Below are 60,948 nucleotides of genomic sequence, written 5' to 3' on the forward strand. Positions count from 1 at the left end.
AGAAAATGCAAACTGTTGCGGTCTTGAGTGCAACAGGTGACTGCCTGGAGAGATCTGCACTTCAGCACCAAGGGACATTGTCAGTGAGGGAAAGTCACCTTCAGGTACCTTCTACAGCAGCACGTTACCCTCAGAATCTGCCCTCTTTAGCTGATAGTTTGTCCTGGCTTTGATGGCCATCTATCTCTTATCTGTGCAGGTTATCCAAGGATACAGAGCTGGAGCACACATCTGAAGTGCTGGTGACATCCAGGGTGCATGGGTTATCTCAAGTGTGAGATGTGAGCCCCAGAAATGAACCATCTAAATCTGACCTGCAGAATTGTTGAGAAGCCCCTGTGAAGCCTTGCCTCCTCCTCATCCTCCCACATCCCAGCACAGGCAGACCCTGCTTCCACTGGGAAATGACAAATAGCCAGGAATCGAGCTGGGGTGAGGGAGAGGAGAGGGTGAGGCTGCAAGAACACAGAGAAGAAAATGAGGAGGAGGAATTGATTTTTCTTGACACCTTCCACAGGCTGACCTTTTTCACTGTCTTCTAAGGAGAGATGATCTTTCTTGTCAGCTCCTTGCAAATTCCTTGTGAGAAGTACACAAAGAGGATGCCCAAGACTCTGATGGATGGGGGGATGGACATGGATGGATGTAAGGACACAAGTAGAAACACAACTTCTCCTCTCCTCTCCTCTCCTCTCCTCTCCTCTCCTCTCCTCTCCTCTCCTCTCCTCTCCTCTCCTCTCCTCTCCTCTCCTCTCCTCTCCTCTCCTCTCCTCTCCTCTCCTCTCCTCTCCTCTCCGCTCCTCTCTTCTCCTCTCCGCTCCTCTCTTCTCCTCTCCTCTCCTCTCTCCTCTTTTCCTACACAAATATTCACGTCCCATCATCTATCACTTCCTTCAATCCTGACAAGTGATGAGAAAATGTTTAGGACTCAAGGTCTTTATTTAGTTTTCTAATCAAATAATTTAAAAGCATGAGTTGACACAATAGGCAAAGAGCCATAAGTCCCACCGCTTGTGCGATTCTTCTTTGAGCAAATATATAATCACAGCCCTAAGTTATAATAATTATGTAATATTTCTTGATAGAAGCAATTGGAATCCATTGTGTAGGGAAGTAATTACAGCCTACTTCGGTTCCTTTGTTTCTGAGTGGGTGGCATTTATAGGCAAAAAAATTATGCATGCTCAAAAATCTTCATAAAATGTTGGGTTCTCAGAAGATCTTGGACCTCCTCAGATGTATGGGATTTTTTAAGGGATAATAAAATCTTTTTATCTTTTTTATTTTCTGCAGAGCAAAAATGTGTATTAAATTAACCAAGAAACATTTACTTCTAAGGATGATAGAACAGCAAGGCAAATGTATTCCTTACCCAAAAAAAAAAAAAAAAAAAAAAAAAAAAAAAAAAAAAAAAAAAAAAAGGAGAGTTTGTAAATTTACACGTTCAGATAATCTTGATGGGTGCGTGCACATGTTCCCTCTCTCACACAGACAGAGAAGGTATGAGATGCTTTTAAGATGACACCTTAAATATGGATTTTTATCCTGTAGATGTTTCACATTGGAGGGTTCCTATTTGTAATTAAATTTCTGAGAAAACCTTCACAGTAGTGACAGAGCAAAAATTGGCTTAAAGGAATAAATTAACAATAATAGCGTAAAAGAAGAAATGTCAGGCTGACTGCTACAACACTGCTTAATTTGCTTTTCTGATCACATCAGCGAAGGTCTGGAAATAACCAGATGCATTAACATTTATCTGGGAATGATAAAAATTGCCATCCTGCCAGATATTCAGTTGGTTTATTAATTACCAGCAGAAACCCGAGATGAGATGTGTGTTGGTTCAACTTCTTAACTGCTCACTGGAGAATGTTTTTAAAGGGATTTCCTGTAGAGAAATAAGAGATGTTCGGGAAATATTTTTGAAGCTTGAAAACAAAAATGTTAAGTTTCAGTTCCTGCCATGATCTTGGTAAGTCTTTCATCAAGTGTATGGGGAACTGGTAAAGGATGCAGGAAGTGAGCTGAAGAGGAGAAAAGATCATAGGAACACAAATATTTATCCTAGAGGGATGGGGTGGCCTTTTCTACATAGCAAGTGGAGAGGCTCTGCTAATAACCTGGTGTTCTCAGTCAATCCTGCACCCATTACTGTCATGCTGGGTGCCAAAGCTGGTGTTGAAGAAGCTGAAACTGGTGTTTTCCATGTCAGACTTGAGCCCTCTTCAGTCCTGCCAGTGCCTTTTCTCACTAAAACTCATTGCTGACTCTGAAGATTAGATGAGACATCTCCAAGTCAGGGGAATGTCTGGTGCATTAAGCATTTCTCCACTTAGATCTGCCTATTTTATCTGCCTGTTTCCCATGGAAAGCTTTGCCAGTGGCTTCCTAAAATGAAAAGAAAATGTGTTATTTTCCTCCCTCTGCACATAAGCCCAGATATTTTTGTTGCTTTTGACTGCTTCCTGATCAATAGGCCAATTTTAGACAGTGGTCCTTTTCAGAATGTTCTCCTGGCCACTAGAGATTCTCTAACTTGCTCAAAAATCACCCTGGTGAGAGCAGAAATAGGCAACTCGTCCCCAGCCCTGTGCAGTGCATATGCATGGACTATATATATAACTCCCTGTTTTTTCTGGGTATAGACCTACATGCAGGCCCCCACTGGAAGCCTTTTCTCTGTGGCTGAATAGCACTTAGGATGAAATTTTTTTATGTACATTTTTAAGATACTCTTTTTCATGTGTTAATTTTTTTCTGGATGCCTGCTGCCTAAAAAAAGTGATGGCATGATAGCAACGCCCACCCTCTTCCACATATTTTGACTAATTGCCTCAAAACATCCTGTGTTAGATTCAGGCTGTGTTCTACACCCACCTCACCAACATTTGTTCATAGGTTTTTTGTTGTTGTTGTTTGTTTGTTTTTCCCCACTGGCTTTCTGAAGCAAGGCTGCCAAAGCTGCCCAAATCCCTGGAGATAAATTAGAGGTCAGAGCTGGCTGCCCCTGAGTGGAGTGGGCGAGGAGAAAGCCACAACTGTTCCCTGTCCTACAGAGGCAGCTCCTGTGTAGCTGTGAAAAACTTCATCTGCCAAGAAGATAAAGGAACTCCATACTGAATTTGATGGGAAACTGTTGAGATTTCAGCAGATCTTCACTGAAGACCAAAAGCTGGGTAACTGCAAAAGCAAAGTTCTTTATTGCATCATTAAAATCAGTCTCAGGAAGGCATTGGTGCTACAGTTCATGCCAGTATGCAGAAAGTCTCTAGCATAAAGCCCCCATGTCCCCAGCAGAAGCAGCAGCATCTTAGCAGCAGCAACAGCAGTGGCAGCACCCGTAAATTGTGCTCCTTGAGCATGCTAGCATCCTCAAAGCAGTGCATTTTATGCTATTTTTAGCCAATCAGGTGAAAATTCAATGTTTTAAAGTCTTTCTGGACCTGTCCTAAGTTAAAATTGATGTGTGATAGTATTCATAATTTCTTACATAAATTCTACACATATAGCTCTATCTGTTCCATCCAGGAATGTTTGGCAAAGCTACATTGCTTTTGTTATGTCTAGAGCTTAACTAACTTTGCAAAAGGCAATGCTACTCAACTTTAAACTAGGTTTTAGGCCCTTTCCTTACTAACTAATTCAGTTTCTTATTTGCTTAAGGCACTTAATATATTTTCTACTTATTTAAAACTAAACATGCATTTCTACCTCATGTCTGTGTGGATTTATGTATCTTTGTTTCTCTGAAGGTTTTAATTCAGCCCTCACATCTCTGGACACCCCTGGGCCTGTGTCTTGGTTTGGAAAGACAGGTATCTGCTTCAGAAACCTGGAGCTCCCTTCTGAATGGAGAATGTAAACCCCCTCCCTCTAAATTATTATAATTTTGCAATTACAGGCTTTCAGGCAAAGATATGGGACAAGGAATAACTTTTTTTTTTTTACTAGGAATATTAAAAATATAAATGTAGTGGTACATAAAAAATAAAACTAAAAAAACCCCAAGCAAGCAAACAAACAAAAATCCCAGGAAAAAAGCCAGAAATATGACCTGACACCTTGTTGGTCAGGGTTTTGCAAGCAGTCTAAATAAATCCTCCTAGAGTAACAGATGTGGTTCTGTTGGAATAGAGATAATCCTGCAGAAGGGTCAAGTGGTGGTGAGATGGGTCCACTTTTCCTCGGGAATCCAGTGGAAAACAGGCTGTCCTTTTGTACTGAATTTCAGTTTTTATCCAGGTAGGAATGCTTGGCTCCTCCTGCTGGGTGGAGCATCTCCCAATTGGATGATGTAATTGTATCAGCCATGCAGTGAGCCTCGATGGCCCATTAACAGCAGATATCCCCTAGAGGGAGGACGGGCAGTGGAAGAGATAAAGAACACTGCCCCACCTGGTTTTAACAGCTGTTCCATTAACAGAAGGCAACCCGCTCCCTCCCCACCGGAGTTAAAAGAAAAAAACCACCCCTTCAACTGGTTTCAACAGATTGGGAATAGAATACATGCTTTTGGTTATATTGCAACCCAAGACAGTTTGTGTGGATGTGGCTCAGGGGGATTTGTGTCCTGACAGGAAACATAACTGATGAGTTTGGACAGGGTTTGAGGAGGCGGATGGCTCTTGGCTGCTGCCTTGCTCATCCCTGGCCGTGGAGCCTGGTTTTCCTCCAGACCCGAGTCTCACCTGAAGGAAGGCTTTCAGGAACACACACCTGAGGGATGTGCCAACTCCATAGCTGCTACTTGCCTTACTGGTGCTTGGTATTGAGATTCAAATTCTTTTTTTGAAAGATTGCAATTTTCACATCAGTGTTATTGTAGCAGCGGAGATTTCTTAATGACTTCCTGTCAAGTACAAAATGCAAGCTAATTTCTGATCCTAAAGAAGTGCTGTGACAAAGACATTTTTAATGACAATGTTTGGTACAACCAAGCCATTCTGCTTCTCCAGGTCAGTGTGTGCAGCTCATCCTCCTGTGATTCCTGCCCTGATATTCTTCCCCCTATAAAAGTAGCACAGCTCGATTGGGAAAAGTCGAGCCAAATTAAAAAATAATTTGTTTTCACATGAATCTTAGCGTGATTGATTTATCCTATTGGTTTCAGAACATGAAAATGTGATCCCACCCCAGGTAAAAGCTTTTTGGAATATGCCTGATAACTCCATGGTATGACTTCCTTCAGCAGACAGTATTAATAAATAGCACCTCCTATTAATGAAATATAACAGGAGAAGAAGACATCCCAGACGCCAAACATCTCCTGTAATTCACGAAAGAGTTAACAGGCAATCCTGCACCTCTCAGGAAGACCTTTGCTACACATTTTTAATGGTCTGGGCTCTTGGTAGGTGAAAGGAAAGTTCCAAGCAATAATTCAGGTTTAAAATACTGTCTCAGTGCCAAGTAATCAAACTAGTTTTAAGTGAAGCAATTAGCAAGCATTAGAAAGGCAGCTATTTCCTGCTTGAAGGTGGTAAACTCTGTGTCTCTTATTATGATTTCTCTGGGGATGTGAGTAATGGGCTACAGAGCTTTTGAGGGGGGGTAGTGGGGTTTTTTTGCATATGTGGAAATACTGGCAATGTCCTAAATCCCTGCCAATTTACTAGATACGAATGACGATGAGGGTGGAACAAAGTCCTTACTCTTTTCTAGTGGTTTGAGCAAGATGTGTGCCAAAATCAGTAACGTGGTTTTCTCATTAGTTCCTTAAAAACAGGGTTTTCCTTCCAGGTTCTGCCTCACCAGATCCCCATTTCTGGGAGCAGGCTGGTGCTGGAATGAGCAGATGAGGCAAAAAAATGGTCATTCTGCTGCTTTTGCTAGATTTTGTTGAGGGGGTTGATGAAACACAGATGGGGGATCACATCTCCCTGAAGGAGAGTTTTCTCCTTGAAACCACTTGATTTTTTGCCAAGGGGAACTCTCAGAGCTGCATTTCCAAGGCGAGGTGGCTCCTGATGGGTGCAGCTGCATCAACAGTCTGTTTTAACCTAAATGGGTGCTTTTGGAGCCAATCTGTCACTTGTCCTAATTTCCTACACTTCACTTTGTGAGCACAATTTACCTAAACTTAACCCTGGAGCGCCAGAGCAGATCTCTCCCTCACCTCTCTCAGTGCCTCTCTCCTCCACCACGGCTTTATAAACTAGCATCCACACCTAAGGCTCCTTGGATTATTGAGAAATCCCTCTGATGGTTCTGCTGGGCTTTGAAAAACGCTGTAGGGGCTCAAAGTGATTGAACGTGCAGCCAAAGAAGCAAGGCTGACACCCTGCCAAAATTCAGGACCCGTCCCTGAAGTCTCGGCATCACACAGGGCAAACCCCTGCCCTAAAGGGGAACCTCGATATAAGGTCCAGAAACAGAAATTTCAAGAGTTTTTCATTGCAGATTAATCTTTTTGTTTTGAGCATTGGGGAAAAAACTAAACAAAACAAAACAAAAACAAACAAAAAAAGCCCCTACACCATTTTTTGAATTAAAAGGGTGAATCTTAGGGCATATTAAAACTAATTTGCTTTTTATCATTTTTATTCCTTTCCCGGCAAATTCAGAAATAGGTTGGAAATCGTGAAAACCAAATTCTTCAACAGCATTTCAGATTTTGGCCAGCACATGCCCTTATCAAGTACTGAGCTTGATGAAACTAGTTTTATTTTAACAAAATTGGATCATAAATGCGATCAGGTAGAATTTTATGCAAGCACCAGCTGAAACCTGTGCTGGTACAGTTATTGCTGTGCACAAGCAAAAAAGGAAAGCACACAAAAAAGCCATGGAATCTTACCTCAGGTTAAAGAAACAATGGGAAGTTTGGCAGAAAATGAGGAATTACATACTTTTATTAAAAGACTTGAATTTGTATAACCACAGGAAGCAGAGGGAGAAGGTCCCCCCTCCCAATCCCTTGGATTTCCAATCCAAATTTGTTCTTAACTTTTTCTCTGAAAGTGTAGGACAACTTGGGTTTTTCTGACAGGGCGTCTAGATATTGGAGATAACCACAACGGTGCTTAAAATATCAGATTTTGTGGCTGTGCTGTGAAAAAGAGCAGAGGAGAGGAAGAAGCGGCATCCCCAACACAATGGATCTCAACCCAGATAGGTATTGGCAAAAGAACCTCCTGTTTTGGAGAAAAGGGAATGACTGTTTTCCAGCTGACAGCTCAGCTGATGAATCCACCAGCTTATTGAAAAGCCTCTTTCCTGCTCTTTATTTCTTCTTATCGCAGCATCCGTGCAGAATTTGGTGGCTTCCACGGCTTTGATTTTCACACTCAGGTTTTTCCGGTGGAGGCATGAATGCTTTCACAGCAATCCAAGCACCTTCCTGGTAGGCTCCAATTCACAGAGAAACAAACCACAAGCTGGAAACTATTCAGCCACAGCTGAGAGATGTGATATTTTCCCTCAGAAGATGCAGCGTTTGTTTTTTAAGAGCTTTGCCAGCCCAGCCTGCTTCAGATGGGAAATGTGCTGTGTGTCTCTGGTGGGGTCAGAGCCCTCAGAGATGGGCACTAATTACCTGCTGCTGGTGGCTTTGGTCCCCAGCTTGTGACCTCCTTCTGCCAGACACCAGGGTGAAGCTCTCACGACTGCAGACGCAGTCAAAGGCCACCTGTACTGTGACCAAGTAAAGTGCTGTGGAAAAAAAGCACTCTGAAAAAATCCAGCTTTGTGCTTTCTCAAATTAGCAGATGCTTTTAATGCTGTTGACCTTCCTATCTCTGCAGCCCTGCTCCCCGTCTCCAAAAACAGGGATAATGGTATCATTTTGTGGCACAGGGCTCTGCTGAGGATGCACCCATTAGTGCTGGTGAGGTTTTCAGTCTCAAAGAGAGAGCACTTCAGAGGAATGCTGAGCCCAGGGTTAGAAAGATGTGCAAAGGGAACGAGAGCGAGAGGCTGTGTGATGAACAGGGAGAGAAATATCCAGCAACCACCCTGTGTGGGGATCAGGATCATCATGGATGGAGAAAAGCAGGGTCTGATGGGGGGCAGGCAAACAGATCTGTGGTCACATCTTTCAAGACTGTGCTATAATGTATGCAGAGACTAAACCAAAGTGGATGACACTGTGTGTGTGTGCACACATACAGGCACAGGATCTAATTTTAAATTAACAGCTAGGGTGAAGCAGTCATTTTGAATGGTGAGATTCGCAGGCATGAGTGTGTGAAGTTGAGGGTGGCTGTGAAATGCTTATTTATCAAAATAAAATAAAATAAAACAAAAAACCAAAATAAAATAAAATAAAATAAAATAAAATAAAATAAAACAAAACCAGAAACATTTCCAATCCTGTTATGGAAAGATCTTCTACTGACAACAAGAACAACAGAACAGTAAAAAAAAAAAAATAACATGTGGTAGCAAAGAAATCTCAGGGCATCACATTTTGGCACAGGGCAGACTCCCAGGAATTTCAGGATAACAGTAACCAGGGCTGCCAAGGCTGACCTCAATGACTCAGTGCTTCACCAGGAACCAGGATCCCTCCAGGGTGTCCATCCACCTGTCTGGGCCAGGAGACCCTCCTGTGTGCCTGTGTCTGGGGTCTCCACTGCCCCTCCCTGATCCATCTCCTCCTGGCTGCCTTTAGCCGAGAGCTGCTCAATGTTAAGGTGACATTTGTTGCTCCTGCAGCCCCATTTCTTGAGGGCTAGGATTGGAAAGGCAGAGAAATGGCTGTGCTGCACATCTGGTGGGGTGGTAACATCTGGTCAGCTGGATGGGGCCGCTGGGGCTGCCCAAGGGCTATAAACCTCTGATCCAGGGGGATGGTCCCTGCAGGAGCTGGGATGTGTAACTCCTGAAATATCTAATTGCTTCTGCATCAGCATTTGGAAGCAGAACAGCAAGATCTGCATCTTACAGCTTACACTTGCTAGCAACTTCCTCCAAACTCTCCTCACTGCCTCTCCCCCACCCCAAATGTAAATGTCCTTTTTTATGTATTTTATTTCCAGTCTGAGTGTCTAAACTTTGTTTATTGAGCTGCTCAAGTCTGAAGACTGAATCTTCTATATCCTCTATTCACCCCATTTTCTTTCAGGCAGGCCTGATCACTGCTGAAATATTCCCATTCCATCCAGCTGATGGAGATTTTTCACAGTGGAGCGCAGAGCATCTCCACCTGAGTGCAGCATTATTAGCTTGGGAAGCTATGACCTTGAAGGCTTTATATTTAATTTATTTCAGCATTTCAGCCATAGAGATGTTTGCTCTGATTAGACCCAGTAACTTACCCTCCACAGATGAATTATCACGGGATTTTCTTCTATTTTTTTTCCTGCCCATTCTCAAACAACTCAGAATGAGCCTGGATACTTAGGTCTGTGTGGCTGGAAATCTTAAATGACTTCTTTTCCACAGCACAGGTCTCCAAGCAGCTTACAGTGAGTTTTCCTGAACATCTGCCCATCATCTGCCATTTTTTCTGTCAATCACTGGCTAATCTGATTATCAAAATTTTCAGCAATTAAATAAATCCCAAATTCTCTGCAGTTTTGACCAGTGTTTAGCAAATAGGTAGTGGATCCATGGGGATATCCATATTTGCAGCCTAATAAAACTTCATCCCTGGAAGTGTTCAAAGCCATCTTGGATGGGGCTCTAAGTATCCTGAACTAGTGGAAGGTGTCCCTGGCCATGGCAGGGGTTTGGAATGAGAAGATCTTTAAGGTCCCTTCAAACCCAAACCATTCAATGATTTTACAGCTCCATGATAAGCCATTCTCTTGGCATTCTGGGAAGGAGGTGATATTTCCTAATAATTTAGGATAGGAGACAGAAAAAAATGAAAAAACAAAAACAAAAACAAAAACAAAAAACAACAGAAGGTCTTCATGAGAGTCAACAAATTGTCATTTTCTGGAGTTAGGTACCTTGATTCATATAATCTGCTGTGGCAGTGACCATGTTTTCTCTAGATGAATAACATTGCTTGCAGAAATATTCATCATTCTGGTAATAGAAAAGTAGAAATCTCTTCGTGGTGTGTGCACTTCAGACACACTGAGCAGAGAGGAGGAGAGATGAACCAAATCTTTAACGTTTTCTGGTTCCAGATGAGGATGAAGTGTGCTTTTTCTGCAACATTTTTTTCCCCACCGGAGAAACAGCAAGTAATTGCAAGCAGCTGAGTAATAGGAGCTTAATTCTTTATCACTTTTGCCCCAGCAAGGAGCCTCTGTGCGACTCTGAGCCAAATGCAAATGTAAAGCAAAGCACATTAGCTCCAGTCACCCTGCAGGGACATTTTGTTTTGCATTTGCAGGAGCTCTAAAATCTGCACATGTGTAGTCCCTGTGGCTTATTTTGTTAATAGGAACTTTTTCTGAGCTTCCCCAATTCAGTCACCTGCAGCTACACGAATATTTCCCTAGGGAAGAGAGGGTTATGTCAGCATTTAGAAAAGGGCTTTTCCCAGAATGACTCAAGGAGTGAAAATAAGGATAGATGCACACTTCTGGAGGTGTTTTTCTCCTTGGGGGACATCTTTTCTCTGAGCAGGAGCTGTGGAGGCCAGGTTTAAGCCAGTGTGCTCGTGGCTCCCAGCAGAGCACTCAAAAAGCCTGTCACAACAAGAGTTCACCCTGTAAGACCCAGGGCTGTGCTACCTCCCCTCTCACTTGCTGAGCTTCCTGCAGGCTCCTCAGCTTCACCTGACTCGCGGAGCAGTGATGAATTTTGCCTGCTCTGCAGCACCTCTGTCCTGGCATGCTTCCATGAGAAAGCTTTCCCGCACAAACTCATTTTCTGGCTAGGATGAGGATGGGAATGGCAGAAGGTGGTGGCTCCAGGTACCCTGACATTCATTTCCTAGCAGTGATTTGGATAATGCTTCCCAACTCTGGGGGAAAGGAAGGATGGATTTTCTGTTTGCCTGTCTGTTTGTTTGTTTGTTTGTTTGTTCTTATACCAAAGGCTGGAAATTGTGATTTAATCCTTGAACTATGTAAATTAAATCCTAAATGCAGAATGGCTGGAAAAGGCACCGGGGTTCCTCCAGCCAGGAAATAACCCCATCCAATTTTTGGATCAAAACTGCTCAAAGTGTATTTTGCAATTTTCACTCCCAAAGAAGAAGTGTTGCAATAAAAGAGGACACAGTGATTCGAGGTTTAGCATAAAATTCTGACATAAAAACCAGTGCACATTAGCTCTGTCTCTTTGGGGTCTGTATAGCTACAGGCAAGCCAGAGCTTTGGCAGGTCAGGGAACGTGTTTAAGCCTGGGCTCCAGTGACCTCACTAACCAAACAGATGAAGCTAAAAATAAATGCAAGATGTTGTAGACATACAGGAGCCCCTGTTCCCCGAACTGTTTGCAAAAGGAAGAGACTGATTCTCCTGCTTTCAGTTTGTTGTTGGAGATAAGAGCTCACATCAGACAGTTTGGGGTGGGGGGGTGTCCTTTGGTCTCATTTTCCCAGACAGCAAATAGTGCATAGAGATCCTCCAGAAATCCCTCCTGCTCTCTGCATTCCTATTCCCTAAATACTTCAGGCCCTTACATTTTTATGGCTAGATAATGAGGCCAGACCAAATCTGTCATCTGATCTCAGGCTAATGTAGCAGACACAGCTTTCCAATCCCAGCTTAAGCCGATTTTACTTAACTGTGACCTCTGTAGCTGATGGGAGCTGAAACAAAACTCCTTCAGTTAAGGTCCTGGGGTTTGGACAATGTGTGATTAAAGCTCTCTACAAGTCCATTTGAAAATCCATAAAACTGCCTAGTCAACATGCTGAGTTTAGAGTAACTATAAATTATCTTAAGCAAATAATTCGCCTCCATTACAGAAGAGGAATTTCATGTTCACAAACAATTTGAGAATCAAAGGGGACAGGCACAGAAAGATTACAATAGACAAGAGGCCATTTTCACTTTTCCTGTGTGACATGGACTCAACATGATTTCAGCAAAGGTTGGATGTGCTGGGCTATGAGACGTGAAGATGGACCTCCATGGGTCTTGAGGCATCTGATTTTTCAGAGGCTACAAAAGCAGAATTGAGTGATGGCAGCTGGTCACGAAGGCGAGAAACCTTTGTGCTGACATGGCTCTGATTGCCAGAGTAGACTCCATGTGTCTCCACCCCAAGGTGAGACTGGAAAACACATTTCTGTAGGTTAGTGGAGCACTGGGACACTTTACAGTGATTGGGGCAGGCAGACCCAGGCCAGTGACAGCACCAGAGGTGTGACTGGGACAACCAAACAGACTGAATTTCCCCTGAGGAAGTCACATCAAACAAACACACCGGGACAGCTGATGCTGGCAGCGTCTCCACAGATGTGACAACCACTGCACCATGCCCTGTGGAGGGAATAGGATGTTCCCATTGTTCCTTCCCCTCTTAATTAGCCATGGCCTTTTAATAACAAAGCTGCCAGGTGCAGAGGGAACGTGGCTCCCACCAGCTGGACTGGGAAATTTGCCATCCCCACCACGTTGGGGTGATTTCCTCCTTTTTGTATTTGGAAGGGAGTAGTGGGGAACAGGGTTCTTTAGGTGATATTTTAAAATATTTTTCCTGCTGGCAGAAGGAGAAAAGGCTTCCAGAACGAGGCCTGACCTTTTGCGTGTTGCGGCGCTGATTCCCGGAGAGGCCCATGGAATTCCTCCCTAATGAGAAAGGGCTTTGTTTTTGTGCCACAGTGGAGTTCACTGAGAACAGCCCCATTTTCCTGGAAAACTTCCTCCCTTGGGGCTGGGCTGATGGCTCCTCCTGCCCCCCTCACCTCCCAGTGGAACCTTCTGCCCAGGAGCAATATGATCTTCAGCACTTCTTCCCCAGGTGATGTCAAGGTGCTCCACAGATGATCTTCAGTTTGGGGAGGTCCAGGAGCTCTGACTAAACCCCAAAGTCCCTGGGTAAATCTGACCCGCCTCTGATCTTAAAAGAGGCTCACAGCCCCTGCTAGTCCCAATGGAGGGAGAATTTGGGACATGCAGACAGGTCCTTTCCTCCAGGAAAGGCAGAGATGGCCTCTCCAATGCTTGTTTCTGCCCTGTGACCCAATCTCTCCTTTATGCAGTCAATTCCCTTTGCTGTCCACTGTAACAAAGCTCATCTCATCCTTCCATCCCTCCATCCCTCCATCCCTCCATCTCTCCTTCCTTTCCCTGGAGCATGCTGCAGTGGAAGAGATAAAGAGAGTCTCCCTTCCTTGTTCCAGGCTGCCATGCAACTTTCCAATATTTTCCGTCTCTGGTCTCCTAGGATCATCTCTAATGAACTTTACAGGTTAACCCTGGTGTCAGCTCAGCTCTGTGCAAATTTGTAATACAGGTAATGTAAAGAAAACCCCAGAACACGTGCTCTTTTTTTTTTTTTTTTTTTTGTAAGCAAAAAGAAGGAATGTGATAGGAATGTGTCAGCTGTAACAGCTGCAGCACGGAAAGGGGAAGCTGGACCTGGGGTGAGAGTTGAAAAGAGTTTCCACCGGGGGTACCCTGGGATGCAGGAGGTGAAGAGGGAGAGAAGAGAGTTGAAAACACTTAACAAAAGGGAGATGAAAGAGCAGGTTCAGTCTTCCATTCCTCCCTGCTGGTGGGGCTCAGCAAGAACATGCTTGTTTGAGATTCACTCTTTGTTTCCTCAGCCTCGAGTCCCATTTCTGCTTTGGCCAAACCACTGAGCCTGGCTGCATCTCATCTGCAAGGCATTCCCTGTGTAGATTATACACAAACTGCTGCATTCAGATCCCTGAGGAGCCTGAGCAGAACAGCCCCAGTGACTCTGTGCGCAGCCAAGATCCACCACACACCTTTTTCCTTGCGAAGAACAAGGGTTGGAGCGCGTTTGCTGTGTCGCAGCCCCTCGGAAGGGGCTGACACGTTTCACCGAGCAGGTACAAATAATTGCTTTACAGTGCACAAAGGCAGTCGAGGGCCAGGGCCTGGCTGTTAAAATGTTTGCAGTGACACTGTGCCAGGCTCTGTGACGGGAGTTCACCTTCGTGTAATTAATTCTGAGGCTCTGTCACTGAATCTAGTTCTCCTCAGATAAAGCTGTTGTTCACGAGGCTCAAAAACTTGCCGTGTCAGTCCACTTTGTACTCCAGGGGAGACGTGTACCTCGGGGTAGGGGGAAGGGAGGGGAGGCAAATATGCTGATGACTGAGAGACACTGAGATATGCTGGTAATGGGGCCAGCCAAGAGGCAGAGGGAGAATAAATAAACATAATTTGGAAGTGACAGTCTGTCTGGCATTGTACTGCGGTCTGCTAAGATTTCTGTTTTTAAAGGATGCAGTAATTTAGTGAAAGCAATATGGTGAAAGGGCTCTGGTATTATCGATTATCTTTGATCCATAAATTTCTGGGGAGCTCCTTGAGAATGCATGAGATAAGGATGCAGGATAGGTGGAGGCCTGGCCTGGACTGACGTGCAGGTCTCAGTGGTGCTAGCACCACAAAATGTGACCTTAAGGACAACTAGAGTGGGAATGAAGGGGCTTCTACTAGTCTGTGGCAGGTCTTGATTGGGTGTAAAACTAGTGAAATCATAGTAATCATAGAAACCACTGAATAGTTTGGGTTGGAAGGGACCTTATAGGTCACCCAGTTCCATCCCCTGCCAGTTCCATGGGCAGGGACACCCTCCAAGACAACCAGGCTGCTCCAAGCCCCATCCAGATCTCCCAGGGATGGGACAGCCACATCTTCTCAGGGCAACCAGTGTGACTGATTTTACTCCATCCCTTCAGGTCCTCCTGTACTTTAGGGACACTGTGTTGGGCTGCAGTGACAGGGAAGCCTGTGTGAAGGTGCCTCAGGATTTGTGTGGGTCCCTGTGGAGATGGTTTGCTGAGCTGGCAGATGGAGAGGAAGCAGCAACAACCCAGTCCAGAGGCTGGCAGAGCTGATGGGTCACTCATGGACCATGGTGGATGATGAGCTATTCCAATATCCCAATACATCCTTTCTGTCACACATTTGTTCTTGGTTTTTATGAGTGGGTTGCAACCCCTTGGGGCACGGGAGCTTTGTGAGGCAAATCCTTATTCCTTGTGATGCTCTCTCCACTTGAGGTGTCTTTGCAAGCCTAAGTTGGGCAGCATTATCAGAAATGCTTATTCCCAAATTTGAGCTTCTGAGCCCTGTTTGGAGGAAATTTGACAGGTCAGGTTTCCACGGAGCCTGAAACTGGCAAATGCATTGCAAGTTGCCAGCAAGTGTTTGCTGATTTTTCTTGGTGACCCTCCAGACAAGCACATTCTCGGATTCTGGTGATTCAACATTTCATTGCATCAGGGACCAGCTGTGGTCAGATTTGGCAAAGCCAATGGTGCCTTCCTTGCCAGCTGTCAGGTCTGTGCTCAAGGCTGGAGTTTCTTCAGAGAAGCTGCGTGAGGAACAGACTATCCCTTTGTCAAGGTTCAGAGGTAGAAGGGAAGCAGCTTATTTCAAGTGCCTGGTCTTGCAATGATCTCCAGAGTGCTCCAAGGACAGCCAGGGAACTTATGGGCTTTTCTTTGGAACATCATTGCTTCCTCATGGGTTTTTACACTTGCTAAGCTCTCTCCCACAGCATCAGGTCCTTTTGCAGATGATGCCAGAGCTCTCTTGCCTCACCCTCCCATGGAAGTCTGTAGCCACCTGGTTCCAACTCAGTGACAAGTTTCCCATGCAGACATTGACTGTTTTTTCGGGATTAGGCCCTGCATGCTGGTCTTCGGTGGCTTGGATCCAAACCCTGGAAATGTCCATGAAGAAATTCCTGTTTGTTTCAGCTCAGGACCCGGTGCCAAGTTCTCAGCACTAGGCTGAGCACAAGCCAGGATCCTGCTGAAGGCAATATCTGATGCAGTACTATGTCACCCCTTTGGATTCCCCGTCTTCAGCTTTTAAACCCCAGAAAACGTGTTTTACTCAGCTCCCTAACGGTTGTTCAAGAACACAAGATTGGAAGATGATTCCTTGAACCGTCAAGGCTAATCCTCTTCTCCCTCTGGCAACCGTGCCACTCAAATCTTTGCATAAATCTCAGTTTTGACTGTAAATTAATCTGTTTGACCCTTTAAACCATGGCCAACCTCTCATGCGTGTTGCATCCTTTTTCTGCCCAACATGCAAGTGGGTTGTAAAGTCTTTTCTAGCAGAACTTGGCTGCTGTCATTATCAGCTCACACCTTCTACTCCCACCCCATCTGTGCCTGGCACTATTTTCATGCATAATACATCGATCATCTGCAGCCTGGTGGGGGGGAAATCATCACTTCAAGTCACTTGTCTGAATTCAAGCCACATCTTCGCTGTATCCTTCGCTGAATTCCATATCCATGGTTTGATAAAAGGGAGGGAAACCAGTGAGAGGACTTCAGGCTCCTCCTGTCTGCACGGACTCCAAATCAAATATTGTGTTTATAAGCCTTTGAGAGCCTAATGGGCCACAGTCAAAGCTGGTGGAAATCAATGCAAGTCTGATGCACTCTTGCAGCAATGCCAGCTGATACCAGGCAAAGGATAAGGGCTCTGTTGTGTTTGCTTATCTTGGCCTTCTGCAGTGCAAAGCCTCTCCTCTTTCGCAGGTTGGATGGGCCCTTGTGAATATTCGACTGATTTCCAACCGTGCTGCTCTTCATTTATACCAGCTTGGCTGGGAAGAGCACCGGTGTTTCATTCTGGGGAGACAGATCTTCAAAGAGTAACGTACATGTAACAAACTTGATTTTGAAGTCTCTCAGGAAGGCTTTGAAAACAAAGGCTCAAATTCCAGAGTAAGTGGAAAGGCCTTGGTTCCTAGTGGTGAAAGCTTCCTACCAGAATTATTCCCAGAGGCAGTACAGACTTTACATTTTGCCTCATCTAAATGCATTAGGAGGGGTATTAAATTTCACATGTGCTGCACATTGATGTAATTCTCCTGACATGTCTGTTTGCACCATTATGAAATAAGGGATTTCCTTTCCCTTTCTTTCCGCGTTTGCCTTGCCCCCTAGGGATCCTGAGGATATGATCCATTGGCATACAAGGATTATGCCTTTTACACAGAGGACTTAAAAAAAGCTTCGTCATTGTGCTAACAGAGGTCTCGGGACAGCATCCTGCATTAGCAGTGCTTGACTTAACTGACAACCCATGGCTGGGAGAGATCCATTAATCTTCCGTGTCACCATCCCTCCAGGCCCTGCTCAAACTCCGGGAGGAGGAACCCTTTGGTGCAGGAGAACCCTGAGGGGTCTTTTCATGTAAAAACAACACCTCTGCACCCCACAAGCGCTCCCCAACCCAAACTGGCATTTCCTTTGATATTTTCTTTTTTTTCAGGGGCATGTTTAGACAAACAGTTTAACCCCAGTTATCTGTGGGTACAAGGTTAGGTTGGAGGGTGCTGTGCCACCCTGCACACCCCTCTGCAGCCCTGGAAGAGTGACCAGCAGTGCTCCTGGGGTCCCACACCTCTGCTGCCTCAATGCTTGGCTCTGCTTGGGACTTTATTCTTCATCACAGCTCCATGCTGTGACACGGATGATGCAAATGCCAGCTTTGAGCAGAGCTGAGGGCCTTTTCCTTCCCCTTAAATGCTGAATGCACTTAATCTTGTGGGCAGAGAGGGCAGAGTTCAAGGGAAGAAGAGGCAGAGTTGGGATTTTTTTAAGCTTTTTTTTTTTTTTTTTTTTTTTTTTTTTTCCTTAACAAGCAAATTTAGATTGCTGAAGGAGAGCCATAAAATGAATTTAACAATCCAAGGGAAATAGAGGAGACAACCAATTCCTTGAAAAGTCAACACCGACCTCACTACACAGATTTGAGGGCACTCTGTCTTCCTGCTCTGGGAACACCTGTGCTGTGCTCTCAGATGCTTTATACGGGGCTGATTGCTGCATTTCTCAGCTCATCGGCTGGATGGGACACAGGAATGTGTACTGGAAGAGACGAATATGCATACGGTTAGAAAAGGCACTGGAGAACATGGCTTTGCTTTTAGCTTCAGGTAAAAGTTCTTGGCAATGAAGTTGTGATTCTTCAGACCAAAAGTTATGAAATTATATATATAGTTTTATATATATATACACACACATATAGGTGATTAGGTATGTATGTATGTATGTATGTATGTATGTATGTATGAAAAAATAATGAGCACCTACACACAGGGAAGCACCCAGCATAATGTGCATACAAAATGTTTGTACGCACAGCTATGAGCCACATTCGTCGATTTTGTCTGTGATTTGAGCACTTTATCCAGGTGGACTGGAGACACTCCTGTCCGTCTGCCCCAGGCAGGGGAGCAGGGACTGATGAAGTCTGTGAGTGGGGTTTTTCTGCACACGGTTCGTGCTGTGCCTCTTCCTTGCTTGGGTTGATGGTGACATCTGGAGGCTCTGTCGCGTGTGTGCACTGTGGCTTTACAGAGTCCCAGAAACACGGAATGACTTGGACTGGAAAGGACCTAATAGACCAACTTGTTCCAAACCCCTGCCATGGGCAGAGACACCCACGGGACCAGGTTGCTTCAAGTCCCATCCATCCACCTTCGCCCGGAAAAGGGCTGGGATGGGGCACTCACAGCTCCTCTGGGCAACTGTGCCGGGACCTCAATACCCTATCAGGGAAGATTTTTTTTTTGATATCTAATCTCACCCTGCCCTCTGTCAGTTTGAAAAAGGCTCATTTCCCCTTGTCCTTTCCCTCCATGTCCTTGTAAAAAGTCCCTCTCCAGCCACAATGCACTTTTTGTCTCAGCTGATGGACACCTCTGCATAAAGAGGGATTACCTATCGTGTAGGCTGATCCCAAAAATCAACCACCATCCATAATCCCACAGAGGAGAGTGCTCTGCCTGTCCTTTATGCCACCTCTCCTCACCCCGCTGTCACCACGCGTGACAGATGGCCTTGGGTGGGGGAGTGACAGCATTTCTCATTTCTGTAACTCACTGCTCCGCTTTTTGGCACGTGTGAAAGTAAGTGTGGGCTTTGGGGGTTTTAGCACGAGTTTGACATTCTCTGTTTTTTTCCTTGAACCGTATTCACTGAGAAAACCATGTCCCAAAGCAGGGGTCTAGATGGAAGTTTCCTGACATTTTTTTAACTTCCCAGAAGAATAGCTGGGAGGCGCCTGGCTGCCACACCAAAGCTCTTCCCACTCCGGTAGGGTTGAGTTCACTGCTACAAATGCCAGTATGCAAATTTCATGCACCAAAAATTGTGCTTCTCCCTTGACATCCCCAGAGGATGTTTTCCACCTTCACTGGTTGGTTTGCCAAGGCAGGCTGAGCCCCTACAGAGACCTGTGAGATGATGACTGGGAAGTGTTGTTACCAAACCCCAGCCCTAAAAATGGCCCATGTTTGAGCAAAAATGGCCCATGTTTGGGCAGCTTCTGTTCAGGCTTTTGCCCAGAGACCTGCTGCAAGCAAGGAATAGACTTTTACAACCCCTTCTGGAAATTCCTCTTTTTTGTCTCCCCCTGGCAATTTTTGGCTGTTTGGCATCACCCAAATGTGACTGTTGTCATTACAGTCAGCCTTTAAGAATTCTGCAGGCCTTGTTGCTGGGCCATGTTCTCCAGGAGCTGCCCATGCATTCCTGGGACTGTAGCGAGCTCTGCTGCATCCCATCACCCGCTTGAAGGCTGTAAGGAAGAAATAAATCAGGAAGGAAAGAAAGAAAGGAAAAAATATATTAAAAAAAAAAATGTTTTGGACTTTTATACTGGCAACTGGGAAACTGGCTGAGGTTCTGCAGAGATTGGCATTGATTTGTATCCAGCATTTATATCCAGCATTGATTTGTGGCAGAGTTGCACAACAGAGATGCTGAATAGCTCCTGCAGCTTTGTGGAGGGGCAGACTGCTTGGATAGGGAGAAATGGTGTCCAGCAACTGGAAGGTGCCCATACTGGGCTTCTTGCATCTCTCTAATTCTTAGGCAGTGTGTATTTTATTTTGAGATTAATGCCCGGACTTTTGAAGCTGAGAATAGGCAGAGGATACCTGCTTAGTTTTCATCCTTGGTTTCCAGTAAATCTCCAAAGCCGTTTTAAATTTAAGGCCTTAACCTTGCTTTTAAAGCATCCAATGAGTCATTTAGATGAATGGGACTGTGAATTCTGTGGGACTTTGAGTACAAATTCTGACTTATGCTCTTTCCTGGTCTTGATGTATGATTTTCTCCATGCCAAAAGATGAACAGTCATCTTTTACTTTTAAGAAGCTGGATTCACCTCAAACCACAGTTGTTCTTTGAGCACATCAGCATCTTTCTGGCTAATCCCTCTCAAGGAAGCCATCAGCTTAAACTGCAGATTGTACCTCCCTTCATTTTTCAATGACTCATGCTTGTTTTTATTATTGTTCTGCTTATCAGGGTATCTCTGTTCCTGGGGATGTATTATTTCATGCTTCAGCATCTCACCACAAAGTACATATGTAGTTTCCAACCACAAATGTCAGAGTAATTGAAAGAGAAATTTGGAAAATGTTTATTCAGGAGACATGTCTTCTAAATCATGTTGAACTGGTAATCAAATGGCTTCAATAATTGCCCTAATTTTAACTCAGCATAATGAACCTTTCCAGACCTGTGGTGGAGAATTACCCTAGTTGAGTCCAGAACCACTCGTGAGAGTAAATGCTGAATTTTCTAAGCAGATTTTAGATCCTGTTCTGGGTTGGAGGTGAGACTGGCTGCAGGGATGCAAGAACATGGACAAGGCTCTATGGAGGGAGCATTTTTGCTTCCCTCCAACCTTTTAGCCCCAGAATGGCTAAATATTGACTTGTCTAGTAATGTAGTGAAGTCAATGTTGCCCCAGGCTGGCCCTCAGACACCCACGTGAGGGATCCCAAAGGATCCCCTTTCCTCACAGTGTGAGATCTGGAGTACAATCTATGCCCAACACCACTTTGAATCCTGCTAGAACAGTACAAGGGACTTGGCTGGCACCAAAACCTGGGGCTTTTGTTTCTTTGGGCGTGACCATGAGGGATGGATTACAAACAAGGCTTTGTAGAGTGATTAGTTACGTTTGTTAAACCAGTGCTGAGCTGGATCCAGCCTTTAGGTCACGAGTCAGGCGAGAAAGGACAAGTCCAAGTGTGACAGAGTGGAAAACAGCATGCGTGTGGCCCATGCTGAGCAATTGCTGTAAAAAAAAAGTCCCACTGGCTGTGTGATGTTACATTAGCCAAGGTGTTCCACTGCTTTGAGTAGTGCCTCTGCTTCCAGGAAAAAAAAAAAAAAATTAATAATCTCTCCAAATGAACTGGCTATTAATTGTGGGAGACCTCAAATGATCCCCAACAGCCCATATACTAATTAAAGACAGATCAAAGTGAAGTTTCTCCTGTTCTCTCTGGAGGCAACTGAATTTCTGAGGGGAAAAATAATTCCTCATGGCTTGTCCTTGGTTCCAGCTGCAGAAGTGCACACTGTTTCCTAGCTGGCAGCAAAGATGTGGGTGATGTATGAGGAGCAGCACAGACTGAATGCAGGAACATGCTGCTGCCATTTAATCCCAGATAATATATTTCACAATCCTACTCCTGGAGTTTTTCAGCAACCGGTTTAATGCATTGGAAAGTATTTGGCTTGCCTTGGAAATGTTTCCCCTTTGAAAACAAGCTGCAGTGGGAGAGCTGGCAGTTGCACAGGAGGCTGCTCTGTGAAAACCGGATTCCCCTGTGTGGGAATGGGTCACAGGGAGGGCTTTGAGCAACCCCCAGAAAAGGCTGCAGGCTGTACAGATCTGCCAGTGGAGACCTCTTCTGCCTGGTCTCCAGAGGATTCCTGTCACTCCGTCACTTGGCAGAACAGGGAATTTGGAACCGATTTATTCCTTGTTTCGGTCCCTTGGGCAAGGAGAACGTGCAGAAGAAGAGCAAAGCCTGGCTTATATTCATGAATTAAAAATCTTGGGATTATTTTAAATCCCCAGATATGGAGTAGAATCTCTGCTCTAATTCTGCTCTCCATTCAAGTCTATTTTTTTTTAACCTCAACAACTACAGAACCATTGTCTGGGTCTAGTTTATCAGTAAGCAATACCAGGACATCTGGTCCTGGCTGAGAGAGCCAGAGGTCTGATGCACAAGTTTAGGAAACACTGAATTTTCTCTGGGGTCCTGTTACCTGCACAGGAATCAACAATTCCTCCTTCCAGGGATGATGTGAGGACAATTCCTGCTGCTGCTGTGAGATGCTCTGAGGATGATAATGCTGGAAAAACGGCTTGCTCCAGCCCTGGGGAAATTTGTTACTGTGCCTAAACCCTTCTGGAGACAGATTTATTGTTCAGCTTAAGAACGAGGAACAATATCACATCCAAAAAAATTCTCCCACCCTGGCTTGCAGCTTTCCCAGGCTTTCCCCTTGCCTTTCCCAGCAGAGAGGACCACACACCCTTTGGTGTTGGTTCCTCCTTCCATATCTGCAGCTCCCATCTCCACCCCTGGTGCTGCATGAGGCACTGCCTGCCCTCCAAGCAGCTGCAGAGTGGGCCACCAAACTTGCCTTTTTGCACTTTTTTTTTTTTTTTTTTTTTTTTTTTTTGTTTGTTTGTTTTTTTGTTTTTTTGTTTTCCAGACCCATCCCTTTCCCTGTGGGGAATGTGTGCCTTGACCCTGAAGCAGATTTTGTGCCATGGGAAGATTCCGCACGGTGCAGGTGATGGGAGTGCTCCCCACCATCTGCACCGTGTGTGCTGCCAGTGAGGATCCTTCTCATGATGTTCTGCTGACAGAAAGCCATCCCATCCTCAGCTGGCCTCCACAGAGCTGTATCATGGTGGGCATAAGGCAGGGACCTCAGCTGGACCAGTCTGAGGTGCTCATCCCTATCTCTTTCTGGAGAAGGAGGTGTTTTTCATGCTTTTGCAAGCTCGTGTGAACTGGATTTAAAAAAAAAAAAAAAAAAAAAAAAAAAAAAAAAAAAGGGCGGTGTCCTTTGGTTCCCACTGACAAAACCGAGCCGCACAGTGGCAGGTGGAGAAAAGCCACCCAAACCTGGCAGGGATGTGAAGGGAAAGGGTCTGCAGCACACAGCCACTGGAGGGCACGAGGAGCAAAGCTAAGAGCCTTCTCCTCTGCAGCTGAGTTTCTCCTGAGAGGTTTTATTTTATATATATATATATATATATATATATATATATATAACCCTTGTGGATGTGTTTTCTGTGTTCCCAGGCTGGCATCTACAGCTGAAGGGACACCTTCAATTCCTGACAGCCCCACGATGGCCATTCCTTGCTAATGTTTCCTGGATCCTCTGGCCTTGGTGGCTTTTTCAGTCCCTCTGTGCCACATCCTTACCCTGGAGCATGGCAGGAGGAATGAGTTAAAAACGCCTGCAGCCTATGACAATAACTACACAGGACAGACAGACTCCTGGAAGTGGGAAGTGCTTGGGTTTCAAGGCTCCTTGTTAAACATCCACCAGGGCAAAGGAACGGGAATTTGTTCAGTTTTGCTCCAAGAGCCACTGCCCGGCTCTGTGTTTGCTGTTTACAGTCAGCATCCATGAGATGCCTCTCTTGCCCTGCCTAAAATGTCTAACAAAAGCATTTTGCTAACTCTGTGTTACAATGGGACATCAGCAGCTTGTTCCAGGGCTGAGTTGTGCTTTTTGTCACAACAGGGAGAAGTGAGAAGAAGTTGAAGAAACCATCTGTTAGGTCTAAGTGACATTAGACACCAGGAACCAGCATGGAAGGCTGGACAAAATGACTATTGCACCCCAAGGCAGGACTCTCACACCCCCTAAACCAGACCTGCCAGTCCCTACATTAGAGTGGGAGTGGGGTCAATGCTCCTTCTAGGAAAGGCCGGGAGAATAAAAAGAGAATAGAATGATGCCAGGAAAATAATAATGTTCAATGAGAGGGGGAAACAGAGAGGTGAAGGGATCCCTGCCTGGGAGCATCCAGCTGCTTTCTCTGCCTGGGTCTGGTGTTGTGACAGCAGGAGGATTCTGGCTTGCACAAGGACCTCTGTGTCCTGTGGTACCCCTGCCATCCTTCCTTGATTTCAGCCAGGTCTCGTTCCTGCTGCCTCAGAAACATTTACTGACAGTGAGACATATGAGGTGAGAAGACAGCCTTGAGAGTAACACTGGAAAATAATTTGTTTAGGGAAAGAAAGTACATCTTTGGCCAGGTCTACATGCCAGGTCTTGAACCAGCAGAATTGCTTTGGCAAGAAGCATGGCTCTGTTTGACTGAGATAGTTATGACTCCAACTTCAAGGCTGACTGCATCTTTATGACCTGAAATTGCTTTATAGCTGTAATTTATTCTCCCTTTCATACAGGAATAACTCTGGCATAGGCTGGTCATGCTGTAAATAACACCTGGAGGGTGAGAAAAACAATAATTATTCAGTCTGACAAAACCAGGAGCTTGAGTGGCTCACAGTGACCTGTCAGGTGACAGGTTCAGCACTGTCAGGGTGAGGGACTTGGTGTAGTAAAGGCTCAGACTGCCTTGGGGGGGTCCTGTGGGTGCTGATGTGAGTTCAGCATTTGGGGAAGTTCATGGACTTTGGTGTACAGAGCCCCCATCTCCTGCATGGGCAGCCTGGTGCCACCAACAGCTGGCAGAGGGCTTGGCCCCCGTGCTGGGGCATGGCAGAGCTGCCTGATCCATGCACTGCTGGTGACACATTAGGCATGGTCAGAGATGGTGTCAGGCTGCACTCTGACCATAAACACACGTGGGATGTTTCACCTCTATGACTCTGTGCACCCCAGCTCTCTGCCAGCTCTTCAGGGTTGGGTTTTCATGCATTTTTGGCACACAGAGGGCCTGTGACACATAGTCAGCCCTTGGAAGGTCAGAATCTTCACCCAGAGGTGGCCTACGGGCCATGCAGCACGTCTGAAAAACCATGCCTGGACTGACATCCTTTTTTTTTTTTTTTTTTTTTTTTTTTTTTTTTTTTTTTTTTTTACCTGATTGAAGGTTTAGACACCACTCACCCTTGGAAAGCAACAGCACCATAAAATCATTGCTAAATGGCTTCACAGTTCCTAGGGAATCAAAACATAGCAGCAGGGACTCCTCCCTTCAAACTGGTCTCTGTTCCTATGAAAAACTTACAGAATCAAATAAATATAAAAATTGAATTAAGGACATGGGTTTATGTGTTCTTTATAAACACCATCAGAAAGGTTTTTCAGAGCCACAGGGATCAAAGCCGAAAGTGCCTTTATTCATCTTCGTAATAAACCAGGAAGAGGTAGAATCAGTCATTTCTCACATGCTAACCTTTTCACAACCCTGTCCATTAGATGCTTCTGGTGTCTCTGAACTAAGCTCAGGTCTTGTCATTTAAACATGTCTTTCAGACCATAACACCTTATCCAATATGATGGCTCAAGTCAGGCATCTATTAAGTTATATACCCTTATTTCTTCTTCCGAAAGTGCTACTCAATGCCCCAGAAAAGCTTGTGCATGTCAGTTCCTGGAAGAGACATGATTTCTTGCAAGCTGCAAAATCCAAGCAGAACCAGCAAGCTCTTCCACGCCCCTCCCCTGCATTTTTGTGAAAGCACCTTAAAAACACCCTGCAAAGCAAGTGCACTTCTCAGGCTCTTAGCACAACCTAGCTGCAAACTGAGGAGAAAATTTCTTACCATTAATATTCAGGCTTTGTGTAACTGTAAGTCTTGAGTTCTAAAAGGTCATTATCTCAGCGAAAGGTAGGAGAAAATTTATTTCTGTGGAATTTTCTTTAGAATAATTAACTAGCAATTCTCCAGTGAAGAATTATCAACATGTTATGGTAATAGTTTTACTATTAGAAAACACTGTTTTTTCATTTTTTGTGTGTTCAGAATCTGCTGTTAATGACTCCGTTTTCTGTGCATCCCCTCCAGCAAGTGTTGGTGGCAGTTCCTCTTCTGGAATAAATTGAACAGGCCAGCATCTTCTCTGCTGGCTTCCTACATTGTCCTTACTCACCTTTCCAATTTGCTGGAGATCCTTGACAATTATTTTTTCAGTATCTTCTAGTACTGTTGTCAATAAATTAAACAGCAGAGCAATCCAGGCAAGGCCAAAAAGAATCCAAATGGCCACAAGCACTCGATAGGAGGAAAAGTATTTCCTGTCAGACTGTTTGCCTGAAGATAAGGGGGGAGAAAGAAGGAGAAAATTAACAAGCTAAAATTGCCTTGCCAGTGTAAAGTGGAACAGCCTAATGAATTCATCAATATGTTTTATATTGAGTACTTTAAGGTGACTTTTTCGCTGTAGTGGAGACTCTCAGCTCCATAGCATTAGGTTAATGCTGGGTAATTCTCTTATACTTGCCAATAAAATGGTATATGCAATTAACATGATACAAATATGCTGGCCTGTGAAATGGCACACTGGAATTGAAGTGAATCATTCTGTGAGTCTGTGATTCTGTGACTGAGGTGAATTACCATCAGAACAGGTTATTTTCTCCCCCCTTACTGCATATCAATTCCAGTTCAACTGCTGCACTTACAGGTAAATGAAATAACGTGGGAAGCAGTGTCAAATTGTATTGCATTATCTTGGAATTATACCCAAACTCCCAAAGCACAAAAAGCAGAACACAGTGGGCTGCTATAACCACACAACCATTATTATTTGGGTGATTGTAATTCCCTGTATTTCTATAGAGTGTGATTATAACCTAATAAATATTTCCTTTAAATTACAGGTACCTGTGATCATACAAAGAGAGTAGCTGCCATTCCCACCTCACTTTTGAATGGCTTCAGGAGCTTCCTCCATTTAAAAAACTTTGTGGCTGATGAGAATTTACTGACACATGCCAAGAACAGAACTTCCTGTGTTGGAAACCAATGGGCCAAAAGCATATTTCACAAAGCCTGATCCTCTCAGCATCAGCCAGGACCTCACACCCTCTGTTGGGGTCATTTCATTTGATCCTTCAGATGACAGCAACCCACCTCAACGTGCAGAGAGCGTTTGCTTGGCCCCACACAATGTTATCATCGTGACACAGGTGATGTGGCCCTGGCATTTGCAGGAACACTTGGATATTGCTTATGGAGCACTTGGATATTGCTTATGGAGCGCTCCAAGTCACTGCCAAAGGTCACTCCACGTAGCTGATAACACAGCAATGTGCATGGACAGGGAGATCACCACAAACCCCACGGTGAACCTGCCCAGAAGGAGCCCAGGTGCTGGCAACCCTTTGCAAGTGCTGCAGTGCTCTGTACTGCCCAGATTAATGTGCAAGGTTTTTGTTCTTTGTTATCCAAGAGCTCTGGAAATGGGGCAGCAGAGGGGAGGTTTGTCCTCATGGACAGGTATCCAACAGCTGTTTCTTTTTCTGCTGCTGGCATTGAGTTGGCAAAGGGATTCTCAGCCTCGGTACAAAGCAGCTCCTTGTTGTGCTCTTATCTGGAGTTCGTGATGTGGGGTTAGCAAAGCCACAAGTAATATCTTTGTAATGTTAGCCCAAAACTGGACTTGAGCAGGGAATATTCAGTTAACGACCCCCAGGAGTTTCACCCTAGACGTAACACCCAGAGGTACATGTATTCCCAACAGTTAAATCCAGCCTGAGCCATCTTCCTGGCATGTCTCCCTGCCCCAAACAGGCTCAGCTACAAACCAGTTTTGAATTACCAAAATGCAAATCAACTCAAACCTCTTCTGTTCCATTTGGCTGTGGGAAATGGATTTGCTGAGAATTCTTAAAGCCTGACAGAAGGCTCACATAGCATGCATCTGTATGCAGACCTTGAGATAAAAGTTTTTAAAACACCACTCAGTGTTTTGTTATAGTATTTAAAGTAAAGTTATAGTACTTAAAGGTTTTTTTACCTATTATAGGTTTTTCTTTAAAATTTAATGTTGTTTGTAATAATTTGTGGTTTGGATAATGAATAGAATAAACATTTGAATAATTTAATAATGTATTTTGTAAGTTTTTTTGAATTTTGTAAGGTCTAATTAAGGTTTTTTTTTTTAAGGTAAATAGATAATTATAAAGTTTTGTTTTGTTATAGTTAGCAATCTTAAAATAGATTTGACTTCAAGTGACATTGGAAAAGGGCATAATCCAACATTTGGCCAGCACAAAACCATTTGTCACTTGCAAGCAATTCTCAGAGCAGTCATTGACTCTGCTCGCTTCATTGTGAAGATGTGAAGCATTAAACTTACCAACATTTTATTACTGTTGTTAAGGCCAATTAAGATAAATACTGGCACGGAAAAATATTTCAGCTCCTGTTAAGTCATCCTAATGAAGATGAAATCATGGAGCCATGAGGCCTATCTAATTGTTTTAAATAACAATTAAAAAGTTGAAATGCAATGAATTGTATTTGTAAAGCAATATGGCTGCAGAGAAGGAAAGTGCTATGGGAGTCACGGTTTTCAGGCTGTGACTTGCTCTCATTGTTGTAAAGCACACCTGTGATTTGGACAAGGAAAGACAATGACACATTTTGATGCTCAGTGTTTCTCCTGATGCTCAGTGGCACCAGCCACTCCCCACCATTCTGTACAGCAGACTATTTCAAGGAATAGATTAGAGAAAATAGTGTTCAGTTTTTTTCCTGCTCTTTCAATGGACACTGATCTGGCTCCTGGTAATTATTTTGCAGTTCTTTTAGAACCTGATTCCATGGAGAGTGTATTTTGTATTTCCAGATTGTATTTCCACGGAAATGTTTTGAGAAGTATTCCAGCACTCTTGAGTGCAGCTTAAACAGTGTTTCTTCAGGGGAAATCCTAAACTCTGTCTTGTGAGGACAGAAAACCTCCAGAGATGCTCAGGAGATTAAAGAAGGCCACTTTTGCAGTGATGTATATATTTAAGCCCCACTTCTAATAGTGTGAGTAGATTTCCCCAATTTCTCATGACTGGGATTTCCATCTTTTAGTCTGTTGTGTGAAGTCGTATATTCAGAAACATGGTCATTTATTTCTTCACTCTACACTTTGAAACGTAAGTCTGAGATGGCTAAAGCAGTGACACAAACCTTGTTTTGTATGATTGTCATAAACTGTTTCTTCTTGGAAATAAAACATCCACTTTCCCTTCCCTCACCCTTCCCTCACTGAGATACTTGTCTTCTTTGCACCCCAAAGCACCTCATTTCCTTGTATTTTGATGACTTTGTGCTTTTATCAGCACATACAATCCCAGAGAAGTATTTCCCCTTAGAATTGCACAAGGCAAAGCCCAGGCAAAGACTCTTGACAGATTTGTCTCTACAGTACATTCAGCCAGCCCATGGGAATTACAGTCATTATTCTGGTGTTTTCACGTGCTTCCTCTCTGGAATCAACCTTACCTACTACATAATCTCCAAAGCCAATGGTGCTGAGGGTGATAAATGCAAAGTAAATTCCTTCGCTGTAGGACCAGCCCTCTGTTATCTGGAAGAAGACTGATGGCAAGAACAGAAAAACCAGGATTCCCGTTGCCAGGAAGAACAAAAGGGTCAGAAATTGGATCCTCTTCTGAAAAATAAACCAGTCCAATTATAATCATGATTTGAAACACAAAAAAAAAAATGCTATACATAATGGTGGCTATTCAAAGTGGGTGGCTATCTAGGATCAGGAGGATGTGAAGGATTTCTACAGAGTGCTTTTCCTCTGGAAACACATTGGTTTTGCTTAGAAGCAGAGGGAAACCAGGTGTTATAGGTGTTGCATGTCCACAATGGCCCTGGAAGACATAGTCTTTTACCTGACTGTATCAGTGACTGTGACTATTGGAGGAATTCCTATCTAATGACATTTACCAGAGTAAAACCATTTCCACTTATCACCACACAACTTCATTTTTAACTTTTAGCTATTTAGGGTTGGCACCTAAATTCAGATTTGCTTGGGAAAAGAGTCTTTTTTATATAAAAAATAATTGCACCATTTCTGACAGCACTATCTTCAAGAGTCTTGATTATTGACTTAATTTCTCAGTGTACCAATGCCAAAATATCCCAGTGGATATCTTACTGCAAAAAAAAACCAAAACCAAAAACTAACGAGCTCTTGAAAAAGAAGAGCCTGGACAGTGACTTTTGAACTGTTCTACTTCCCAACAGTCATGAAGGAGGTTTGACTAGAGAACAAGACTTGTTATATTTAGAGATTTATCAGCCAGACACACATAGTTTCTATGTATAGAATTTTCCAAACCCAGATTGCCTGGAAATTAATGGCAACTGCTGGATAACTTTTCATGCCTTCATGTATTGTGTACATGCTTGAGCCTGTATCTGACTGAGCCTTATCTTCTATTTAAGTTTGCCAGATATGACAAGAAATTCAGCAATCTGAACAGGGTTATCTGTAGCAATCATACCTTGTCCTGAAAGAGAATTACAGTAGGAGACACAGAAAAGCTATTCTCACTTCCTCAGCAGTGCTGAGAGAAGAGGAGGAGTGTAAAATAAATTGGGGCATAAACCAGAAAAAAGACACTCTGTCTTGTTACAGACAAGCTGTTGTGTCTCCTCATCTTTCAGCAACTGGGCTCAAATGGATAACTTCAGTCTGATGCCTCCTTTCTGTCAAAGTTTAGGGTGGAGGGGGACTAAAGGTCTGGGTAATCAATTAGGAGGGGTGACTATGCATTGAGTCAAAATCCACTGAAACCTCTACACCTAATTTTTACAGCTTTGCACAGCTCACCTGCTTTTTGCTGCTTCAAGATGAGATGCTTAATCACCCCTACTGGTTTCAAAGGGATGCATGCAATTCCCTAGGGTGTTGGCTCCTGAGATAAGTGCCTCAAGAAGTGGGGTGGGATGCCCACTGTCTCCACTGATTGCTGAAGGGGACTGGATTTCTGCCATCTAGATGTGAAGACAAAATGCATCCCTTTCTCTGAATATCTCCTCTGTGGCTGACATGCCTGCTTAGCTCTGCAAGTGAGGAATGTCTTTTTCCTGCCCTAGAGCAACATCTAACCCAGCACAAGAGCAAATATAATTGAGGATAAGGCAGCATAAAACTTGAGAAAAACACTAGAAATTAACATATAACTGTGCCCGAGTAAGTAAAACCAATTACCTTTCTCATTCCTTTCTCGTACAGGAATTTCCCCAGCTTTTTACAGAGCAGTGAGAGCATCTTACCAACACGGTGCAGAAAAACAATGTTCAGAGGGATTCCAAAAAGAGCAAAAAACACACAAAAGATCTGTCCCCCAGCAGTTTTAGGATGTAATGTGCCATAGCCTATTAAAAAAAAAAAAAAAAAAAAAAAAGGTCAGAGGAGATATTCCAAAGAACTGGAGCAATTCATAGTCACATTCACCCCTACTCCAATCCAGCCTGTCTTTGACCCTAAAAGATGTGGCTAGTGCTTTTCAGCCCAAATACACTCTTTTTTCCTCTGAAAAAGGCAGTGAGCATATGAAGTGGTTCACCCTGCACGTTTGGGGGAGTGCAGAGAGCACTGTGTGTTCCCAACGCAGCCTTAGTGGGAACAAAAACACCATCAAGAAGCAATTATGGGAAACCGGCTCTGTCTTGTGATAAATACATGGAAAGTCAGAAAATAGAGGTCTGAGGATCTGGAAGACATCAGGACTGGAGTCCCAGGCTGTTAGAATCACATGCAGCCACCTCCAGCTTCTTGTTGTTCTGCCTGTGTGTTAGTGACCTCCCTGGCCACATCCCAGTAAGTTGCTATGTCCAGATACTGACTCCAGTCCCAAGGCAGTGCAGTGTGCATTAGAATAGATGCTGCTAATTAGTCCAGGCCTTGCTGGTGGCTGGTGCCAGAGAGACATTTGTCTTAAAGGCCTACTAAGAAAGGATTTATCTAAGTAGTGGAACAACCCCAAACATGCCCTTTAGTCTCAAGACTCTTGGACCCCGTGGGGTACATCCCTGAGTGCAAGAGTACTGAACTTTGTGTATGACCTTATGTTACCAACGACCCCGGGAAAATGTATTTCCCAAGTTCATCTCAAGGCATCCATTACTTGGAAAATGCAATGTTTCCTTTGGGGGAAAAGGCAAAACAATTGAGTAATTTTTTTTTTTTGGGGGGGGCTACTAGATTCCCAAATGCATGAGCTGTCTTGTGCTCCCTGTAGCAGAAATATTCCCATTTCAATGGTGGGTCAGAACCCTCCCCTCCTACAGCAGGAGATCTCTCTGTGGGCTCAGGCAGCCCTTACACAGCTCCCACGGTGCTGGGACTCTACTGGGGCGCTTGGGACACGTCACACTCACAGATCAGTGAGGCAGAGGTGCTTAGGGTCTGGTGGGAGTGAGGCCTCAGCACCACTCTGTAAAAACACAGATTTGACTTCCTCTGTGTGACTGTGAAGCAGGTGCCAACAGTATGGATTTTATCCTTAAGTTTGGCAGGCCTGCACTTCTTGGGATGTACATTGGAAGAAAGGACAAAGCAGGTAGGGGCAGGCAGGCTCTGTAAAGGTCAGAACAGCTTGAAGCAGCAGTGTAAAATTCTCAGCATTTGCTATTACCTCTTCCTAATTTTTCCCTCCTGGCACGTTACTAATTGAATATGTGAATTAACAGCTCAAAACAGGTTATGGAGACAGTGCCCAGGCCCCAGCAGGCTTCACTTCTTTCCTTACATTTTCTATGCTTTACAACACTCTCAGATTCAAAGCCCAGACTAAACACCAGGACAGTGAAGTTTATCTCCCACCCACAAATATCAGCCGAGTGAACATTATAACAGATGACTTGAAAAGAAGAAACAAGTGGGAAATAATTGGAAAGGCCACTGATACTTGACAAGACAAAATAAAGCATGAAGAGCTGTGCAGTGGGAAGTCTTAGGATTCAGTCCATGCTTGCTTGCCACCCATGACAACGAAGGGCTGGAGATTCTATCCTGGAAGGTATTATCCATTCATGTCCTAATAACCAGATCTAATAAAGCATCACTCACACACCAGCACACATAAATGGAAAGCATTAGACCTACCTATTGTGGACACAACCGTGCCTGCAAAGAAGAAGGAGTTGCTGAAATCCCAGTTGCTCTCTTCAAACTGTGACTCATTTCCAACAGGGTATACTCCATTCTGAATGGCTTCAATCAGGTTCTGGGAGAGAAAGCAAAGTTTGGTATCATCTCGACTGCCTTTCTCAAGTGCTTGCTGCAAAAACATTACAGGTTTAGCCAACTACTGCTCCTTTCCTGCAAGTACCATTTGCCTCACTTCAGAGATTGTCTGACACTATTCACCCTCCCCTCCAAGGCTTGGAAGAAGTTATCCAGTGGTTTTGGGTGTTCAGCTTCTGCCCTGTTTGTGCTGACTCCTCCAGTGGGTGTTTGGAGAGAAATTGTTTCTTTTAGTGTGACCAAGGGGGGTTGCTGGTTGCTGGATTTGGACTTGCACTTGAGATGGCAGTGGTGGATCCAAGATCTGATCAACCTCCTGGTACGAGCAGTGGCTCTGATCCCTCCCAGGGGTGCATCAGTGAGTTGTGGCAGGGTACACACGAAATACACTGAGAATTTAATTTCAAGTCATTAAATTCAGAGAAAGTCCATTGATTCGCAAAGCCCAACATACACACTGTTCTCCAAACTGTATGCATAAATATACATAGATAAATTTACACATTTACACATGTTTGCAAAGTTGCCTTTGAGAGGAGGTTAGAGGGACATCTGTCAGAGATGGTTTGGGTTGAGTTGAGACTGTCTTGCCATAAAAGACTTGGCTAAATTTTTCTTCCACAGTGCTATCATTTATCACTTTATGCATTTTCAGACTCTTCTTTGGTTTAAATTCTAAGCGCTGTCATATATATATATATATATATATATATATATATATATATATATATATATATATGTATATATGTATGTATTTGTATTTATATTTATATTTATATTTATATTTATATTTATATTTATATTTATATTTATATTTATATTTATATCTATATTTATATTTATATTTATATTTATATCTATATTTATATTTATATTTATTTAAGTTAGAAGCAAATTTAAAAACCAAACAGTATCCAGTTGTCCCTTTAGCAAACAGAGAACATTGAACTGAACATCTGGAAGGCAGACTGGTTAGTACAGAAACATCTGAGATAAAATCCAGAACAGAGCCCTGCCAGAAGCAGGACATGCAATAAATTGCACCATCAAAATCTTCCTCCTTGCTTCTTCTCTCACTATGTTTTTTGCTGGTGTCTCAGAAAGTCAAGGCTAACAAAAATGATTTCCATAGACCTTGCACAAAGATTTCTTTGTCTTAAAAGCCTTTTTTGTTTTTTGTTTTTCCCTTGGAAAACTAATTTTTTTTAATCTTCTCCCTTACCCATAAAAAACAAGGTGAAGAGGATGCATGCATGGGTGAAACAGGGGCTGAATTGCTGGTTGTGCTATTAGAAACATCAGTTCTTTCCCACATTTCTTTATTCTCTGAACTGGCCCATTAAGAGCTCCACTAGTTTTCCATGTGGAAGTGCTTCTAGCAAGGCTTTAACTCCTCATTTGCTCCTGCATTGCAGCAGATAGAGCTATGAAACACCCAAGCTGAAGAGATAGCCATGTTCATCTTCATCTTCCTGTGCCTTGACCAGAAATATTTTCCCCTGGCCAGGCTACCTGTTTCACTTCTGCAGCATCCTCAAAACCTAAACTCTGACCGTGCCACCTTCCTTGTAGTTATTTGGAGTTGGTAAGGTGTTTTTTTTGGTGTTTTTTTTTTGTTTTTTTTTTTCCCATACAGAGCTTTCCTTATTGTTCCTTTGTGCTATCTGTGACACTATTTTAAGTGGTAGCCACACCTATCCATTTCACACAGCCTCATTTTTCTTGCCTCATTGTGTATGAGCACAGCTCCCCTAAAAGCAGAATCAACAGGACGCAAGACCCCAAAAACCCACGATATTGTGGGATTTTTTAATAGCTAACCTGCACACAAGGTTTTTCCAGCTACACAAGCTGGAGTGAGCTGTCTGCTCACACCAGAGAGGGGTTTGCTGGAAGCATCCAAGTGACCACAACCAGAAGGAAAGCAGTGAGAGTTACCCGTGCAGCAAGATTGAGTAGGAAACATCTGCTGGGGAAACAGGAGGGAGAAAGGACTTCCGCAGGGCTCCGCTCACCTCCATGAACTGCTCCATCTCCGCCACCGTGAGCTGCGTGAAGTTCTGCAGAAAAGCCTCCTTCATCTGGGCAGCTGCCCTTTTCTCCTGCTTCTCGGCGGTCCTCTCCAGGGCCTGGAACACGGCAGCACCCACCAGCAGGTAGACCAAGTAGCCGGCCACCAGCAAAGCTGTCTGCAGCTTGCCGCTGCACATGGCCTTCAGAGCGACACTGCAGGGCACCTGGAGCAAGAGGTGGCGATTGTAAATCCCTCACACTCCTGGGAAGCCTCCCCCGGGCAGGAAGAGCCCTCCCAGCTCTGGTTTCCTCTGGGATCCTGCACTGGCAGGGACGGCGAGCTGCCAGATGCATTCATTGGGAAGTTGCAGGGGGAAAAAATAAACCACAACAAACCCAACCCCCCTCCCCCAAGGAAAAAAACTTTCCATTCTCTGGGCTGCATGCTGTTCAGGGATTTCCTCTTGTCTGTGAAACTCTCCCTTGCTACGTTCTCAGGAAAAGTGGGTCAGGATTTGAGGAGCTGGCAGGTGGCCATCTCCTGCTCAGAAGGCTCTGGGGAACAGGTGGGGATAGTCTGTAAGGGGTCCACGGGGGAGTTTGCTTGGAAAACCATTGTTTGCCCTCCTGTGTCTCCTGCTGGATCCAAGAACTGGACTGCAGGGCAAGCCTCTGATCCCAGGAGCTCTTTCTTGCCCTGTTCAGGGACAGCCTCAGGGAAATGCAGCTGGACTGTTCTTTTGGGCTTCACTTGGCTGCTGGCAGCACAGGGCAGGGTCATGCAGCGCTGTGGAGCCCCAATAGCTCAGAGCAAAACCTTGGCCACACAGGCTGTGGGTTGCATATGTGCCAAACCTGAACAGGTTCTTCTGCCAACAATTCCCCTGCAGTGTATCCAAGGGCATACAATACACTGGTACTGGGCACACGGATAGATAAAAAAGTGGCTATGCCATCGAATCCGTGGAGTCATAAAATCATAGAATTGTTTAGGTTGGAAAAGACCTCTAAGATCATCAGACATGGTGCTTAGGGACACAGGTCAATGGTGGGCTTGGCAGCACTGGATGAGTGGTTAGACTCGATCTTAAGGGTCTTTTCCAACCAAAGTGACTGTGAATCTGTGTTACCTACTGCAATGTAGCCTCTGCTGATTTCAGAAGTATGGTTCTTATGTGTTGAGTGGTCACTTATATAATGGTCAGAGCTTGTTCCCATGAGCTTTGAGAATAATTTGGGTGCCACTGGGAAGAATGTGGAGGGTGAGAGAGGGAAGTCCTTGAATGTAGATGTTGATTTTGGAACAGACAGCAGACAGGTCAGAGCTTGGCTGCACCATGGACATTGTTAACACTCATTAATTTTCTTGACTTTATATTTCCAAGCATTTTCATTTGCTTTGTGCACAATTTCTTTTTTATTTCAGCAGATGCCCTACTTTAATAATGAAAACACACTGAAGCAAGTCACCCTTTGAAAAAGCATTTAAAATGTACTACCTATTCTGCTCTTCAAGTTTTTGTGTTTTTATTGAGCATTTGAAAATACCAAGAAAAAGGCAGAATCTCTGGGATTAGCTTTGCAGAACTGGTGTAAACAAGAAGTGGCACGTGGCTTCACTCTGTCAACTGCAGGTTGTCCTTTCACATATAAATCTGTTTGACCTTAGAGGAAAACAGGAAGACTATGCATGAAGGTAAGCAGCTTCCGAAACCCTTACGTGTTTGAAAATTTTCCTTAAGGTTACTGGAAAAGGGTTTTTAGAAACAGGATGTGTCGTGTTTCCTTTAACTTCTTTTGAAGCTACACGTCAAAGGTGTGCTTCTTCCTCAGATTTAAATTATTGCTCTGAAATAAGGACAACCATGACTCCATCCTTTTGTGTCTCGCAGTCTCCCAGCCCCGTGAGCTAAGATAAAGCCCTTTACATGTACGGATGCAACACATCTTCATCATTCTCAACAGACATGAAGGCAATTCATTAAGTGGATAATTTCCTCAGTTCACCTGAGGAGAAAATGGATGGAAAAAACATGAAACTCGTGGAAGATCATGAGAATTTTGGTATTGATGGCAGTTGCAGTGGTTTGATCGGGTGGGTAAGATGCCAAGAAACCTCATCCTTCTCATGCTGTCTCCTGCAGTCTGTATGTATTTATACTAAACTGGGTGTCCCTCTAAGCCCTTATTTGCGCGTGCATCTCCAGAAACCTTTGATTGCAAGGAAGTTCAGTGACCTTGGTTTTTCTCTAACTCTGGAATAGGGAATACACATCAATTTTTCTCAGTCTGTTTCTTCATATGAAGAATCTTTAATAACCTGCCTGTGTATTTTTAATAACCACTACAGATTGTTCAGATGTGAGAGGAGTGTCCCATCACACAGCATTTTGTTCATGCTTGGGTTGACACTTCCACAGGGAACAAGGGGGGGAAAGCACAGCTCACTGCTGGGGTGTTTGCAGATAAGTTGCTTTGAGGAAGAGAGGAAAGGAGAATTCACTCAGTGGGATGCTTTACTTGAAGCCATTCCTCATAAAGGTAAGAGTATTTTCCATTAGTGGTGACTGTTCTCTCCTTATTTTGCCCAGATTAAAAACTGCAAAACATGCTCTTGGTGGAGGCTGCTAGAGCTTGCTGCTTGTTATAGCTACTGAGTGTCAGGGGCTTGAGACAAAACACCATTGTTGACTCAGTTTCCCCACAGGGGTCTGGGTACTGGGTTGGCTTCACACCATTCACCCCAGTTATGAAAACTGAGCACTTCCTGAGTGCTGGGAGCTGCTCTAGGTACAACACCCTCATCCAGAGGCTGATGCTGGCACCTCACACCTGCTTCATAACCACACTGATAACCTGTCTAGATAGCTGGAAAGGTAAATGGGGACACGGTACCTGGTAAGCCAGCTGCCATTACCTTTGTACACAGGGAGATCATGAATACATCCCACCTAGGTGCAAGTTATCATAGAAATCAGAGAAGTCATTAAATGGTTTGGGTTGGAAAGACCTTAAAAATCATCTACTTCCAACCCCTCAGCCAGGCAGGGCTCTGGGGACCAGGCCAGGCAAGGCCTCTGGTGGGCTTGGCTTTTTGGGACCCATTGCTATGTTGGGCTGGGCAAGCTGGAATGGGCAACCTGCAGTGCCACTGAAACATGGGCTGACAGCGCTGGTTTGGGCTGGAGATGGATCCTGGGCCACAGAGGATAGAAGGGAAGTTCAGGTGGGCTGGTCATAGCCTTGGCAGATGTGGAGGCAGTGTGTCTGGTAAGGCAGTTAATTAATACTTTTTCTTCCTGAGCTAGGAGACATCCATGATGCAGTTAAGGGACCAGGGAAGGAGAAGGCATGCTGACTTTCTCCACCTGAATTATTTACCCAGTCCATTGCAGGGAAATCCAGGCAATGAGATCCAGTGGTAACAGAGGGCAGGGAGCACTTCCTGCCTGTAACATGATGTGCTAGGACAGGGTTTTCTTACGTTGAGTCCGCTTTTCCTCCTCCACACTCCAGTCATATCCACAGTTTTGCCATTTTCTTTTTCTACATATGCTATCTTGCTGCATCATTTTGCATTCTGTGTTCTTCAGCAGATTATAGCCTGAAATAAATTCCAGTTTAATGGAAAATATCTGTTTCCATGGGAATTACTTACCATGTGATTGCAGTTGTACTTCCTGTCGTACTTAGCGCTACAACCATTCAATGATCCGTATTTTTTACACTTTCTTACAGTCCTCCTATAAATATCTATTCCTCATAATGGGTCAGAACATTTAGTCTTCAAACACGGGTCATTTTGGTTTTTATGCTGTGATTTTATGCCAGATTATTAAACACTTAGGCAAATGCTTGATTACACAGAGATCCTCATACTTCCTGGTTTGTTATTTCAGGTCTGCAAAGCCAAATTCCTGCGGATAGCTATCAACTGTCAAGGAAATGAGTGAAGAAAATCTGAAAGCTGGTCACTTGCCTTTGGTAGCTGGCTGAGACCTCTGGTGTTCAGGAGGTAAGGGCCGCTGTGTCAGGCAACCCAGCATGGAGAACTACCCAAGTGCTGTAGTCCTGGCCCACAGCATTGGCAATGGTGATCAGCTGAGCCCAGGAAGAAGGGAGAGATGTGATAAAGATATTTTAAGGTTTGGTTTTATTTTTCATTATCCCCCTCTGATTTGATTGGTAGCAAATTAAATATGTTTCCCCCAGATAAGGCTGAGCAATCTCTCTGTTCTTGTCTGTGCTGGCTTGAAGGTAAAACCAGTGAGAGACTCAGAAGTCAGAAAAAACAATTTAATAGGAGAGAAAAAAAAAAAAGGTAAAATAAAATAAAACACATGCAGTAGTACAAAAGATCACTGACAGAGCCAGAATACAATCTGAAACTGTGGTGGTAGCAGTCCAGATGAAGTGGTCTTGTTGAAGCAGTGTTACCACAGAAAGATCTGGTACCTCTTGTCCTCTGAGAATCCAGTGGGTAAAACTGCCTGTGCTGTCCCAAATGCAGATTATATCCAGGTGGGAATGCTTGGCTCCTCCCCCTGGGCAGAGCATCTCACAATGGGCTGATATCATTTTATCAGTCATACAATGGGTCCTTGATTGCCCGTTAAACAGAGATAGCTCCTGGAGGGAGTTATCTATGAGTCATGCAGGAAGGCATTGATGGGCCATTAACAGAAGATAGTCTGGAGGGGGGGGGCAAGGGAAACACTGCCCAACCTAGCTTCAACAGCTTATGTAGATGGCGATAGAATACATACTTTGGGCACATCTTACATTGTAACCTAGGACATTGTCTCAACCCACAAGCCTTCGGACCTTATTTTCTCTCTCTGTCCAGCCAAGGTCGACCAACCAAAAGCAATGAGTACTGGTGCCTGCATTCCCTGCCAAAGTAAAGCACAGACACGCAACAAAGGAAGCATTTGCTCAACATGCTTTTTATGGGCATCTCTGCACAGGGTGAGACTTCCAGAGGGATTGGACTCACTCCAAAACGGAGAGCACTCAGTGTTCATGTGGTAACAGGAGTATCTCATTCCAGACTCCTTGCCACAGCCTCTTCATCTTCAGATCTAACTCCCAGAGTGAGCTTTTGATAATGGAGAAAGGTGCAGCAACAATTTCCAGCACTGACAAAGCAGAGTCTTCTCCATGTCCTGTGCACTCAGGAATGTGGCACCTTCTCCCCAGGGCATCAAGGATGGGTGGATACTCCTGTAGAACAACAGTGAAGGTACAGAGGCCCTTTAGTAGTACCACACACTTGACCCACAGTCAGATCTTCCACTCCACTGTAACGTGTGTCAGCAGGAGCGCTGCTCAAGCTGCAGCTATAACCCTCGTAAAGGTTTGGTGTGCACACTGTGTGTACCTAGCCTTTGATTGCGTCAGACTACACCAGTGGCTGAGCCAGGGTGGGGACAAAGGGTGGGGCTGGCTGGGTTGTGATGTGCTGTGACACCTGTGACATCACGGGGAGGTGTCACAATGGGGGCAGCTACAAAAGGCGCCAGCAGGTCACGCTGGGCCTGCATTGCTTGGGCAAGCGGTGAGTGCGCACGTGCTGGGGAGGCTGGGCTGGGGACAAGGGCCGGGGCAGAAACGCTGCACGCGCGGCTGTGTTCTCCCCGTGCATGCAAGGACAGCCCCTCGTGGCAGAGCCTTGAGCAGCCCACGCGGCTGCGGTTGCTGCTGCTGGGGCAGTGGGACAGGCCTTGCTGCCTGCCAGCTGTCTGGGGCCCTGTCCTTCCTGCCCCCAGATCCCTGAACATCCCATCCCTGCTGCCCTCATTTTTATCTTCCTCCCTACTGGCGCCATTTAAGCCTTCTCTCCATCCTGCAGACCATGGATGTCATAACATTCCTTTACATGCTCCTGCAAAGCCTCATCCAGTACCTGCTTCCCGTGGGCGATGTTTTGGATGAGGAGACACATTGGCGCATGGAGCTGCGTGCAAAGCGCTTGGAGAGGAAGAGGATTCGGCTGGAGTGGGAGGTGGAGCGGCTGGCTCTGAGACAGAGTGGAAGGGCCTGGGGAGACGGGCTCTGGTCAGCCTTGCAGCAATGGCAGGCCTGGGCTGTTGCTGGGCTTCTCGTCCTTCTCTTGGGACTATATTTTTTCTGGAGTAAAAGGACCAATGAGACAGAGAACAGTAGCGAGGGTGATGAAGAAGACCGTACCCGTGACAGTGATCTGAGATGGATTCTAGAGCACATAGAGTGGCCTGTACAGGACCTGCAGGCAGGCTGTGAGTGGACAACTGGCCTCATGGACAATTATACAGTTTATTTTGGACATGTCCTATCAAACAGTTTCTACCCAGTCCTGCAACGAGCCATCGGGGTGGGCAGTGCCTTTGAAGGTTGGAGTCCCCGTGAGCAGGATGTTGTGTATCGTGTGCTCATACCCATGACTCCTCCCCGAGGCCACAGCTTCCACCTGGAGCTGGACTCTGCAGGGCAGAGGCACGTGAGGAACTTCCGTGTCCGCGTGCAGCTGGAGTGCACCTGCATGAGGGAGCAGCAGGGTGAGAACATGCTCTGCTTCCTGCACCACCCCCAGGAGGAGCTGAGGAGCAATCAGGATCCCAGCCTCCTAGACACCCTGTGCACTGACTCCTACCTCGACGTGCACAAAACTGCCCGCTGGTTCTACCAACTGGTGCGAGCAATCTGGCCAGCTTTGCCTCAGTCACACAATTGGCATTTAACGCTGCTGCCCTCCACACGCTCCTGCCAATTCAAAGTGACCAATGTAGAAGCAAACTTCAGGATTGAGATGCTGTTTGGGGTGCGGAGATGTGACTCAGACATCTTTGTGAGCAGCCAGCCAGGATACGCTGGAACCCCTAGTACTCTGTGGACTGAGACCTATGATGTAGCAGAGATGAAGTTCTTCGAGCTCATCTCCAGGCAGGCCCCTCCTGACAGCTTGCACCTGAGATGCCTGCAGCTCTTCACCCGTCTTCAGCTGGGCTTCGGTTTTTCCACCTACGTGGTGAAGACCATTGTCATGCACCTCTTGAACACCATCCCCGTGTCACAATGGCGCAGGTGGTATTTTTTGCAGCGCCTGGGGGATATCAATGAGAACCTGCACTGCTGCTTGGAGGAGAAATGCCTTAACCACTTTGTCATAGGTAACAAGAGATTTCCTCAGGAAATTAGCTTGCCCTTGGATGTTGCATCAGCTGAGCCACCCAATCTCTTCCATCACCTGGCACAGTATCCAACTGCCCACTCCCAGGCGATGAGCGAGTACCAGGACTTTCAGCATCGGCTCACAAGTGTGCTGCTCAATGGCCACTGAAAGAGGTGCTCATGCACAGAGCTGTGCTTGTGGGCCTTTCAGGCAGTGGCAGAAAAGCCCCTCATAGTTCTGGGAAAAAGAGTGGGACACAGAGAGAGAAGGTAAAATGCTGTGCAGCAGCACTCTTCCATCATCAGCAGCAGCAGTGTCACCTCTACAGACTCCCCAAAACAGCATCCAGTGATGACTACAGTGTGGAGGCCCAGAGAAGCTGACTTCTATTGCAGGGTGGATTGTGGTGATGTACTCCCCCTGCCCCTGGCTGCACTATGATCTGAGAAATACTTGTTAGGCCTTGACCTTGACAAACTCTCCTTGTACAAAGCCCCTTTTGAGTGTGTCGGAAACATTATTTGTTCCCAGAAACTATCAGGCGTCTAACTAGAACCATTTTTTTAAGGAACAGCCTTGGAAACTTATTTTTTCTTTCCTGACTAAGGACCCAAGTGGAATAATATTTTTGTTGACAAACATTCAAATAAAGTTACAGAGAAAAGACCTGAATGATGGAAATTACTATGACTAAAGCCCACTCTGTTGCAGCTATAAAGCAGTCCAAAGTGAGACCTTTCGTGCTCTTGATTCCCAGAATATATGGGACCAATGTGTGTGTCTCTAACACTGATAATTGGATGGCAGTGGAGCCAACCAAGGACTGTTGGTAATAGCCAAGGACTGCTGGTATTAACATGCTGTGAGAAAGACCAAGATTTGGCTGAAAAAGGGGGACCAGGAGGAAATAGGGCAGCACTTTTCTGTCAGGAAGAACCAAAGCACAGTACAGAATAAGCACAGGAATGAGGCCAAGAAGAGGACTTGAGAGTGGGATTAAGACCACTAAAAAATGTTGTAGTGCATTAATTGGGTTTATATTGTATTTCATTTTTATATTGGGTTTTGTAATGGTTTCTTCTGTACCACCCTGTTCCCCTGGAAAATGTATCACATGGTTTGTCCCCGCTGCTCCCTGCCCATCCTCCCACACTGGAATGTAACCCAACTCTCTTCCACTCCCACCTTGTCCCTGGTTGGGTAGTGGCTTGTCATGCCTCTAGCCCCATCCCCCCGGGAAAAAGCCCTGGGACTGAACTGGGAGCCCTCCATTGCACCGGGATGGGGACAGGGACAGGGACAGGGACGGGGACTGGACTGAGCTCCGGACTGCGGGGGCAGGACTCCAGAATAAAGCTGTGATCCCCCTGGACTAAGAGCAGAGTCTTTCCTTTTGCCATCGACAGGCACCTGCTCTCTCTAAAAGAAAAGGTTCCAGCAGCCCCTGGGATCTTTTGGAACCCTGAAGGAAAATTCCTTCTGAAGTAGTTTCTCTCTCTAGCTAGCTGAGGCTAAAACGGAGCACGGGCTCCGAGGGAGAGAGAGAGAGAGCTGCTTCAAAAAAAAAAAAACACCAAGGCCCTCTGACCCATTTCCAGGAAGACCTGAAAGAAAAGACTGTCCATGGTAATAAATTGACATAGAAAGTGGGAAACCTGTCTTTAGGGCAGAGAAACCTGTTGATAAAAAGGTAACCCTCATGTGTGGGAAATGCCCTCAGGACCCTGGACATCTCATAGACCAGACCAGCACAGCTGGATTGATGCTGAACTCAGGATTATCACCTGGATTGGCACTGCAGCCAGGATTGACATCCCATTAACTGGATCAACACTGGAACCTGGAGTGGTGTTCTCTTTTTCTCTCTTTTTTCTTCTTTCTTTGTCTTTTTCTTTCTCTCTTTCTTTAATTAATCTCTCCCTCTTTAATTCCTCTCTTCCCTTTAGCCCTACCCCTTTATCCAAAACCCACTGCCATGTGCTTATATAGTTGGTCTGGGACTAATGTACCGATTTCCAAGCCCAGTGCGTGGTTAGTTAATAAAATTATCTGATTGTTTGTGGACCCCCTGACTTTTGTTATTCCTTTTGATCACAAGCATTTACAAATTTTTGATGCTTCCTTCCCCTTAAGGATGGGTCATCATACTACAGTGGCTACAAAGAAGACTTTCATCCCCCTTTCCTCTCATACCGTAACAGGCAGGATGACCATTTCAGATGGACCTGGAAATTCTTGCTGGCAGCTCCAGCTGGTCTGGGACCAAGCAAGAGGCATTGCTAATACTCCTCCTTGTGTTCACTGGGGTCTGCATGGAGAATCTACCCAGCCTTAGACACTCCCTGGGGAAAAGCTGACATGGACTGGAGCACGCAGGACATGGAGAAGGCACTGCCCAGTCAACAGGGGAATGGCTGCCACATCTTTCCTCTAGAGTAAAAGCACACTTGTGAAGTCAAACCTGATGTAGCTGAAGAGGCCCTGGCCAGGAGGCTTGTGAGAGAGAGTGCCCTTAACCACTTGGGCACTGACTGCCATCCCTTTTTTGAGAGAGTCTATTCCCTCTGTGAGCTGCACCCAGTCTCTAATGGATCACTGAGCCAAGATGATGTCACTGCTGGATGACACTATAAGGAATGAAAGGAAATCTCTAGATCAGTTACACAAAGTCATACTCATGGGGCACTTCAGCTTCTTAGCTGCAGATGGGGACATCATGGAGAAAAGCTGAACAAGTCCAGAAAATTCCTGAAGTCCATATTGAAAAGAGCTTTTTTACATGGGTACTGTGGCAGCCAACTAGGAAAAATGCCCTCCTGATTTTGTTATTTGTAGATAGAGATGCTCTTGTGGGTGAAGTGGTGATTGGTACTGTCTTGGGCACAGTAATCAACAAATGCTTGAGTAAAAAATCCTAGGTGTTATGGGAAAAATTGTCCTCAGAGCTATTCCCCAGGGTTGTGGGAGCATAAGCTCAAGGAAGTAATATATAAGGGCCCCAAGCATGTACTTTCAAGGGTACTGATGTCCAAAAATGCTACTCCTTTTTAATAGAAACATCTCCATAAGTCTGATGGAGAATGGCTGAGGGAGGTGGGGGTGTTTAGCAGACAGAAAAAGTGCCTCACGGGGGGACATTATGGTTCTCTACATCTTCCTGAAGGGATGTTGTAGCCAGGTAGGGGTCCATGTGTTCTCCCAGGTGTAGCAGGGCATCTTGCCCTGCTCGAGAGCTGATCTGTTGTTAGTTAACCAGTAAGATAATTCAAACAGGACAAACAGTCTTGCAGTGCATTCTTTTGGCACCATGGGATAAACAGGGGGCTGGCATCTCCCAACTGCCAGTAAACATCATACAGTTGAAGTGAGATCTGGAAAGAGGAGCTGGATTTCTGAGAATGGGCACCTCACGTTATGACTATAAAAGCCATACCAGCTTTCACAAAGCAGAAATTTTCTATACATTTCTCTGGAAATGTGTGGCAGTTCTTCTGTTGCCAAGGACATGTGTTTTCCGCTTACTGCCATGGAGTGAAGAAGTGAAAGAAATTCCTCATTTTTGTCATCTCTGTGGTATGTTACATTCGACTCCTAATCAATGCTGTTTCTTTGACAAGCTTTAATATACATACCTTCATGTCAGACATTGTTAATGTTATGTTGTAATCTATTTCTAGTTCTTTTTGGTTAGATACTGAGTAGCAAGTAACACTGACTGGGATCTTTATTATTTCCTATCAGTTGAATAAGCAATAACTTCATAAAAAGATTTAATCATTACACCTTGTGGGCAACAGTGATTTCTTAAATATGAGCTGTTGCCAAGTTTAGGCTAAGGCAAGGCTTGTCTGAAGTTCCCCATTGTTCTGTGACATGAGGAAACAAGCAAAAAGATCAAGGAAATTGGCCGCAAGTTGAATCAGATTTAGATATTTAGACTGGATCCGAGGAATAGTGTTTTCATCAAAAATTGTGTCAAGCTTGGGAACAGGCTGCCTAGGGAAATGGCTGAGTCACCACCCTCAGAAAGGTTTAAAAGTCATGTGGATGTGGCATTTGGGGACCTGGCTGATTGGTGCAGTAGGCAGTGTTAAGTGTGCAGTTGAACTGTGTGATCTTCAGGGACTTTTTCAACCTCACTGACTCGGAGATTTAAGAGCCATTCAACCAGTGAGGATTCAAAGCTTGGACTCAATGATCCTCAAGGGTGCCTTCCAACATGGATATCTAGGAGATTGGCAATGGAAGGCAGATGAAAAGCAATCCAAAAGCAAGAACAATGGGAGTTCTTTGGAGAAGATTCATTCCAAGGCATCCTCAAGCACTCCACCGGGGCCACTCTGAGTGGCTGAGCCAGGGTGGGGACAAAGGGTGGGGCTGGCTGGGTTGTGATGTGCTGTGACACCTGTGACATCACGGGGAGGTGTCACAATGGGGGCAGCTACAAAAGGCGCCAGCAGGTCACGCTGGGCCTGCATTGCTTGGGCAAGCGGTGAGTGCGCACGTGCTGGGGAGGCTGGGCTGGGGACAAGGGCCGGGGCAGAAACGCTGCACGCGGGGCTGTGTTCTCCCCGTGCATGCAAGGACAGCCCCTCGTGGCAGAGCCTTGAGCAGCCCACGCGGCTGCGGTTACTGCTGCTGGGGCAGTGGGACAGGCCTTGCTGCCTGCCAGCTGTCTGGGGCCCTGTCCTTCCTGCCCCCAGATCCCTGAGCATCCCGCTCTCCCTCCAACAAACAATAGTTCCCTCCCTGGCCACCCCACTCAAGGCCTTCTCTCTATCCTCCTGCAGACCATGAATTGCAAAGTATTCCTTTTCATGCTCTTGAGACGCATCATCCTGTACGCACAGCCGGTGGGTGATGTTTGGGATGAGGAAACACGTCTGCGCATGGAAGCGCGTGCAAAGTACCTGGAATGGGAGAGGATTCGGCTGGAGCACGAGGTGAAGCAGCTCACCCTGAAGCAGATGCAGCTCTTGCAGCTCTCAGCTGTTGCTGTGCTCCTGGTACTTGTCTTGGTCCTATGGTGTATTGGGTGGAAAAAGAGCCAGAGGAGAGAGGAGTTTGAAGAAGGAAACAATGATGCCAATGAAGAGGAAGTCAGAAATGTGGGTGCAAATGAAGAAGATGTTGGAAATGAAGAAGACAATGCGAATGGGGAGGAAGACAACAATGACGACGGCAATGTAGAGGATGTTGGCAGCGTTGCTGCAAATGAAGAAGGCAACGCTGGAAATGAAGAGGACGCTGGTAATGCTGCTGTGAATGAAGAAGATGATTTTGGAAACCAAGTGGCCAATGAGGCTGCAAATGGAGAAAACCATGATGTGGCCAATGTCGTTCAGGGAGAAGAGAATGATTTTGATGATGACATTGGAAGAACTACAATGGAGCGCATACAGTGGCCTGTACAGGACCTGCAGGCAGGCTGTGAGTGGACAGCTGGCCTCATGGACAATTATACAGTTTATTTTGGACATGTCCTATCAAACAGTTTCTACCCAGTCCTGCAACGAGCCATCGGGGTGGGCAGTGCCTTTGAAGGTTGGAGTCCCCGTGAGCAGGATGTTGTGTATCGTGTGCTCATACCCATGACTCCTCCCCGAGGCCACAGCTTCCACCTGGAGCTGGACTCTGCAGGGCAGAGGCACGTGAGGAACTTCCGTGTCCGCGTGCAGCTGGAGTGCACCTGCACGAGGGAGCAGCAGGGTGAGAACATGCTCTGCTTCCTGCACCACCCCCAGGAGGAGCTGAGGAGCAATCAGGATCCCAGCCTCCTAGACACCCTGTGCACTGACTCCTACCTCGACGTGCACAAAACTGCCCGCTGGTTCCACCAAGTGGTGCGAGCAATCTGGCCAGCTTTGCCTCAGTCACACAATTGGCATTTAACGCTGCTGCCCTCCACACGCTCCTGCCAATTCAAGGTGACCAATGGCAGAGAAAGCTTCAGGATTGAGATGCTGTTTGGGGTGCGGAGAGATGACTCAGACATCTTTGTGAGCAGCGAGCCTAGAGAGGCCCTCACCCCAAGCACAACCTGGCCTGAGTCTTATGCTGTGGCAGAGATGAAGTTCTTCGAGCACATCGCCCGGCAGGCCCCCCCTGACAGTTCGCACCTCAAATGCCTGCAGTTCTTCACCCGTCTTCAGCTGGGCTTCAGCTTTCCTACCTATGCCATGAAGACCATTGTTATGCACCTGCTCAATGTCATACCCGTGTCATCGTGGCGCAGGAGAGATTTCCTGATGCGGCTGCTGGATATCAGCGAGAGCCTGCGCTTAAGTGTGCAAGCAAAACACCTCAACCACTTCATTGTGGGTAACCGGAGGCTTCCTCGGGACATCAGTGTACCCAGAGATGTTCGAATGGGCAAGACACACAATATCTTCCATCACCTGGCGCAGCACTCGGCCGCCCACACACAGGCAATGAGTGAGTACCAGGTTCTGCAAGAGTGGTTCAAAGGAATTCTTCTCGGTGAAGGCTGAATGAATGAAGGGGAGGAGCCATGGCGACGAGCACAGAGCTGTGCTTGGGCTGCTCACAACTAGCAGCGGAGAAGCATCTCATAGGACAAATTTGGTGCTTTAAGGAGGACAGGATGTGTGCAAAGGCTCTGGCGAAGGTTCCACAGCTTCTCCTACCACCTCAGCAGGTGGAAGGCCATGGGAAGATTTATTCTACCTCCTTGGATCATTTCGTTTTCCAAAAAAAGGCACCCAGATCCGCAGAAAGCCCTGCTTATGTATGAGCTGTCCCACTCCTAAAAATGCTCATGAAAAGAGCACATGAAGCCATATGTGCATGGCCGAAGTCACCAAACGCCACCTGCAACATGCAGTTGTTCCCGGCCTTGGAGAAGGGCCAAAATTTAGAGTATGAAAGAAGCAGGACTGTGGGACAGAAAAAAAAGAAACACGGCAAAAAAGACAAAGAGGAAAAATCAGCACGGATTGTCTGGGATCATTCAATGGATGGACTCTCTCCTTCTCTCTGGAAGAGACACCCTTCGGTCAGCACTGGACCAACTGTCTTGGAGCCGACCTGAAATTTTGTATATAGAACAATCTAGATTTTTATTTCATAGATACATTGTTTATACCTAATATGTATAATAAAATTCATTACTATAATATAGAATAGAAAAATGCAATAAAACAAATAAATATGCTAATGTAAATAATATCAAAGATACAAAACATATAAATATTATGTAATAATAGAAATAATTGGCAAGAGTTGAATATGTACTTCTGTTTAAATAAAAATAATAGAGCACATGTTGAGTGTCACTAACTGTTGCAACCCATACTAATGCTGTATACTTAGTGCATTTATGAGTGGCAAGCCAGAAACTGCTTAGCTCTTGTTGCAATAAAATGCAATATTGCAGAATCTGGAGCATGCAAGACTTTTCTTGATCTCAGCCAGACCTATAGGATTGGTGAATAACCTGTGCTGTGAATCCGGGCCTGTGAACTGTCTTCCTGAACTCAAGCAAACTCCCAGTGCTCAACTGGCTCTAAACACAAATTAAGCCCTGACACCCCCAGCCCTTCTGATCACAGAATCACAGAATGGCTGGGCTTGGAAGAGTCCTTCGAAATTGTCTTGTCGCAGCTGTGCTGCCACAGGCAGGGACACCTTCCACTGGGCCAGGTTGCTCCAAGGCCCATCCAGCCTGGCCTGGAACACTGCCAGGGGTGGGGCACTCACGGCTTCTGTGGGCAGCCTGGGCCAGGGCCTCAGCAGCCTCAGAGGCCACAGTTCCTTCCACATCTGCAGCCTAAGCTCGCCCTCTGTCACTGGGAAGCCACCGGCCCTGGAGCTGTCCCTGCAGGCCCTTGTATACAGCCCCTCCGCAGGTCTCTGCTGGGCCTCCAGCAGGGACTGAAAGGCGGCAGGAAGGGCCCCCGGAGAAACCCTTGGAGAGCACCGGGCCCAGGAGTGCCACCATGAGGGCAGCAAGCGGGGCCTGGCGCGTCCGTCCCTGCGGGACGGCACAGGGCGGGCGCTGAGGCGCTGCCAGCCGCAGCAGGGAGCTCTGCAGTGCGGCCGGCAGAGAGCCGTGGGCTCCCGCAGCTCTGCACCCCTCAGGGCTGAGGCAGCTGCCCAGGCACAGCCGGCCGGGGACACGTGGCCACCCCGGGGCCACCCGCAGGGGAACCCTGCTCTGGGGCCAGGCCAGGCCGCAGCAGGGAAGTACAGTGCAAAAGCAGCACCTTTCTCCCCTCTGCGAGGAGCTGGCCTCACAGCCCAAGCTCCTGACACCGTGCAGATGGGCCCCGAAGGGAGGTTGTAACTAGGTGCAGACATTACATTAGCCCAGGGAACAAACAATATGACCAGAGGAAAATGACCTCAACTTGTGCCACAGGAGCTTTCGATGGAATCTCTAGGAAGTAGTCCTCCACAAAAAAGGATATCAAGCTTGGGAACAGGCTGCCTAGGGAAATGGCTGAGTCACCACCCTCAGAAAGGTTTAAAAGTCATGTGGATGTGGCATTTGGGGACCTGGCTGATTGGTGCAGTAGGCAGTGTTAAGTGTGCAGTTGAACTGTGTGATCTTCAGGGACTTTTTCAACCTCACTGACTCGGAGATTTAAGTGAGGATTCAAAGCTTGGACTCAATGATCCTCAAGGGTGCCTTCCAACATGGATATCTAGGAGATTGGCAATGGAAGGCAGATGAAAAGCAATCCAAAAGCAAGAACAACGGGAGTTCTTTGGAGAAGATTCATTCCAAGGCATCCTCAAGCACTCCACCGGGGCCACTCTGAGTGGCTGAGCCAGGGTGGGGACAAAGGGTGGGGCTGGCTGGGTTGTGATGTGCTGTGACACCTGTGACATCACGGGGAGGTGTCACAATGGGGGCAGCTACAAAAGGCGCCAGCAGGTCACGCTGGGCCTGCATTGCTTGGGCAAGCGGTGAGTGCGCACGTGCTGGGGAGGCTGGGCTGGGGACAAGGGCCGGGGCAGAAACGCTGCACGCGGGGCTGTGTTCTCCCCGTGCATGCAAGGACAGCCCCTCGTGGCAGAGCCTTGAGCAGCCCACGCGGCTGCGGTTGCTGCTGCTGGGGCAGTGGGACAGGCCTTGCTGCCTGCCAGCTGTCTGGGGCCCTGTCCTTCCTGCCCCCAGATCCCTGAGCATCCCGCTCTCCCTCCAACAAACAATAGTTCCCTCCCTGGCCACCCCACTCAAGGCCTTCTCTCTGTCCTCCTGCAGACCATGAATTCCAAAGCATTCCTTTTCATGCTCTTGAGACGCATCATCCTGTACGCACAGCCGGTGGGTGATGTTTGGGATGAGGAAACACGTCTGCGCATGGAAGCGCGTGCAAAGTACCTGGAATGGGAGAGGATTCGGCTGGAGCACGAGGTGAAGCAGCTCACCCTGAAGCAGATGCAGCTCTTGCAGCTCTCAGCTGTTGCTGTGCTCCTGGTACTTGTCTTGGTCCTATGGTGTATTGGGTGGAAAAAGAGCCAGAGGAGAGAGGAGTTTGAAGAAGGAAACAATGATGCCAATGAAGAGGAAGTCAGAAATGTGGGTGCAAATGAAGAAGATGTTGGAAATGAAGAAGACAATGCGAATGGGGAGGAAGACAACAATGACGACGGCAATGTAGAGGATGTTGGCAGCGTTGCTGCAAATGAAGAAGGCAACGCTGGAAATGAAGAGGACGCTGGTAATGCTGCTGTGAATGAAGAAGATGATTTTGGAAACCAAGTGGCCAATGAGGCTGCAAATGGAGAAAACCATGATGTGGCCAATGTCGTTCAGGGAGAAGAGAATGATTTTGATGATGACATTGGAAGAACTACAATGGAGCGCATACAGTGGCCTGTACAGGACCTGCAGGCAGGCTGTGAGTGGACAGCTGGCCTCATGGACAATTATACAGTTTATTTTGGACATGTCCTATCAAACAGTTTCTACCCAGTCCTGCAACGAGCCATCGGGGTGGGCAGTGCCTTTGAAGGTTGGAGTCCCCGTGAGCAGGATGTTGTGTATCGTGTGCTCATACCCATGACTCCTCCCCGAGGCCACAGCTTCCACCTGGAGCTGGACTCTGCAGGGCAGAGGCACGTGAGGAACTTCCGTGTCCGCGTGCAGCTGGAGTGCACCTGCACGAGGGAGCAGCAGGGTGAGAACATGCTCTGCTTCCTGCACCACCCCCAGGAGGAGCTGAGGAGCAATCAGGATCCCAGCCTCCTAGACACCCTGTGCACTGACTCCTACCTCGACGTGCACAAAACTGCCCGCTGGTTCCACCAAGTGGTGCGAGCAATCTGGCCAGCTTTGCCTCAGTCACACAATTGGCATTTAACGCTGCTGCCCTCCACACGCTCCTGCCAATTCAAGGTGACCAATGGCAGAGAAAGCTTCAGGATTGAGATGCTGTTTGGGGTGCGGAGAGATGACTCAGACATCTTTGTGAGCAGCGAGCCTAGAGAGGCCCTCACCCCAAGCACAACCTGGCCTGAGTCTTATGCTGTGGCAGAGATGAAGTTCTTCGAGCACATCGCCCGGCAGGCCCCCCCTGACAGTTCGCACCTCAAATGCCTGCAGTTCTTCACCCGTCTTCAGCTGGGCTTCAGCTTTCCTACCTATGCCATGAAGACCATTGTTATGCACCTGCTCAATGTCATACCCGTGTCATCGTGGCGCAGGAGAGATTTCCTGATGCGGCTGCTGGATATCAGCGAGAGCCTGCGCTTAAGTGTGCAAGCAAAACACCTCAATCACTTCATTGTGGGTAACCGGAGGCTTCCTCGGGACATCAGTGTACCCAGAGATGTTCGAATGGGCAAGACACACAATATCTTCCATCACCTGGCGCAGCACTCGGCCGCCCACACACAGGCAATGAGTGAGTACCAGGTTCTGCAAGAGTGGTTCAAAGGAATTCTTCTCGGTGAAGGCTGAATGAATGAAGGGGAGGAGCCATGGCGACGAGCACAGAGCTGTGCTTGGGCTGCTCACAACTAGCAGCGGAGAAGCATCTCATAGGACAAATTTGGTGCTTTAAGGAGGACAGGATGTGTGCAAAGGCTCTGGCGAAGGTTCCACAGCTTCTCCTACCACCTCAGCAGGTGGAAGGCCATGGGAAGATTTATTCTACCTCCTTGGATCATTTCGTTTTCCAAAAAAAGGCACCCAGATCCGCAGAAAGCCCTGCTTATGTATGAGCTGTCCCACTCCTAAAAATGCTCATGAAAAGAGCACATGAAGCCATATGTGCATGGCCGAAGTCACCAAACGCCACCTGCAACATGCAGTTGTTCCCGGCCTTGGAGAAGGGCCAAAATTTAGAGTATGAAAGAAGCAGGACTGTGGGACAGAAAAAAAAGAAACACGGCAAAAAAGACAAAGAGGAAAAATCAGCACGGATTGTCTGGGATCATTCAATGGATGGACTCTCTCCTTCTCTCTGGAAGAGACACCCTTCGGTCAGCACTGGACCAACTGTCTTGGAGCCGACCTGAAATTTTGTATATAGAACAATCTAGATTTTTATTTCATAGATACATTGTTTATACCTAATATGTATAATAAAATTCATTACTATAATATAGAATAGAAAAATGCAATAAAACAAATAAATATGCTAATGTAAATAATATCAAAGATACAAAACATATAAATATTATGTAATAATAGAAATAATTGGCAAGAGTTGAATATGTACTTCTGTTTAAATAAAAATAATAGAGCACATGTTGAGTGTCACTAACTGTTGCAACCCATACTAATGCTGTATACTTAGTGCATTTATGAGTGGCAAGCCAGAAACTGCTTAGCTCTTGTTGCAATAAAATGCAATATTGCAGAATCTGGAGCATGCAAGACTTTTCTTGATCTCAGCCAGACCTATAGGATTGGTGAATAACCTGTGCTGTGAATCCGGGCCTGTGAACTGTCTTCCTGAACTCAAGCAAACTCCCAGTGCTCAACTGGCTCTAAACACAAATTAAGCCCTGACACCCCCAGCCCTTCTGATCACAGAATCACAGAATGGCTGGGCTTGGAAGAGTCCTTCGAAATTGTCTTGTCGCAGCTGTGCTGCCACAGGCAGGGACACCTTCCACTGGGCCAGGTTGCTCCAAGGCCCATCCAGCCTGGCCTGGAACACTGCCAGGGGTGGGGCACTCACGGCTTCTGTGGGCAGCCTGGGCCAGGGCCTCAGCAGCCTCAGAGGCCACAGTTCCTTCCACATCTGCAGCCTAAGCTCGCCCTCTGTCACTGGGAAGCCACCGGCCCTGGAGCTGTCCCTGCAGGCCCTTGTACACAGCCCCTCCGCAGGTCTCTGCTGGGCCTCGAGCAGGGGCTGAAAGGCGGCAGGAAGGGCCCCCGGAGAAACCCTTGGAGAGCACCGGGCCCAGGAGTGCCACCATGAGGGCAGCAAGCGGGGCCTGGCGCGTCCGTCCCTGCAGGACGGCACAGGGCGGGCGCTGAGGCGCTGCCAGCCGCAGCAGGGAGCTCTGCAGTGCGGCCGGCAGAGAGCCGTGGGCTCCCGCAGCTCTGCACCCCTCAGGGCTGAGGCAGCTGCCCAGGCACAGCCGGCCGGGGACACGCGGCCACCCCGCGGCCACCCGCAGGGGAACCCTGCTCTGGGGCCAGGCCAGGCCGCAGCAGGGAAGTACAGTGCAAAAGCAGCACCTTTCTCCCCTCTGCGAGGAGCTGGCCTCACAGCCCAAGCTCCTGACACCGTGCAGATGGGCCCTGAAGGGAGGTTGTAACTAGGTGCAGACATTACATTAGCCCAGGGAACAAACAATATGACCAGAGGAAAATGACCTCAACTTGTGCCACAGGAGCTTTCGATGGAATCTCTAGGAAGTAGTCCTCCACAAAAAAGGATATCAAGCTTGGGAACAGGCTGCCTAGGGAAATGGCTGAGTCACCACCCTCAGAAAGGTTTAAAAGTCATGCGGATGTGGCATTTGGGGACCTGGCTGATTGGTGCAGTAGGCAGTGTTAAGTGTGCAGTTGAACTGTGTGATCTTCAGGGACTTTTTCAACCTCACTGACTCGGAGATTTAAGTGAGGATTCAAAGCTTGGACTCAATGATCCTCAAGGGTGCCTTCCAACGTGGATATCTAGGAGATTGGCAATGGAAGGCAGATGAAAAGCAATCCAAAAGCAAGAACAACGGGAGTTCTTTGGAGAAGATTCATTCCAAGGCATCCTCAAGCACTCCACCGGGGCCACTCTGAGTGGCTGAGCCAGGGTGGGGACAAAGGGTGGGGCTGGCTGGGTTGTGATGTGCTGTGACACCTGTGACATCACGGGGAGGTGTCACAATGGGGGCAGCTACAAAAGGCGCCAGCAGGTCACGCTGGGCCTGCATTGCTTGGGCAAGCGGTGAGTGCGCACGTGCTGGGGAGGCTGGGCTGGGGACAAGGGCCGGGGCAGAAACGCTGCACGCGGGGCTGTGTTCTCCCCGTGCATGCAAGGACAGCCCCTCGTGGCAGAGCCTTGAGCAGCCCACGTGGCTGCGGTTGCTGCTGCTGGGGCAGTGGGACAGGCCTTGCTGCCTGCCAGCTGTCTGGGGCCCTGTCCTTCCTGCCCCCAGATCCCTGAGCATCCCATCCCTGCTGCCCTCATTTTCATCTCCCTCCCCACTGGCGCCATTTAAGCCTTCTCTTCATCCTGCAGACCATGGATGCCATAACATTCCTTTTCATGCTGCTTCAAAGTCTCATCCAATACCTGATGCCTGTGGGTGATGCTTTGGATGGGGACGCACGTCGGCACATGGAGGAGCATGCCAAGCGCCAGGAACTGGAAAGGCTTCAGCTGGAGTGGGAGATAGAGCAGCTGGTCTTGGAGCAGAGTGGACCCGTGCACTACTTGGTGCTCTCAGCTGTTTTTGCATGCATGGTACTTGTCTTTGTCCTATTGTTTATGAGTTGGAAAAGGAGCCTGAGGAGAGAGGAGCCTGAAGAAGAAAACCTGAATGCAAATGAAGAAGATGATGTTGAAAATGAAGAGGGTCATCATATTCAAGAGAACATAGGAAGGATGTTAGTGGAGCGCATACAGTGGCCTGTACAGGACCTGCAGGCAGGCTGTGAGTGGACAACTGGCCTCATGGACAATTATACAGTTTATTTTGGACATGTCCTATCAAACAGTTTCTACCCAGTCCTGCAACGAGCCATCGGGGTGGGCAGTGCCTTTGAAGGTTGGAGTCCCCGTGAGCAGGATGTTGTGTATCGTGTGCTCATACCCATGACTCCTCCCCGAGGCCACAGCTTCCACCTGGAGCTGGACTCTGCAGGGCAGAGGCACGTGAGGAACTTCCGTGTCCGCGTGCAGCTGGAGTGCACCTGCACGAGGGAGCAGCAGGGTGAGAACATGCTCTGCTTCCTGCACCACCCCCAGGAGGAGCTGAGGAGCAATCAGGATCCCAGCCTCCTAGACACCCTGTGCACTGACTCCTACCTCGACGTGCACAAAACTGCCTGCTGGTTCTACCAACTGGTGCGAGCAATCTGGCCAGCTTTGCCTCAGTCACACAATTGGCATTTAACGCTGCTGCCCTCCACACGCTCCTGCCAATTCAAGGTGACCAATGGCAGAGAAAGCTTCAGGATTGAGATGCTGTTTGGGGTGCGGAGGGGTGACTCAGACATCTTTGTGAGCAGCCAGCCAGGATACGCTGGAACCCCTAGTACTCTGTGGACTGAGACCTATGATGTAGCAGAGATGAAGTTCTTCGAGCACATCGCCCGGCAGGCCCCCCCTGACAGCTTGCACCTGAGATGCCTGCAGCTCTTCACCCGTCTTCAGCTGGGCATAGGCTTTTCCACCTACACCATGAAGACCATTGTCATGCACCTTCTGAACACCGTTCCTGTGTCACAGTGGTGCAGGAGACATTTCTTGAGGCGTCTGATCGATATCAGCGACAGCTTGCGCTTATCCCTGGAAGCAAAACGCCTCAACCACTTCATTTTGGGTAACCGGAGGCTTCCTGAGGAGATCAGTTTGCCCCCAGATGTTCACATTGCAGAGCCACCCAACCTCTTCCATCGCCTGGCGATGGATCCACATGCTCACTCCCAGGGGATAGGCGAGTACCTGGATCTGCAGCGTGGGCTTGTAGCGATCCTTAAGCCTGAAGACTGAAAGAGATTCCCCTGCACAGAGCTGTGCTTGTGCTGCTCACACCTGGCAGCAGAGATCCATATCATAGTATAAATTTGGTGCTTTAAGAAGGACAGGATGTGTGCAAAGGCTCTGGCGAAAGTCCCACAGCCTCTCCTACCACCTCAGCAGGTGGAAGGCCATGGGAGGATTTATTCTACCTCCTTGGATCATTTCATTTTCCAAAAAAAAGCCACCCAGATCCACATAAAGCCCTGCTGTAATTTCCTTACTCCAAGAGTGCTCATGAAGAGAATACGCTCTACATGTATGACCAAGGTCACCAAATCCCACCTGCAACATGCAGTTTTTCCCAGATTTTTAGAAGGGCCGAAAATTTAGAATATGAAAGAAGCAGGACTGTGGGACAGAAAAAAAAAAAAAAGAAACAGGTCAAAAAAGACCAAGTTAAAAAATCAGTGCTGTTTGTCTGGGATCATTCAATGGATGGACTCACTCCTTGTCTCCAGAGGGGAAACCTTTAGGTCAGCACTGGACCAACTGTGTTGGAGCTGACCTGAAATTTTGTATATAGAACAATCTAGATTTTTATTGCATGTATATATTTTGTATACCTACTATATGTGATAAAATTCATCAATTACATATAGAAGAGTAAAACAGAATAAAACAAATCAATATACTAATGTAAATAATACAAAAGATAAAAATCATGTAATTATTATGTAATGATAAAAAATTCTAAAGAGTTGAATATGTACTTATGTTTTAATAATAATAATAATAATAAAAGAGAACATATTTAGTGTCACTGACTGTTGTGACACATATTAATGCTCTTAGTGAATTTATGTCTGGAAAGATGTTCATAAAATAGATATATTCCCAACGTATATGACATACATGTAATATATACACTATATACATTATCTTGGAGTATAACTACATCATATATGTTATAAATAAAATGGACCAAATTCAAAGTATCAAAATTTAGAATTTTATTGTGAGACAAAATATCAGTCTCAGAAAGCCACAATTAAAAGGACAGCGTCGAGCCCGGGATCGCCGCTGGGTGAACACGGATATCAGTCTCTGCCAGCCTGGTATCCCCCCAAGTTCACAATTTTGGTCTCCAGCCACCCTTTTTTATACACTGGATCGCGGAGTGAAGTCCGGGATTCTGACGTTATCCTCTCCGAGGCGTCTTCATTAATTATTCAAGTCCCGGTATCGGGAGTCTGAATAGACCGGTAGGGTGGAACAATGCAGCTGATGGTTGGGCCCGGGTGTGTCGTGGATATGTTAATTTCGACGGAGACGAGTAGAGATATCCATGTGAAGTGATTATCTTGGTCTCCGGACTTGTATCTTCGTCTTCCGTGGTTCTTTGTTTCTTTTCAGGGATTCCCGGCAGTAATAGTTTCAAGGCCCCCTCTCTGGTAATTCCAATCATACTTTCCTCGTGTCCCTCCTGTGCTTCCCAAGCTGAGGAAATTTTCCATTTTTGGTTTCTACATTTTACTTTTACCTATGTTAGTTTGAGCACATCTTTGACACTCATATTCATACAGTTTAACATTTACCCTTTATAATTTGATAACACGAATTAACTTTAGCACATATATTACAATATATATGATATGTATATAAGATATTGCATATGTGATATTTGTTTTATATACAAGTAGTGCCATATCTAGTGTCACTATCTGTTGCTACCCATACTAATGCTGTATACTCAGCGCATTTATGAGTGGCAAGCCAGAAACTGCTTAGCTCTTGTTGCAATAAAATGCAATATTGCAGAATCTGGAGCATGCAAGACTTTTCTTGATCTCGGCCAGACCTATAGGAGTGGTGAATAACCTGTGCTGTGAATCCGGGCCTGTGAACTGTCTTCCTGAACTCAAGCAAACTCCCAGTGCTCAACTGGCTCTAAACACAAATTAAGCCCTGACACCCCCAGCCCCTCTGATCACAGAATAACAGAATGGCTGGGCTTGGAAGAGTCCTTCGAAATTGTCTTGTCGCAGCTGTGCTGCCACAGGCAGGGACACCTTCCACTGGGCCAGGTTGCTCCAAGGCCCATCCAGCCTGGCCTGGAACACTGCCAGGGGTGGGGCACTCACGGCTTCTGTGGGCAGCCTGGGCCAGGGCCTCAGCAGCCTCAGAGGCCACAGTTCCTTCCACATCTGCAGCCTAAGCTCGCCCTCTGTCACTGGGAAGCCACCGGCCCTGGAGCTGTCCCTGCAGGCCCTTGTACACAGCCCCTCCGCAGGTCTCTGCTGGGCCTCCAGCAGGGACTGAAAGGCGGCAGGAAGGGCCCCCGGAGAAACCCTTGGAGAGCACCGGGCCCAGGAGTGCCACCATGAGGGCAGCAAGCGGGGCCTGGCGCGTCCGTCCCTGCAGGACGGCACAGGGCGGGCGCTGAGGCGCTGCCAGCCGCAGCAGGGAGCTCTGCAGTGCGGCCGGCAGAGAGCCGTGGGCTCCCGCAGCTCTGCACCCCTCAGGGCTGAGGCAGCTGCCCAGGCACAGCCGACCGGGGACACGCGGCCACCCCGGGGCCACCCGCAGGGGAACCCTGCTCTGGGGCCAGGCCGGGCTGCAGCAGGGAGTGCGCCATGGGGCTGTGCCCGGGCAGGGAACGGCTCTGCCCAGGGCCGGGGCTCTGGGAGCAGGGCGCTCCCCTGCTCTAGTGGGACAGGGGAGAGAAAACAAGATGGAAAACAAGTAATAAGTTGAGGTAAAGCTGTTGACTAAAGTGAAAAAAACAAGAGAGTTTGTGCATGCAAAAGAAAAGGAGAAAAAACACTTAGTCTCTACTTCTCATAGAAGCCACTTCCTGGGAAGCAATTTCCCTGTTCTCTGATCTTCTCGTTCCCTCTGAGATATGGGGCCTATTGTACCACACAGCTTAAGAGAGCAGAGTTATACTTCCTAAGGGGAGCTCTGTTCAGCTTAGAAACCCAGCCGTGAGTGGCCTCTAGCTGGAGCCAGAGGCTTATGTATTTCACTCTAGTCCTGGAGAAGTATGACACGTGAATGCCTGCAGACGTTCTTGCCCTTTCCAGAACATCAATCTTCCCTTGTCTCTAGCTGTTTCCCAGTCTTGTTAAAGCACCCTGAGCAGGGGAAGAGGGAAGCAACCATTTCCAATCGTTTTGCTTACCCAAATCACACCTACTGATGAGTAAAGGATGGGAATTGTCCACAAAGCACTTGCTGACTTTCTCTGCTGCCCTCTAGCAGCACAAGTAGAGCCAGCAATCACACTGCAAGTTAGGTCACTACAAAGAAAAGGGGTTAATCTCTCACTCTGAGCAAGCAAGGGTTAGATAAAAACATGCCTGTGTGGAGCGTGGAATGCTGCAACAGGTCCCAGAGCAGTGGTGGCAAAGGTCTGAGCACAGGGAAGGGAAGAGAGCTGGGAAAGGGTCTGGAGATCAAGTCTGATGAGGAGCAGCTGAGGGAGTTGGAGAGGCTGAGATTGGAGAGGAGGAGCCTCCAGGAGGACTTTCTCAGTCTCTACAACTCCCTGACAGGAGGGTGAAGCAGCCGGGTGGGGGTCGGGCTTTGCTCCCAGCAAACAAGGGAAAGGACAAGAGGAAATG

General features: G+C 46.6%; 5 protein-coding genes across 5 annotated transcripts; 4 read left to right on the plus strand and 1 right to left on the minus strand.

Moving 5' to 3' along the window:
• Window positions 1-25,223: 25,223 nt before the first annotated feature.
• LOC120754207 (potassium channel subfamily K member 16-like) lies at window positions 25,224-35,296 on the minus strand. The gene is made up of 5 exons (XM_040067561.2): window positions 35,068-35,296; window positions 32,912-33,032; window positions 31,013-31,179; window positions 29,284-29,452; window positions 25,224-26,094 (listed from the first exon to the last, which is right to left on the minus strand). The coding sequence occupies exons 1-5, from the start codon at window positions 35,260-35,262 to the stop codon at window positions 25,742-25,744; spliced, it is 1,005 nt and encodes a 334-aa protein (XP_039923495.1). The 5' UTR covers window positions 35,263-35,296; the 3' UTR covers window positions 25,224-25,741.
• Window positions 35,297-40,919: 5,623 nt separating this feature from the next.
• Window positions 40,920-42,383, plus strand: LOC120753820 (inositol 1,4,5-trisphosphate receptor-interacting protein-like 1). Its single transcript, XM_040066526.1, has one exon. It carries the CDS (start codon window positions 40,920-40,922, stop codon window positions 42,381-42,383), a length of 1,464 nt encoding a protein of 487 aa, XP_039922460.1.
• Window positions 42,384-47,008: 4,625 nt separating this feature from the next.
• Window positions 47,009-48,706, plus strand: LOC120753824 (inositol 1,4,5-trisphosphate receptor-interacting protein-like 1). The gene has a single exon (XM_040066529.1). It carries the CDS (start codon window positions 47,009-47,011, stop codon window positions 48,704-48,706), a length of 1,698 nt encoding a protein of 565 aa, XP_039922463.1.
• Window positions 48,707-51,447: 2,741 nt separating this feature from the next.
• On the plus strand, window positions 51,448-53,145 carry LOC120753825 (inositol 1,4,5-trisphosphate receptor-interacting protein-like 1). The gene has a single exon (XM_040066530.1). It carries the CDS (start codon window positions 51,448-51,450, stop codon window positions 53,143-53,145), a length of 1,698 nt encoding a protein of 565 aa, XP_039922464.1.
• Window positions 53,146-55,978: 2,833 nt separating this feature from the next.
• On the plus strand, window positions 55,979-57,355 carry LOC120753826 (inositol 1,4,5-trisphosphate receptor-interacting protein-like 1). Its single transcript, XM_040066531.1, has one exon. It carries the CDS (start codon window positions 55,979-55,981, stop codon window positions 57,353-57,355), a length of 1,377 nt encoding a protein of 458 aa, XP_039922465.1.
• Window positions 57,356-60,948: the final 3,593 nt, after the last annotated feature.

This window comes from Hirundo rustica, chromosome 6, assembly GCF_015227805.2.
Source record: "Hirundo rustica isolate bHirRus1 chromosome 6, bHirRus1.pri.v3, whole genome shotgun sequence".
Classification (NCBI taxonomy): Eukaryota; Metazoa; Chordata; class Aves; order Passeriformes; family Hirundinidae; genus Hirundo; species Hirundo rustica.

Bases quoted from the DNA above. Each gene is read 5' to 3' on its own strand.
- LOC120754207 (XM_040067561.2), bottom strand. From the start codon at position 35,262: ATGTGCAGCGGCAAGCTGCAGACAGCTTTGCTGGTGGCCGGCTACTTG. The intron at 33,033-35,067 runs GTGAGCGGAGCC...TTTCTCTCCCAG, and splicing joins AGATGGAGCAGTTCATGGAG to AACCTGATTGAAGCCATTCA. The intron at 26,095-29,283 runs GTAAGGTTGATT...CCTTATCTTCAG, and splicing joins CTTTGGAGATTATGTAGTAG to GCAAACAGTCTGACAGGAAA.
- LOC120753820 (XM_040066526.1), top strand. From the start codon at position 40,920: ATGGATGTCATAACATTCCTTTACATGCTCCTGCAAAGCCTCATCCAG.
- LOC120753824 (XM_040066529.1), top strand. From the start codon at position 47,009: ATGAATTGCAAAGTATTCCTTTTCATGCTCTTGAGACGCATCATCCTG.
- LOC120753825 (XM_040066530.1), top strand. From the start codon at position 51,448: ATGAATTCCAAAGCATTCCTTTTCATGCTCTTGAGACGCATCATCCTG.
- LOC120753826 (XM_040066531.1), top strand. From the start codon at position 55,979: ATGGAGGAGCATGCCAAGCGCCAGGAACTGGAAAGGCTTCAGCTGGAG.